Raw genomic sequence first — 72,089 nt, 5'->3', positions numbered from 1 at the left:
TTAAAAATTCATGCAACAACACAAAGGTCTTCAACCATCCTTTGGTGGGAAAGCAGAATGCTCTGACGGAATTTTTGCTGGTGCAGAAGAAGATGGCGGAACTGGAACCTCCTAGTTTGGTGGTGATGGAGTGTAACGCCTCAATACGTCCTCAATATCAAAAAGAGGTTCCTCAACCCCCCCCCCCCCCCCGCAACATATTGTTCATGTTCTTTTTCCAAATAACGGAGCTGTGCTCTCACCCAAGCCCCCGGTTTCTTCGACTTCTCATGAGGGCCTACTGGAGTTTTGCCCTTCCCTTTGGACGAACCACAATCACCCCCACCGGCCCCACTACCTCCAACAGCATCAGCCATATTGATTGAAAAACACTTATATTTTTTAAAATACGGCGAAACAGTATTAGTATTGTGAAGGACCAAATTTCATTTCTATCATCATATTCTATATTATTTTTCAAATGTCACAATAAAATACTAACATAATGAAGGATGAAATTTGCTAATAAAAGATTAGCATGATCAAACTGTGCCCGATAGTTGCAAAACTATTTCTACAGATTAAACAAAATTAAGAATCAACAATAATGGCACACTTGGAAATACATGTGGCAAATAAAACCACTTGAACAATATTATTAGCATAATGATATATACACATATCACTTAAAAATAATTGAAAAAAAATCACTCTACATTTGCCACATGCAAACTATAAAAAAAACCTTCTCTCAAATTTAAGTCGTCAATTCTATATATCTCAAATGAATGTATAAATCAAAAAATCATGTTCATTCTCACTAATATTAAAAATCATAAATTTCTCTAACTACATAGCATTAAACGAAGCATAAAGACCATCAAAGAAGAGAGGATGAAGATGCTAACCTTTTGAGCACTTGGATGAGTGAAATCCCTATAAATCTTGAGAAAAATAGGTAGCATCTCCTCTCTAAAACACTATAGAGAAGATGAAGCCCGAACTCGGTCAAATGGTTGGCTCGGGCTTGGGGAGGAAGAAAGTGTTGTGATATAGGGAAGGCAGATTAGTACCGGCTGGAGCCACCAGCGAGTACTAAATTGAGAGATGCTGTACCGGCTGGAGCCACCAGCCGGTACTAAGTTGCCGCCGAGGGGAATCTAGCCGTTCCTCCCCCCACCTGTGGGGCACTTTAGTGCCGACTGAAGATTGCAGCCGGTACTAAATGGTTTTCCAAGGTACTATTATTACAGTTTGGTACTAAATGCACAAGTTAGTGCTGGCTGAAAACAGCCTATACTAACGGCCAACAGACGAATGCTCACTTCTGGCTGTATGAGTTCGGGTTCCGTTCTGTTCGTGATGTCCTGTTCTCCTCATGACTCCTTCCTTTATCCTCTCTTGCTCCGGCCTGAAGCCAGCCCATCTGTGCAGCCCAGAATCCCAGCTCTAAGGCCCATGTTCGTGACATTCCCCAACTCTTAAAAGGCAGCTTGCCCTCAAGCTGATGTACTGAACCACCAAGGTCCAATGGTCCTTGCACACCTCTGATCACGGTTGCCATATCAATGTAACTGAAACCGATCTCCAACCAACACGCCTGCTGTCGAGCGCGTCTAACAGTTAGATGCGAACCATAAGATGAAATAGTTGAACACAAGCAACTCCCGAGCTCTTCCAAATTCCATGGGTACTAATTCTATAATTTCCAGTAATTAGTACAAGAAAAAGCTCTTCTTTCCATGAGTGAATCTTGTCAATTTGCTGCGTTTCCGTGAAACCCAAGTTCTTGCTCCCAAATATATCATCATTTGGTTCAGAGCATGCAAGCTCCTGACAAAATGCAGCTTCAGTAACCCACCGTTCTTCTCTTGAATATTCGCACACCAGGCAAAGTGGGCAAAATTACTCCAAGTGAACAAAACTGTGGTAGAACCGACTGAATTAATCCGGCTCAAGTGCACTATCCATCATCCATAAAGATGAATAGGCTACCATGCACTTCAAATGAAGTAATCCGACAGTCTGCCGGGTAAATCCCGATGCGACCACTTAATATTTCGATCGAAACAAAGCGTACACTTAACTCGCACGAAGGCAAGTCCAGAGATTACAACATTCCATAACTTTTACCTCACAAGTCTGACAATTATTTATTACCTCACGAGTACTTTAGAGTTCAAACATAGAAACTTTATTCAGAGTTTACAAGCAGCGGAAAGAAAACACGATCATCTATCGTCGATTTGGATACCACGGTGATGCCCATACGTGGCATCACTCGGCAGTTCATTGTTGACCGGGGACGGATCCCACTCCACGGACCAACCAGGCGGTAAGGTACACGACCATGTGTAACGCCCGTATTTTTATCTTATTCAAATTGCATTACCAATCACTTGCTTAAAAATCTTTTAAACCTTTTCCGCCGCTCAAGCTCCCGAAGCCCACCCCCGATTTTCTGCCGTCCCGACATTGCGCAGTCCTCTTTTTCCGTGGAGCCGCCCGTCCCTTTTCCTTTTCCACCGGCCCCGCCGTCCCGTCGCATCACCATCGTGTTGCGGTCGGCCACGTGCGCCTGCCCGGCCGCGATCGTTGGTGCCGCGCGCGTGTCCCCTCTTTTCTTTTCTCATATTTTGTTCAAATCCATTTTATTTCTCTCTTCTAACTCTTTTTTCCCATACTCTTTTCTTTTTTTTCTCCCGACGCTGGCTTCCTCTTTCTTTTTCTCCCCTGTGCTGCCTCGCCTTGCTACTTGCGCTAGCGTTGCTGCTCCCTGCTCTAGTGCTTAGCACTACATCTCCTTCACGCAGGCACGCATGTGCTGCCTGCTGCCTGCTCGAGCTGTAGCCCGCTCCTTGCATGCACGTGCGGGCCAGCGCACGACTTGCCGCAACCCCCATTGCCGTCTGTGCATGCGCGCTCGCATTGCGCCGCCCGCGTCACACCACGGCCGCTGCTCGCTGCGCCGCCGCGTGCTTGTTGCCCGTGCACGCCAAGCCGGCGTGCGACCCGCTGTTGCGCCGGCCCGTCTCCGTCCCGTCCCCTCGCCCTCGCAGCTTGCGCCTTGTCCCCGAGCATCCCGATCGCCATTAATGGTGAGGTTCCTGTACTGCCCGTGACCCTCCCATGCCGGCCATCTCCCCTCTCCCTCTCGGCCTATAAATCAGCCCCCGAGCCGCCCCTCACTCCGCCCACGCTGCCCCAGCACCTCCCCTCCTCTACCTTGCGTTGCAGCTCGCCGCCGCCGCTCACCATTGCCGGCCACCACCCATCTCCGTGGACAGCCCTCCGTAGACCGTCTCCGCACGAGGTGAGGGCCGTAATCGGACCCCCTCGGCCTCCTCTCCGTTTTCCCCTCCTCCCCGGGCGTCGCCATGCGCCAGGGGGCCGGCGCCCATGGCCTGGCCCCCCCCCCCAATCCTACCGTTCCCCTCCCCCTCCTATTCTGTCTCGAGAAAGAAGAAAGGCAGACTTATGCATAACCCCCTCCACTTTTCCTTCTTATGCAGTCCGCAGCCCTCCACCTCCCTCTCTCAAATATTTAATCAGAGCTCCTTCTATCTCTTACAAATAGGTCCTCATCCTTTTAAACTACTCCCTAAATGACCTTTAACTCATTAGTTCATGCGACATTTTGTTCTGAATCGGTTCCAAACTCCACCATGCATCATCTCCAAATATTTTCTCCAAGTCTCAGGATCCACATCTGACAAATGTAATAGTCTTCTCTATTTTTTAATCGAAGCTCCCTATTTCCCTCTCTTTTTTTAAGCTCGTCGGCGTACTTTGTTTTTATTGTGTGATTGTTTGTGTGTCGTAGCCGACGGTGTGACCGAGGAGGAGCAGTACCGCGAGCCGGAGCCCGAAGACCCGTACCTCGAGGATGAGCTTCCGGAAGGCTTTGAGGACGGCAAGTCCAATCCCATCCTTTGATACATATTTATCCCAGTTTTATAAACACAACCTATTAGCCTATTTTATAAAATGCATTATTTTATTGCAAGACATGGTTGGATAGCCACCCCTTGATTGCTATGACTATTCCTTGATGACCTAGGTTAATGTCTATATAGGATTTGCTCTGTTGGATGTTAACTACTTCTAGAGATGCTTAGGATATTTATTCCCTTTATTATATTTTAATCATGACCACAACGCGCTTTATCGAAAATAAAGGTGTGAGTGTTTTAAAAGACAAAACAGGATTTCGGGAAAATAAAACAAAGATATAACCTGATGAGATGGACGGTGTTTCCTGTGTGAAATGCCACTAGTGAGCTTGTACCTTTGTGGTTGAGCATGGTTGGGAGATGTCAGTCTCATCAATGTAAGGATGAACTGAGGTGTCATCTTGCCTAACCCACTTATCGTACAACCACTCGACCGTTGTGTGGGCAACGGCTTAGCATAAACCCCACTAGTTGTTCTGCTAGCTAAACGGAGAGCTGGTGAGCAACGGGAGATCATGAAGAAGGAATACGATCTGTGTGAGTTATGTTCCGGTTATGACTTTGTTGATAGGTCATTAACCCCATGGTTGCTTCCGTGTTGTCTAGTTAGATTCAGCTAAGGTGGGTAATGGCTTTGTTAGGATCCGCAGCGATACTAAGGTGTTCCTAGTGCGGTACCCTACTTGTGGATAAAGTGTACAACCTTTGCAGAGTGTAAAATCTATTCGGATAGCCATGTCCATGGTATTGGACGAGTTACGATATGGTCACTTCAATAGACATTTTGGAATGGTTGGTTTTGTGGCGTGAGTTGTTTTGAAAGTGTATGGCAGTTGTGCCGTGAGCTACTGTGGATGTGGAGTCCGGTAGCATTAAAACTTGGATCCTTTGTGTAGGATCAACCCCACTTATTATTCGATCACTACAGAAATATTTTAAGAAAACTCTTTTATTAAATGAACCCTTGCATGTGTAAAACCTTGCTTTATCACAAGCAAACCGTAGCCTTATCCTTGATCTTGATATATTCTGTGCATGATCTTCATTATCCCCCTCCGTGGGTGTGGTTGGACTTGTTGAGTACGTATGTACTCACTCTTGCCTAGTTTTTACAGAGGAGGATCCGAACTTTGTTCCTGAAGATGTCGAGTAGGTCGCCGTCCTACACCCAACCTTGCTTGTGGTTCAGTGTCTCCACAGGAAGCTTATCATAGCGTAAGACTCTGATGTTATCTTAGATTTTGTTGGTACTTTAGTTTGGCTTTTATTCCTTATGTTGTCCCTCTTGATAGTGGTGCTTCAGTGCCCGCTACCTCGACGGTTTGTACGGTAATGAACCATCTAATGTAATAAATGTGTTATCAGCCTCCTGGGACTGATATTTGTATCACATTTAATCACCTCTGATGAGGGGACGCTTCACCATGTCAAACAAGCTATCATATCTTCAAAAGACGCACCTGAAAACAATGCCACAAGTAAGGCTGAGTATACTAATACTCAACAAGGCTTACCCGACTAGTGGTATGTAAATACCGACTCCTAAGCATGCATGGCTCTAAGGTTCTAGGGTTTCTTTTTGCTGAAAAGCAACAAAGAGTAAGTCCTTAATTTCATATTTTAGCTTTCAATATTCTAGTTCATTTAATCATTCTAAGTGAGCATCTATCTCTAACCAAACATGGTGAAAAATAATTAATCATCCAACAAGTTTTATCATAGCCATAGTTCCTTTTGTTACTCTATGTGGCAGAAGTATTAAGCAGCCTTAATTACCGCGAGAAATGGACAATTCGAATCGAATTTCTTAACCTTGCAAGTCAAACCGAACACACATGCCTGGAGTACCGAAGGGTCACCCCAAGCAACTTTTCCCCTTTCTTTCCGGGTTGTGGATTAGGGTTACCTTACCTGACTACAGAGCCTCGCTCTGCACTTGCATGTGTATACGCATCTGAATTTCGTTCAGGTAGGGTGAGAGTAAAGTCCACTTGCCGAGCCAATCAGGTACTTAGCTTAACCATATTTTTGACATGTGGTTAGTTCGTTCAAACACTTAACCACCACTACCACACACTGCGGCCTTAGCATTTTCCTCTACTCGGACGGGGCCTCAACCATGAGCATCGTACCACAGCCCCACCCGTCGATCTTATAGTTGCAGTATGTGGTAAAACATTCAACTCCTATAATTCTCGCGAGTGGCAGGAAACCACTCAATTTTTACCGAACCTATTAGCAGAGCATCTACTCGAACTCCTAGTTCTAGTATTCATTGCATAGGTGCCTAGGATAATGCAGCTAGGGTTCCAATCAACTCCTATAAACTTAAATGCACAGGTAAAAAGAAACAGTAGTTGCATAAATTGAAATACTGGGATCATGCACTGGGGCTTGCCTTCTTGGGCAAAACTAGTCGGGGGTTCTTTCGAACTTTGGTTCGGGTCTTCAGCGACTTCAATTAGATTATCTTGAGCTTCACGCTGCTCACTCTCAGGCTCGGGCACCAGATCGTAGGTTCCGTCTGCGAGAGTAGTCAATTCTATATGAATGCACATGTATGAGTGATTTTACTGATATAAGATATAATCATTTCACTAGAAAGTAGTCATTCAACAAAACTTAAGTTAAGCAGTCAAGTACTTCATTTTCTTTTCCTTGTGCAGTCATTTATCGAGTACTTATCTGATTAACTAACTTACTTAAGTGAGTGAGTGGTTTTATCATGTCGTATGGCTATTTTTAACAGTAAGCATGGTTTAAGCAAAACTACTCGTAGAGGTAGTTTTTAGGGTTGAGATTTTTATACAGAATATGTTACTTAAGTACAAACTTATTGTAAATTTTTAGTCATTTTCATTCAGCAGGTTAAACATGAAAAATATATTAAACGGCTACTGCTAGGATCAAGATCTATATGTACGGAACAAATCATGCAAGAACTGGTGCTTAATATTTTACTGAACAAACTTACTTGCATGAGTAGCTACTGTAAATTTTGTAGATTTTTCCCATGCAAGAACCAGAGACTAACATTCTAGTTTAAAAGGATCTAGCCTATAACAAAAGTACTCGAAATATCTAGTTATGATTGAATTCAGAGCATGAAATGTTTATGAACGACTTTACTATTAGTACAGAAGCTACCATCCAAAACTTTTGAGCAGTTCTTTCCTGAAACTCTTGGAACAAATAAAAAAATTTAAACTTGATTTAAATCTATAGCTAAAATTATACGGAAACAATCCAAGATCCTTTTACAAAGTTGTGGATCTTAACTTAAGGAGTTCAGAACATCTTAGTTTGTATTTTTAGGATTTTTCTACGAGTTGTTTTGCATTTTCAAAGTTCACGGATTGGTTTTCAAAGTTCTAGTTTCAGGTTTACAAATGAGTCCCTAAGATTTTATAGAAATCTTCTCGGAAATATTGAAATCGAAGTGAAAGGGTCCTTTGTGCAGGGAAACGGCGACTGCTGGCCAAATTCCGACAAATAGGCTCGCCGGCGGTGAGGGGCGAAGTTGGGAGAGGCAAGAGGGGAACAAACCGCACCTGTTTGAGGCCTTGGGTGGCGAAGTGGTGGACCCAGGCGGCTTGCCGGCGGTGGCACAGAGCCGACTGCGGGTGCGGGTGGTGGTGGCGGTGCTCCGGTGAGGAAGAAGGCGCGGGGACCGGCTGTGCAGCTTTGGGGAGAGGCGAAGAAGGTGGTGGGAGAGTTGTTTTGGGCAATGTGGGGGCGGAGTGGTGCATCCACGCCCGAGTGACTGCTCGCCGGAGTTGGTGTTGGGGCGGCGAGCTTAGAGGCCTCGGGTGGGGCTTTTATAGGCGCGAGAGGGAGGATGGCGGCCTGGGCACGAGCCGCTGGGGAAGGCCCAACCAGGGGGCAAAACCAGGGGCGCAGCTGCCTCGCTGTCGTCGGCGGGGCTCGCCGTGGCGCCAGCAGCGCCCGCGGTAGAAGAATACCGCCGCGTGGAGGCTTTCCGAGGGGGGCGAGATTTTATGGGCCAGTGGGAGATCTCCAGGTGCTGACAGGCCCACTTGGCCGGACGGCCTCAGCTGCGCCGAGGTGCGCCGGCTAACTGGCTTGCCGGCGAAAAGCACAAACAGCGGGGGCCTAGGTGAAAAAGTAGCTAAAACTTATTCTTCCCACTGTCGAATCAAAAATATTTGGATATTATTTTTGTTCAACTTTTCAAGATATACATTTTCTCTTTTATGACTATGTTCATTGAGCAATGTATAAAAAGTTTTTTTGAATTTCCGAAAACTAGTATTTAAATGACCTTTCATTTTATGTGAATTTTTGCACTATTAGGCCTTGAGTTCAACTAGACTTTTGTTGCTCTTGGTACCATAGATGTGCCATTGAATTTTTAGAGTCAGTTGCGATGAACTTTGAAAATTATAAGGGTTTGTTTGCAAGGGCTCACATGTATATACATATACATATAAACATTTGCTTGAAATGTAGATTTTGATAGGTTGTTGTATACTTTTATCACTCTTTTATGCCTGATTTCCTGTTATTGATCTTAGTTTAATCTTTTACACACCTAGGGTGTCACAAAAACTAAGGAAGCAATTCAAAGCAGAGGTGCCTTCCTAGTGTCACAAAAACTGAGGAAGCAATTCGAAGCAGAGGTGCCTTCCTAGTGCCAACTGGATAATTGAGTTCACTTGGCTTCCTTATATGATGAGCTGTGCTTGACCTGAGTTCACTTGGCTTCCTTATATGATGAGCTGTGCTTGACCATTTCCCTTCACTGAATTTCAGTGCTTTGTAATCAAGTTGTTGCTCTTTAGTTCGACAGTGGATAGGTAACGGCTCCAATGTGAATTTTGTTTCATCCACAGTAAGCAACTCCAAATAATTTGAATGACTTGTGACAGAAATTTTGACATCAAGCTGAAACTTATCAACATCATTTATATGGTCCAAGCCATTAATTTGCAGACATCTAGACGAAGTGAACTTGACAATAGAATCTGAGTAGCAAGTGAAGCCACCTCTCCAAAGGTATGCAGACTTGTTGAATTTATGCTGGCCTGAACTCCATGCCATAACAGGTGGTGGCCAAGGAATTTCCCAATGAATGCATAAAGCATAGGTTCTGTGCTTAGATATATTGTAGTTATCACACTGTAACTTCCCAGAAATGCACTGAGCAGATCCTGCCATGAGCCATTTGTAACAGAACTTGGAGGTCTTATCTTCAAACAAAATAGCACCCTGATACCACAGACACACCAGCTGTGTTGCTAAGCATAAGAAGCTCTCTGATTCCACCATTTAGCAACTTCATCTTGCACTTTCTGACTGAACAGCAAAACACCATTGAAAGTAACATTTCCAATTGTACAGGTGGTGGCCATGGTGGCCTTTTCTGCACCCCAGCCGAACCACAACTGAATGGCAGCCAGAAAATGAAGCATAGCCAGATTGTTTCAGAAAGCAAAGTGTTGCTATCCTGTCCCGGGGAAGGCCAAGGAATTGCTGGATTCGGCTCAATCATTATCTCAAGCATCATGCAGTCCTTAAGAACATCGGTGGCAACTCCAACCGGAACAACACCAAACAAGTGACGATGGTAGCAGCCGGTGATGTACCTGATTGCCTTGCTCTCGAGTGTGCAAGCCTTGTGAACGCCAAGTGGGAAGGCTGCTGATCATAAAGCCAGAGTTATGTCGCGGTTGAGGCATTGCGTCGAACACATTGCGGGCGAGATGCTGGGGACCTCATCTTCTACACTCAGAGGAGCTGGTGCTGGTGTGGATGTTGGCACAGCACTTGGGATGCCATCTTTTGTACTTGGTGAAGCCTTGGCATGGGTGGGCGCTAGTGCGGTTGGTGGTGCGCCCAGCCCAAACGGTCGGAGCAGTGGTAGGTGTGGTCAGCGCTTTGGTTGGAGCCGAGGACGCCGCAAGCTTCCTCTTGAAGTGCATGAGCCGCTTCACCGATGCCTTGTCGATGCAGTGGTCCCGGACATGCAGAAAGCCCCGCATGTAGTCGTCCATGTTTGCTGTGTTTTGAGACGCCGTGACATAAAGATTGCTTGCTGCAGGCTTGCAAGGCATTTCGTCGAACATTTTCTGGGCACCAGCAAAGGGGATTGCGGTCCTTCTTGAAACAGCGATGGCGGAGGTCGGTGTAGTCGTCGGAGAAAGAGCCGTCGATGAGCGCGCGTTGGTGCTGATAACGCTGGCCGTCGTGGCTCCTGCGGTGGTAGTCGAAGTAGCTGACGCGCCGTTGGTGGCGACCTGCGCCGAGGTTGAGGTGGAGGGCCCCGATGCCGTGCTTGAGGATGGGGCCGCTCCCTGGGATGTAGGGGAGGTCGCTGGAGCCGTCGGCGAGGGCGAGTTGGTGCCGACAACGTTGGCCGTCGTAGCGGCTGCGGTTGCAGGCGAAGGAGCCGACGCACGGGTGGTGGTGACCCGCGCCAAGGTCGGACTGGAGGGCGTCGATGCCGTGCTTGAGGACGGGGGCGGCACAACTCCATTCATGCGGTCCAGGATCTCGTTCATCCGCCTCAACTTCTCCTCCATCCTCGACATCGAAGCGCAGAGATCAGCCACCTCCACCATGGCTCGATTCGATTTTTTTTTTGGGGAGGGGGGGGGGATGGGTGGATTCGGATGGAACGAGGCTCTGATTACCAATTGTTACGATCCTAAGCCGCCAGATTACAATAATAGCAATAGTTGATGGTTTGAGAGTACAATCACATAAGAATTGAAGGGATTTAGGTAGGAGATAGCATAGAATCACAAGTAGCAAAAACAGCAGGTAGAGTTCATGGACAGGTGGAAGATGAGTTCGGGTTCCGTTCTGTTCGATGATGTCCTGTTCTCCTCCTGACCCCTTCCTTTATCCTCTCTTGCTCCGGCCCGAAGCCAGCCCATCTGTCCAGCCCAGAATCCCAGCTCTGAGGCGCATGTCCGTGACACCTATGTCCATCCACACTCCCCCGGGTGAGTGTGTGGTCGGTGGCCGGTGGGCTCAGGTTAGCACCACTGGTTTATATCCCACACCGCCAGGGATGGGTGCCAATAGGGGAGGGTGAAGTGATAACCTACAGGAGGGGTATGCACGCAAGCGTGTATTCTACTTGGTTATTCTGCCAGTGCGGATAGGGGTTCGTGGGTCTTGGTGGATCCTATATATCACTCTAAGTTAGCCCTCTTCTCTAAAATAATAAAATAGCATAATATTTTACCAATAGAACATCAAATTCATTAAAATTTATTTTTCAGATCTTATATACCCTCTAGTAGCCCTTTTTTTAAAATAAAATAGTACGAATTCAATAAATTATAAAATAGAACTTTAAATGCAACAAAATTTATTTATTTTCATTGTTTTTCTCTAGAGAAACCAAATTCTACGCTTTTTGCATTTTTTCCATTATTTTTCACACATTCTTTTTTAAATATAGCGTAGAATGGGGGGCAATTGTCTATCAGTAGTTGGACATCACAGTTTTTTATAGGAAGAAACCGTGCCATTAACATTGATCTTGGATGACTTTATCAATCCTAAAATTACTTGCTCCCATCTTAGGAGGTGTTCATAAAGGTGTTCGTGGGTGTGCATGCCTCTCTGTAAACGTTTGCAGTTGTACCAAGGTTCCATACAAGCTTTCTTTGCTAACAAATGAGCAAACACTATTTTGATCTGAGAGACAACACGTTATCACTACCTCGTCGACCGAGAGCAATTAACCTTGTTTTATAGTTCATACTCGCCATGAACAATAGGTCCTAGACCCTACAACGATCTTGACTGACCACGAGACAGCACATTCCAATCTCATATAAATGGCGCTGAACTTGGTTACCAGAGGCCAAAGCCATCGGATGCAGCCAGGCAAGGTGATCAACAACCAAGCTAGTTGATCAATGTTCTGTCATGAGATGCTATTGAGAAAATTCGTGTGAACAAAACGACGGCTATTTGTGTTCATGATGCGATGCGGACACGCATTATGCAGCCCCACACAGAATTTTGTGTGGTGGTACATACACTTGGTGTGATGTAGTCACTGAATTTTGTTGCAGAGACCTCGATCAACTTCCGAGATAGAATCATGATCACTCGCAATGTTTATAGTCAGCAACAGCGCTCGGCACTAGCTGGAGGCTGGACCTAGAGCAGTATTACGTTCATACTTTTCAGTAGAAGTCATTCCTTTCTGGGCCCAAATATGAGCGCGCAATTTCAAAGAAAGGTAAGGTACATCGCCTTTCTGCGGCTCCGTGCCAAGTCTCCGGCACTAGCTGTCTGGACCGAAGACCTCAAGTCTCCGCCAAACGCACCACCGACTGAAATACCCGGCTCATTTTCACACCCACGACCCCCGTCGCTGTACTGCTTGTCTGCTTCTCCGGCGCCGAAACAGGACACATCTCAGGAAATGCTAGGGTCCATGATTTCGGCGTGCGACTGGTGGTTTATTTGAAGAGACTTCTCTACACCACATGTCACGGACGGCCACTAATAAATACACAACTCTGAAGTTGTAGATAAGCTATAGTTTTTCTTCATTGTACTGGCTGCCCATATTCCAGTGTATAGCACGAGTCTGTGCTATTGTGAAATATGTATATTTAGCAACTTAAAAACATGGGTACACAAGACAACGATACAAATTTCATCCCCTACATCCATTGACAATATTTTACTCAAACTAGTAAAATTAAAATAAAAAAATGCTGCTGCATCAATACTTGTGCTTATTTGACGGCATACATATATGAACATCAAACAACTTACTTGAACCCCCTTACGAATTACGGGATTCTTTCATTATGAGAAGTCGGTGTGCTATATCTGTCATAGCTGGCCTTTGATCCACATCAAGGTTGAGACATTCAATTGCCATCCCTGCTAGGTTTTGAAGAAGCTCCAAATCTTCTGCTACTGCAATTTGACTGTCAAACAACTCAGTTGCTCTCTCCCCTCTTCTATGAGCTTCAAGGAAATCATTCACTATGCTATTGTTGTCTGAGTCTATTGCCTTCTTCCTACTAATAAGTTCCAAGAGCACAACACCAAAGCTGTAGACATCACTTTTTTCAGTCAAGAGGCCTGATTGCAGATATACTGGATCCATATAACTCATGTCACCGATTACTTTTGCAGTGTGTTGTCTGTCTCTCGCAATCAACCTCGATATGCCAAAGTCTGAGATCTTGGGGACGAACTTATCATCCAAAAGTATATTTGCTGGTTTAACGTCGCCATGTAGGATTTTAGTGTTCGTTTTTGAATGCATGTAAGCTAGACCATCTGCTGATTGTGCAGCAATACTTAAACGTATATCTAAGTTCAGAGGCTTCTTGCCTTTGCTGTGAAGAATGTCATGGAGGCTACCATTGGAGAGGAACTCATATACTAGCAACGGTGTATCAACTTCCAGGCAACAACCTATGAGCCTAACAATGTTCCGGTGGATGACTTGAGATTGGATGATGACTTCGTTTGCAAATTGTTCATTCTCTAGCAGATTACCATTAATTGTTTTCTTCACTGCAACTACTTCATTACCAAGATTGCCCTTGAAAACTTCACCGAAATTACCTTTTCCGATAAAATTGCTATCTTTCAAAATTGGCATGAGCTCCTCCTTTTTGAAAAGTTTTATAATTTTTGCTTTCTCTAGTGTTGGCCCACCATTTTTTTCATAGAACTCCCTCGTCTTCTTTTTCTCTTTGCGTAGAAGAAATATAAATGACATTACTACAATGACAAAAATACAGCCGGTTGTACCTACATGGACAAGAAATAAACTTACTCAAAAGTTTTCAATAAATGGTTTATTGCAAGGTGGATCAACAAATAGAGAAAAAAACACGAACATATGGGCTGAATTTGAGAAAAATGCACAAAAAGGGAGAAAATAATGTCGGATGGAAAATGAACGTTCTGCAATCCCGAGCATTTAAACCAGTTTTTTGCAGCCATATTGCGTACGTCCAGGCCTAAACTATTGTATTATATTTGCCAGCATGGAGAGTACAATAGGTTTGTAAGCATGCGAGTAAAGTCCTTTGGATTGACACTGAAATGGGATGCACAGATAACTAGGCAGCCCCGGGTCAAGGATGACGGCAAGTTGACTTTTCACTTGTACTATTTGAATATATTTAGTTTTTCATTCTAGATATTAACATGCTACTGCCCAATAAGTTTTTATTAAAACATTGTATCCAAAGTTTAGACATTCAGCATTAGGTTCGCATGTCTACATGTTAGTATAAATAGCTTGGTAATGCAACCCATACTTGAATGAAAAGCTTAAAAATTGCAACATAATAACGACAATTACTTACCCACAATCACCTTGGCTACAAGGGGGAATTTTTCTGCGCAGTGTCCTAATTTGCCATCGCCTTTCATTCCAGGCTTGCATGGGCAATCATATCCTCCCTGCCTGTTCTTACATATGCCATTGCTCGAGCAATAATATAAATCAGGAAACTTGCACTCGTCGATGTCTTCAAAAGTTAAAATTTAGGATCAAGAAGATACGAAACCGGAGTTAGTTTGTTCAGATCATCTAATAACTTTTTTATAAGGATGGGAGTATAGTAGGTCAGCAAATTGTTGTTTGAGGAAATCAAAACATTTCGACACACCTTGGCATCCATTGGCGATGTAAGGGTTGCCCTCGTAGTGCTCCGAGCATTTGCACACGTAGCTGAGAGCATAGCCCGACTGGCCGACGGTCGCGTTGACGCAGTAGCTGTTGTTGCTGACGCACGCATAGTTCGGCGGTGGCCGCTTGCCTTTCTGCGGGCACGCGGCGTCCCCGACGATGGCGAAGTCGAGCACGACGGGGACGCCCCTGGGGAACCTCCCCGGCAGCGCCTTGTCGCCGTACAAGTCCGGCGTGGAGAAGTTGTAGCCGGACTTCTCGACCACCATGGCGTAGGAGCACGGGCTGGTCTCCCACAGGGAGTTGTTGCTCTCGAGGCTAAGCTCCGGCGCGACCTCGGTGACAGGGCCGTAGCTGGTGGAGGACTCCTGGCGCAGGGCGGCCTCGCAGCAGCCGTGCCCCGCGCACGAGCCGTTCCTCGCGCTCTCGAGGTGGCCGCCGGGGAGCTCCGAGCGGCAGGCGAGCGACGACGACGTGTAGCTCGAGCCGTCCGTGACGCCGACCTTCCAGCCGACGCCGACGACGACGTTGAGCGCCTCCGACACGGCGAGCGGCCCCCCCGTGAGGCTTCCGAGCGTCATGGCCTGAGCTTCCAGCTTGTAGTTGGTGCTGTTCGTGCTGCAGGCGGATGTGATCGGGCCGTACACCCGTGCCACGCTTCGGTCGACCGACACGTCCATGAGCTCGACCGGCCAGTAGGAAATGTTGGACTCGGAGTTAGACAGATAGGAGCCGTCGGAAATCGGCGACTCGTCGCGCTCGGTGACCGTGATACGGTTCCGGTCGCCGTCGGCGAGGAAGGCGCGAGGGGGGTCGAATGAGTGGTCGCAGGTGACCTCGAAGCCCTCGCGGAAGCAGCCGGGCATCAAGCCGAAGGGGAATGGGATGCTGATGTCGCCGCACTTGTCAGGGCAGCCCGGATATGTGATCGGCTGCTGCTCATCTTTTCCATCAATGGCAGCTGCACCTGCAAGAATGAGGAGGATTTGCAGCAGCTGGGATCGCGAGGGCGTGGGCATGGCGCAGACGCGCAGTGGTGGGTTATGTTTTGCCCTCTGGATAGCTCTTGCATAGGTGGGTGCCAGAGCTAGCTATTATTTGTTCGTTGATGAGTTGCTTTTTCTCCTGTCGGAGCTTTCATTGCTTGTTTCTGGAGGAGGTTTGGGTGGACTTCGTGGAACCAGCATTATAGCTCCGTACATTATATTGTTTCATCGCGTCTTGCTCAGGCCTGTAAAACAGTATAGAGATACGTTGATCGAAGGGCGAAAAGAGGGATCTTTAGCACACTAATTTATCTAACCACCTATTGTTTGAAGGAAAGACAAACAATCCCGGTCAGCGTGTAGAACCCCCAAAAGAATTAAGTCCTGCATCAATCTCTAAACCAGAACACATGGGCCATAGGTGCAAAAGTCAAATCTGGAAATTTCGTAAAGTTAAGGCACGAATATAGATGGCGAAGCGCAGAAGCATCTGTAAACAAGTCAAACCATGTACTGGTGTACCTGTACGGCTGTACATTAACAAAAAAGAATCACACCAAGATGTTTATAGAGTTCTAGATGCATGTTCCCATGTTAAAGGCCTAACCAATTTCTTAGGGTGTACAAGGCATGCTTGCGGTTACTACTGCACATCCGGGTTCCAGTCACTACCGGATTCAGGACCTTTGCCGAGTGTCTGGGACACTCGGCAAAGCCAAGAAAACACTCGGCAAAAGCTTTGCCGAGCGTAACACTGGTCAAAGCGCACTCGGTAGCGAATATTCCGGCAAAGACGTCTTTGCCGAGTGTCTTTTGTCGGGCACTCGGCAAAGGCTTTGCCGAGTATCATGGAAGGCACTCGGCAAAGAAAAGTAGCCGTGACGGCGTTTGGGGCCGTGACGGCTCTTTGCCGAGCGCCCTCCATTTGGCGCTCGGCAAAGACTGGGCCTTTGCCGAGTGCCACGACACAGGCACTCGGCAAAGGGCCTAGCCTTTGCCGAGCGCCCTCAGTTTGGCGCTTTGCCGAGTGCCTGTGACGTGGCACTCGGCAAAGGCCCAGTCTTTGCCGAGCGCCAAATGGAGGGCGCTCGGCAAAGTTTAGGTCACTTTGCCGAGTGCCTGCCACGTGGCACTCGGCAAAGTTCAGGTCACTTTACCGAGTGCTTCGTTTATACACTCGGCAAAGAGTTTTTTTAAGATTTTAATTTGTTTTTTCCCCACCATTTTTCACAGGCATATTATATATTCACACAGGCATATTATTTGAAATTTCATATACACAACCAAATTCACGCAAGTCTTATCATCACAACCAAATTTAACAAAGTCTCTTCATCACACAAGTAATATCACATACACAAATTCACCACATAAGTGTTAAGAACGATAAAGGTTCATTTGAAGTTCATCACACATGGTCACCACACAAGCTCCAATGTCACATATGAACATTTTGAGATGGCTGATTTGGAGTTGCCCGATTTGGAGATGGCGTAGCATGCGGATCATTTGACGCCACCGATTGTCTCTACACAGAGAAGAAGAGATTGCATGTGAGACAAGATAAATGACGATCATACATAAATATAGCCAGACTATTAGAAACCTAACCAATAAAGCTGACAAAGAAGATGGATTACTTTTAACCAATAAAACTGAAATGCAAATGACAGCAAATATCAATATAGTATACTGTTATATAGCTTATAATCTGATCAGATTTTAGTTCAAATGAGACCTTGCAAAGCAATGCCTGATAACTGTATCAATATACTATACTGTTATATAGCTCAAAATCTGATCTTGCAGAGACATAAAATGTTCATCAAATATCAACCCATAGTAGCAGATGTCATTGACATGTGAATGGTTTCTGTTTTTCAAAGGCCAAAATTGTTACTACTTATTACGCCTATATATGATCATCTTACTACCTGCCTCATGAATGTAGCACATATTGTAGTATTTAGAAAGTCACCATTTAGCTAGATGACTCTGCAATTATTTTGTTGCCTACTAGAAATGATAATGTTATATAATGTGTATCTAATTCTTATCCATAGAAGAGAAAACAAAACAATCATAAACATCAGCACCTAACTAAATGCCCATCTCAGTATGGTCTCCAAAGTAGAAAATGTACATGCAGGTAGGTACAGAGGTCTGGATATTAGAAGTAAGGCATGCCTATATAGAAGTAGTGGGTCCAGCACTCCTCGAAGGGAAGGGAGAACCTCCATGGAAGCTAATCAATTTGTTTCACAAGGCCTCTAATAAGCAACAGCTAACATTAACACAAACCCACGAACAATTGAAAACCAAGAAGAAGCTGCGCAAATTGCCCAAAACAAAGGTCTCTAGTTGCAGGTTCCAACAATACTAGGAGAGCTAAGAGGTCTGCCACTGCCAATACAGGTGGTCATAAATCCAAGGAAAACTCTACTACGTACAATTTAGCAGAATATATGTGTGGGGGTCTACTACGTTCTGAATGAAGCGGGAAAGATGCTACACTTATAGGAGTAGAGTACGGATCAGGTGGTGGAGGTTGCGCGAACAGAGAAGCTGGCGGAGGTACACCCGTTGCAGCGCTAAGACTCTGCATGTAAGTAAGTACATCACTCATCCTTTGCTCCAACTCCTGTCATTTCCTCGTCTCTTCTTCCAGCCGGCCCTGCACAGTTTTCACCCCAATGTTACAATAATGCAAACAAAACGTATGTAATAATCAACGAACGACGGACAAAGAAGGAATAACCTGGAGTGCCTGTATCTGATGGCGTGAAGTGTCCTGCCGAGGTCGTATGGCTGGGCTCGCACTCGTGCTCCTTGCTCGGATCTGAGAAAGTGTAGGAGTAGAGGACTAGTCGATTGCGCCATCGGCAATCCAGTACCGTCCTTTCTTCTTACCTCCTCCGACCCTCATGACGATCTCTATGTCAAGATCCTCTGTGGTGGGATCATATTCTGGGCCATGGACCTCTCTTGCCATTGATGTGTAGTCACTGAGGCGGCTGTGGATGCTCGCATTGTTGTATGCCTCGGGCCCATCCTCCGGGTTGTAGCTAACGTCGGAGGTCGCCTTTCCCTTGTGGGATAGAGCAAATGCCGTGAAGAGATTGCAAGGCTGGCCAGCATGTGACGATGACTGCGAGAAAAGCAACAAGATGATTAGAAAGCATGCATAATTGAGTGTTAGATGAAATAAATGTATTCGTGTACCCATGCTTCAGCGTATCCGCTGAGGTTGCGGCTGCCTTGATGGTGTGCTACACCTGGCATCAACAAACGTCGCTCCCGGCAAGCAACGTGATTCTGCTCCCACTCCTCGAAGCACCACTTCTGCACTATGTGTCGCCAGCAATCGGGAAACGAGATGCACCAATTAGGAGTCACCTACAAGACACCAAGTACATGCATGACATATTAGAAGATGAAATTAAGCCATCCTAATGTAGAAAAAGAATCAAGCCACAGTCGTTTTGTTCTTTACCTGCATGTACTGCTCTGGAGTCAAATAAATTGTTCTTGCTTCTTCTTTGGTGACCCTCTGTCCAAGGACGGTGGCGTGGTAATTTCTAACGGCTTGGATATGCGCCTCATAGTGCATCTCCCAGACCAGTTTCTTGCAGCAGTTGGTGATCACCACATCTGCCTCGCCCTCTTTAGCAGCCTCGCATCTGAAGAAATCCTACATATACAAACACAATGGATCTCATTCATTTATGGTATAAAATTGTGCAATTAATATGCGATTTATCGAGCACTTACCCATAGCTCCCCCTTCACCCGCTCCGCCTTGTTGCTGAATACCCTGCCCTCCCGATCTTCAGCATCGGGGGCCGCGGCGTAGTGCTCAAACGTATAGGCGGGCTCCCACACTCCGCCGTACTCAACCATGCCAGGAAAGTGTTGTCTGCATAGAATACTGATGATGCCATTGACAGTGCGCTTGTGAGAAGCTCCAGGCTGCACAATCTTCCAACCCCTGCACAAGTGATTAAGAAAAATCATTACTTTCTATTCCAGATTTGAACATATAACATGTAGAAGCGGTGAAAACATTTAAAGTTACCTGTTCTTATCGGGAGTAATCAGCGGGCGCCTGTCACGAGGTATCGGTCGGTGAGGGAGACTCGAGGGACCTCGCAAGTAGACTCTCGACACACCAGAGACTGCGGAACCAGAGCCCGTGGAACCAGAGGCGGTGTGCTGCAAATCCTTGTCCTCCTCCTGCGACTCCTCGTCCCTCTCCTGCACCTCCTCGTCCCTCTCCTGCACCTCATCCTGCGTAGGCAACTGTGCCTCCTCCTCCGTGTCGTCCTGCGAGGGCCCCTGTGAGCTCCCCCTCCCCCTCCCCCTCCTCCCCCTCCCCCTCCATGACGACCCCTCTGCTACATCGGACGGTGCAGGGGCACTCCTCGCCCTGGAGTAAAGGACCGTACGTTCCTCAAGTAACCACCGCCCACCATCTTTGTTCAATCACCTAAAATTAAGAAGAGTAAATCAATAAGTACAGATAAACATGCCATACTTAGAAATAGATGCAAAATAAATAAAATATAATTACATAATAATATAGTATTACATTGATTAAAAGTAATCTTCATCATCAGGATTAGCTGGATCATAAGTCTCATCATCACTATCAACCATGTCATAGTCCGCATTATCCGAAGCATAACTATCGTCATTGACATTGCCTAAATGTAATGCTTCTAGCATTTGTAAGTCTTTTGCATTTTGCACCTCATCCTCCTCCTCCTCATCAATAACCATTTCAACTTCCGTTCTGATCGCTTCGGTTAAGTCTATCTCAAATCGCCCTTCTAGCCCCTCTTCTTGAAAGAACTCTCCGTCATATGTGTTTGGATCTAAGTTGTAATCCTCATCGATTGGGACAGGTACTTTGCCATGCGCTGATACCTTGTGCACAACATACCAACCCTTAAGATGCTCCTTGGTTTGGCACGCATATGGGAGATAATAAACTTGTATGGCTTGTTGGGCCACAATATAGACATCGTCTCCTGCTAAGACGGAATCCTGTCGGACCTCCAGTAGCCCAAGATTAGATTATGTCCGTCTCGTTACCTCTGGATCAAACCAATGGCATTTGAATATGACGGGATTGAGAGGTTTGGAACCATGAAAACTGAGCTCGTATATTTCTTCAATTCTTCCATAATACTCCACATTATCAAGGCCAAGAGTAAAAACTCCAGAATTTGTGGTCTTTCGATTGGGTCGACTTGCCTCGTGGCTTCTCGTCCAAAAACGATATCCATTAACGTCATAACCAGAATATGACCTGACCCTATAGTCAAAGCCATCTGCAACCTGTCTCAACTCGGCACTCATCCTATGACCCTGCAAGTTCAAGCACGATAGATCGTTATATTATTTGCACGTAACAACAACTACGATTGACAATCTAAGTACGAGCTAGATTGGACGGTACCTGCTGTTTGAACCAAGCAATGAAAGTGGGCGATCCATTCCCCGCGCCCTGTCTAAGAAGGGTATCACATTCCTGCTCGGTAGGATCCCTTGATTGACGCCAGAACTCACGAAGAAATCGCTTCATGTACGGCACCACCTCTTCAAGGTTGGTCAACACATATAGCATGATCTGACGCCATTCTTGAGGGCTCAATGTCTTATTGCTCGAACCACTTGCACTTTCGAGTTGCCCTTGCAACAGGCTGAGGTTCAATTCATTTTCGCTAGCATTGTAACGAGGGGGAGGATTATGCACGCTAGGGAGGTTGTCACCTACAGGACAGCAAGTACATGCATGACATATTAGAAGATGTAATTAAGCCATCCTAATGTACAAAACGACTAAAGCCACGATGTTCTGTTCTTACCATAGTATGTTGTTGTGAAGTTGGACACCTCTTCATGAATGTATGCCTCTGCAATGGAAGCCTCAATTTTGCTTTTATTTCCACATTTCTTTCGAAGCACCTTTAGACATCTCTTGATTGGATAGCACCAACGACCCTGCACGGGCCCCCCCATACGTGCCTCATACGGGAGGTGCAAAATCATATGCTCCATCGGATTGAAAAAGCCGGGTGGAAGGATCTTCTCCAACTTACAAAGCAGCACCGGTGCCATTCTTTCTAAGTCTGCAACCACGGTCCGAGATAACTCCTTGGCACAAAGCTGGCGGAAGAAATAGCTCAACTCTACAAATACTAGCCAGACATGCTCAGGGAAATAGCCTCGAACCATCGCCGGAAGAAGCCGCTCAATCCATATGTGGTAGTAATGACTCTTCATCCCTAAGACTCGCATAGATGAAAAGTTGACCCCCCTACTCAGATTAGCTGCATACCCATCAGGGAACATCAACTTCTTAAGCCACTCTATTACTTCCCTCCTTTGGGGCTTGGTCAAGATGAAATCGGCCTTAGGCCTTCTCCATGTCTTTCCGCGACCAAGAGGCTTCATCTCTAGGTTCGGTCTATCACATAATATTGCCAGATCAACTCTAGCCTTAACATTATCCTTTGTCTTGCCGGGAATATCCATGATTGTTGACCAAAGTGCCTCAGCGATATTCTTTTCGGTGTGCATGACGTCAATGTTGTGTGGAAGGATCAGGTCATCATAATAGGGGAGCCGAGACAAGCCTGACTTATGAGTCCACATATGTTGTTCGCTATATCCCACAAAGCCACCTGCTGGATTGACCACGAGACCATCTATTTCCTGACGAATTGCGGCACTAGTCTTCATTGGAGGTGCAAGACTTGTCACTGCGACACCTTTCATAAAGTTCTTGATGTCTCGTCTGAATGGATGGTCAAGAGGGAGGAACTGCCGATGTTTGTCGAAAGCAACATACTTGCCACCCTTCTGCAACCAAATGAACCTAAGACCTTCCTTGCATACAGGACATGGGAACTTCCCGTGAACACACCATGCGCATAATACCCCATACGCCAGCAAGTCATGCATGGAGTATTGGTACCAAATATGCATTAAGAAGTTTGGCTTTGTAGCCCGATCGTATGTCCATACCCCGTCCTCCCAAGCATGGATCAAATCATCAATGAGAGGCTCCATGAACACACCCATATTATTCCCCGGGTGTCCAGGAATAATCAACGACAAGATTATGTTATGTCGTTGAAAGCATACGCCAGGGGAAGATTGAGGGGGATAACGAATACAGGCCAGCATGTGTATGTGGCAGCCGACATTCCATAAGGATTGAACCCATCTGTTGCCAGCGCAACACGTACATTACGAGCATCTCTGGCTTTCTCATGATGAATGCTATCAAAGTGTTTCCATGCTTCACCATAGGATGCATGTACCATCTTGTCAGGATTGTATCGTTTGCCATTTTTGTGCCAAGTCATTTGTTTCGCGTATTCCTCAGTCATGTATAGCCTCTGGATCCTCGGTATGAACGGAAGGTATCGTAGGACTGTCACGGGAATGTTAAGCTGCCTCTTTAGGCCATCACCATCACAGTCTACCTCCATGAACCTTGAGAATGTACACTTTGGATAGTACTTTGCTTCCGCGTATTCTTTCCTAAACAGGACGCACCCATTCCTACAAGCATGTATCTGCTCATACGGCATCTTGAGTGCACGAAGGAGTTTCCGTGCCTCATACATGCTCTTTGGCAGAATATGACCCTTCGGAAGCAGGCTGCCAATAACTGTCAACAAAGCATCAAAGGCGCCTCGACTCAGACTGTACTGCGACTTTAACGCCATTATGCATCCAATGGCATCAAGCTGAGGAACCGTCGTATGTCCATGAAGGGGTTTATGTGACGCGGAAAGCATGTCGTAGAACGCCTTTGCGGTCGACTCTGGCTCCTCCTCCGTTTGTCCCTCGACGAATCGTGCCTCCCCATAGTCATCCAACATGTCCGCTACACCGGCATTAGCATCATAATCCTCGACACGTGGTCTCACCACATCCTCTCTCATACGATTGGCTTCACCGTGGTAGATCCACCGGGTATAGTCTGCCGTAAATCCATTCTTGCAAAGATGTTCCCCCATGTTCTTCTTATTTTGTCTTTTCCTGTTTGCACACTTGCTGCATGGGCAGAGAATAATACTCGCTCCTTTAGCAACTTCGCCAAACGCCATTTCCAAGAAAGCATCGGTCTTCCTGATCCACTCACTAGTCATCCCAACCTGACTTGGGCGGCCAGTGTACATCCACGCACGGTCTTCCATCCTCTAACATATACACCAGAGACAGAGTAATATCAATTGCGCTACGTATATGCACAGGAGCGAGGAATATGGCATGTTATATCAACACAGCAGAATGATCTATAACAACTCCTAAAGATACATGGTGTATTTTTTTTAAAGAAACGTGCATCAGCTGGTGGAACATGAACGGATGCAGTACCTGCGGCGGTGGGGGCACGGCCGAGGGCGCGGGCCGGGGGCAGCACCTGCAATGGAAGCCTCAATTTTGGTTTAATATTCCTAGGTGACTTAATAATATATGTTACATATGTTACATCAAAGCAGGCACAGTCACACACACACAAACCAAAACAGAGATCACAAATTACTAAAGATTAGGGCGCTGCAAGATTAATTCCTGACACCTTCTAGTCCTACTGAAGAAATGATATTGATGCAAAGTAAAATATACGTGTCTAAAAGAGGCTTGGAACACAGACATAATCCATGTGGTGGGCACTGTGATTAGGAAGGCACATCATTGCTGCGTGACTTAGTGCTGCTTATAACGCGTTCAGCTTGAGAATGAACTGAAAATCAGTTAATCAGCGTCTTGAATTTAATCTGATCTCGTGTCCCGTCTCGTTCCTCTCCAGATACATAGTGGACAAGTTGCCTGCGAAGATCGATCTTGATCTCAGTCACGGAGCTGCAGGACCAGAGCATTTATATATAGGTGGTCCCCAAGATAGCTGGTTAGATTAGAAGAGTTTAATCATGCAGCTTCTTAGTGCCTGCAGGCTTGCAGTACTAAGTTCTTATGCTTATGGATTCAGTTCATGAGCTGTTTAGTGAGAGAAAGTAGCTAAGAATACATCACGTCCTGGTAGTTCTGCAAGCATGTTTGATTAAAATCTGTCCTCCTGTTCCTGGGCAAGTTCTTCTCAGGCAACGTCCTGGTCGTTTTTGTCATACCCTACACTCCTACAGCAGAGAACATATACCCAATGCCTCATACTCCTACATTAGTAACACCTGTAATCAACCGTTGCAAACAGGCCATGATTATTGCTACGGAAGAATTGACCTGTTTGTATCTAGATCCCGGTACAGTGAACAAAAAAAATCAAGATACATCTCTGTGCATAAAACTCGAGCAAACAGAGTATACCTGCGGAGGCCGGGGCACGGCCGGGGCGCGGGCCGGGGGCGCGGCCGGGGCCGGGGGCGCAGCGGCGGCTCGGGCCGGGGCGCGGCGGGGGGCGCGGGCCGGGGGCGCGGGCCGAGGGCGTGGCGGCGGGGGTGCAGGGGGGTGCAGGCTGGGGCTGGGGGCGTGGCGGCGGCGCGGGCCGGGGGCGCGGCGGCGGCGGGGGGCCCAGCCGGGGGCGCGGCGGCGGCGGCGGCAGCACAGGCCGGGGACGCGGCCGGAGGCGCGGGCCGGGGGAGCGGCGGCGGCGCAGAAGGGGCGCGGCCGGGGGCGGGGGCGCGGGCGCAGTGTCTGATTTTCGAGCGCGCGTGTGGGTAACGGGCAGGGGCGCGCGCGGCGGGCTGGTTTTATCACCTCTTTGCCGAGTGCCCCAGATCTGAGGCATCCGGCAAAGCCTGCTCTGGGGCACTCAGCAAAGAGGAGGACTTGCCGAGTGCCTCAGATCAGGGGCACTTGGCAAAGAGGAGGCTTTGCCGAGCGTCCCGAACAGGCACTCGACAAACAATTTTAATTTTTTTCCTATTTGGCACCAAACTTTTTTGCTGTGATAGTTACATTCTATGCAACAGTACGTGCAATTTGTGCCCATTAATCGAAGTGTTTGCTATATTTCATCAGTTTATTTCATTTTATTGAATTTCTTGTAATTATTGAAATTTGAACTACAAGTCATACGAATAATGGAAAATAATGAATCAAAAAATGATATTCACGTTATTCAAGCATGCGTTGAGATCTTATCGAGAAAAAAACTAGAAATTTCAAATTTGTACCAGAAATTTCAAATTTGTTGTCCACGAAACATGACGACGAACTTATTGTTCAGTTGTTTTTGAAATGTATAAAAAGCAAATATGGTCCGAAAATTATGAAACTTCTCGAGAAGTAATAATATCACATGTGGAAGCTATGAGAGGTTTCTTTAAAGTTACAATATACGATACTTACAAATTGAAAGTTTTCCAAAGAGGTGTATGATTTTATATATAGACCGATTAGGTGTTAAGCATCGTAGATTGCAAACTTTCACGAAACCTTATAAAAATTTTATCACAATATCCTCACATCATAAAATGACATCTCGACAAGTTTCATAATTTTCCGACCAAATTTGCCTTTCATACAATTTAAATATGACTCGAACACAATTTAGTCGTCATATTTTGTGAATAGTAGTTTTAAAATTTCAGGTCCTGTTTTCGATAAGGTATCAAAGCATGCTCATTAATATAAATAATAATTTTTCATTCATTTTTTCCACTATTCGAATGACCACGCGGTTCAAATTTGAATTATTCAAGAAATTCAATAAAATAAAATAAATTGACGAAATATAGCAAACACTTTGAGAAATGAATCTAAATTATATATGTTGTTGAGGAGAATGTAGGATGACAATAGAAAAAAATTTGGACAAAATAGAGGGAAAAAAATGTACATTTTGCCGGGTGTTTTGCCCAGGCACTCGGCAAAATGCCTCTTTGCCGAGTGTCTTCGAGTAGGCACTCGGCAAAGAGTGACGCCGTTAATTGCGTGGCGCTCGTTTGCGAGTGTCCTGCTTTGCCGAGTGCCCGACACTCGGCAAAGTATTCTTTGCCGAGTGTTTCTATTTGCCGAGCGCCTGGGCAAAACACTTTGCAACAACTCTTGGGCTTAGCTCAAGATCTAAATGCTCTACCTGACTCCCAGGAATCAGATGTCTGGACTTATATTTGGGGTTCTTCCTTATTTTCCTCCTCCAAAGCATACATTCATCTTTCAGGCCATTTGGACTACATCTAGCATATAAATGGCTATGGAAATCAGCATGTCAGAATAAGCATAAAGTCTTCTTTTGGCTTTTGCTTAAGGACAGATTGAGCCTGATCACTCTTGAGGGGAAGAAATATGGCTTTGCCCTCATATAGTTGTGTTTGCTATACAGTGGATGTGGAGGAAACTCTAATTCACATGTTCATCCCCGGCTCATTTGCACATAATTGCTGGGCTAAGATTAGTGTTTACAACCCTAGAGGAGGGGCCTTTCCTTGCACTAGAAGAAATCAGGGATCAACTTGGTGTCCCTTTCTTTGTGGGTATCATCATCATGTAGTGTTGGTATATTTGGATGCAGTGAAATAATCTCATCTTCAAAGGAATTCAACCTCATCCAGAGGCTTGTCGTCTTCACTTCAAGAAGGAATTTGCCTTAGTTATTCTGAGAGCAAATAAAAAATTCAAAGCACCAATATCTGAATGGCTAGAAGCTCTATTGTAATTTTTCTGATTTTCTTTGTTTCTTAAGATATTTATGTGGACACACCCTCTCTTTCTTAATATAAATATAATCAGTAGGGGCGTACCCCTTCTATTACCTTAAAAAACGCTCTAAAGTACAACTAGAGACGTCTAAAAAAGATACGTCTGTAATAATATTACAGATGCGTATTACTAAACCGCGTCGAAGATAATATACTAATTATAGACGCGGGTAGATTGCATCACATAAATGTTTGTACGTGTGTCTCTGATGAGTCGTATATCATGTTTATCTGACACACGTCTCTGATATCCTCGGCGTATTTTAATCCCAGTGCCGAGACCTACAGCACAGCGCCATATTTTTGTTACGCCGCGGCATCGCTGCTTGCTGATTACGCTCCTCCTCTCGCCGATTCCGTCCTGCTCGCCGCCGATTCCGCTCCTTCTCGCTGCCGATTCAGAAATCCATCGCTGTGGTTCCATCATCATCGCTCCTCTCACCAATTCCGCTCCTCCTCGCTGCCCTGCTAACATGTGGCATCCCCTCTCTTGCGTTGCTGTCGCTGGCCGGCCGGCATTCACCCCAACAGTGGTGCACGGCACTGCTACAACCATGGCAGCCTCCCCTCCTAACCCTTTAGCCGTAATCGCCGGCGGCCTCGACTGCAACGGCTGTGGCCGCTGCTGCCCCGTCAGCCCTTCCTACCTTCTGTCACTAGAGCACGGCTGACGGGTACGGAGAGGGAAGGGGGAGACGCTGTTGCTGCCCCAGCGACACGGCCTGATGCCGCCTTCACCGGCCATCGGCCCTCCCGTGCGGCAAATTGTGTTCTTGGGTAAGCTGGCACCTTCGAGCGTATTTATTTGTTATAATCTGATTTCGGCGACCACACTGGTGTTTATGCCATTGATGATTGTCAGGAGGACCCAAAAAGTAGGGAAAATTGCTCCGATGAGTGATGAAGTTAAAATCACATACTGATATATGATATGCATGCAACTGAACACATGACCTACGTTGATCTGTTTTATGTTCATAGCCAAGTCTGTTACATAGCTTTGTGATTAATCCTTCCTCAGTAAATTATTATTTCTCAAGCAAGCTTTCGGATTGTCATATCCAGAACCACGAGACTACGCCTATGGTATAGAATAAGGGATGGAGCATATCACGTTATATTTGTTATAACTGCTTGGATACGGGTAGGACTAGTCGGATCAGAAAGAAACTGCACGAGTAATACTCGGGTAGAACTCGTAAGCTCATATTTAGTTAGAATTCTTTGTAACTATTCCCAGACTATATAAGGGCGGATAGGGACCCCATCGAAACAGAACAACATACATCAAACCCTAAAGCAATACAAACCACCACACATGATGTAGGGTATTACGCCTTCGGCGATCCGAATATATCTAAACCTTTATATTCCTTACACTTTCGAGTTTCTGATCTCGATGATACCCCATCTAAAACCTACCATCTCGGGGTATCGCTCGATGGGCGTGACGGTAAAACACCAAAAGTTGGTGCGTCAGGTAGGGGTGTTCATCGAAGATCCACCGGCGAACTCGATGACATCATTCAACTTCACCAGCGTTGTGCCCGACAAGAGCACAACTTTTGTTTTCAGCTCCTGGATCTGCACCGCGAACCGTTCGGGTAGCTTCTGCAGCCATTTTGCCAACACCAGGGAGCTGGAGGTATCTACTCCAATATTCTGCCGCGATATCGATGACCTTGCCAATGATGTTGGTGAAATTTGATTTTTCAATCTAATTGGAAACTATGAGGGCGAGTACGGATCCAACTCGGTTTCTGCTCGTGACTGGCTAGACCCAGCTCGCGTCAGCGACTGCCTCCACTGCTCAGTTCGACTACAGGTGCGACAGAATAGCCGGCTCAGCCCGAGCGAATGCTGCGGCAGCCGCGCCAGGAGTTTTTTTAAAAAAGGGATAAAAAGAAAATAAAATTCGGAAAAGGGGAGCCGGATGGGAAAAATTCGGAAAATGGGTACCTCCCGCCCGTTGATCGGGCGGGAGGCGTGGGGCCGGGGACCTCCTGCCCATCTAGCGGGCGGGAGGTTCCCCAAGGGCCTCTTCGCAAATAAGAAAGTTATCTTATTCGTGAAGAGGTCCCTGCAGGGGCATCCCGCCCGTCCAACGGGCGGGAGGTGGTGCCGAGGGGTATCCCGCCCGTTGGTCGGGCGGGAGGTCCCCCCCCCCCCCCCCGGCTATATAAACCCCCACCTGCCCCAAAATTTTCATTTTATTCAGCAAAAACCAGAAAAAAAGAAAGGGAGGAGAGGAAGAGAGAAGAGGAAGCGGCGAAGCCCTGTTGACACGTCGATTTGGAGGTATATTCTCATTCTAGCCGTATAATTACTTGAAAATAACTATAATCTAGGAAATAGTTCTTAGGGTAGTTATGTTTTCAATAGTTTTTAATATTTTCAATTGTTTTTAGTATAATTAATATTCTGAATAGTTTAGATTCTGGAAAATATAATGTGGGAATCGCTGAAATTTAGGTTTGTTGTGTATTAATATGTAGTATAACTAGTTTATTAATGATTGACAGATATGTCTTCCGAGAAGGGTATTTTCAGTATATATTACGGAGAAGAAAATGTGATTTATAGGCCGAATGGGGTAGATTTAAGTGAATTCAACTGTGCGGTTAGAGGAATTACCAGACCGCACGAGAAGACATTTGAATCGCTATGCAAATGGTTAATGAGGGGATTAAGGATTAATCAGGAGAAACACACTGTGAGTGTTCAGTGCGTCATAAATCGTACCACTCACGCTTTGATCTGGGAGCTGATGCCACTTGCAAGCAACGAGGACTGGTTAACCTATCTGCAAAATGCAAGTCATTGGCAATGGCCATTGGTACTCCTTATCAGTGTGCACCAGAACCCTTTGATAAACATTGAAGCAGCTGCTCGGGAGGATGAAAATATTGATGAAGAAGTTGAGGAGGCAAATATTGAGGCAGGTGGCACCGCAGCACCTCAATGCGTGGCTGACGAGGGCGAGAACATACCCTTTATTGTTAAACAGCTGCAAGATGAAGAACGTGAATTGGATGAAGCAATGAATGCCGATTCGTCTGATGATGACGATGATGTGCCTGAAGAATGGGTAAGCAGCAACTTCAGTCTTCTTGTCGTACATGACGGATCTAGCGTGCCTTTGGATTGCAGGGAGAATGAAATTGTCCAGGGTGCGAGGTACCACTCAATTGAAGAGGTGAAGGAAGCTGTTAAGTGTTGGTCTCTCTCTTATGCGAGAGTTTAAAACAGTCAAGTGTGAAACAGAAGGTGTTCGAGATGAGGTTTGGTACGTTCGAGGCTGCATATGATAATATTCCTCGATTGCTGGCCGTCCTATGTCAGAGAAATCCTGAAAGCTATTATGATCTGAAATGGCTAGACAGAGGAGAAGGTCCATCCTACATATTGCAGCGGGTCTTTTTCAGCTTGGGTCCATGCATTAACGCATTTCAACACTGCCGACCTCTCCTGTGCATCGATGGGATATTTCTCACAGGAAAGTATAGATTGCAAATGCTGATAGCTATTGGAGTGGACGGAAAAAATCAATTGATTCCTATTGCTTTTGCTTTTGTTGAGAGTGAGAACATAGACAGTTGGTACTGGTTCCTGGAACGGGTTAAGCTTGCAGTCGTTCGGGATAGGGAAGATGTCTGCCTGATTCATGATCGTCACGCCGGCATACTGAGGGCAATACTAGATTTGCAGGAGGGGTGTGTGGAGACCGGAGAGCCGCCCAAGTGGCGTGATGTTCGCAGTAGGTGGTGCATGAGACACATCGGTGCAAACTTTTTCAGACAATTCAAGAACAAGCACCTTATGGATATGTTCAAGAGGCTATGCAAGGAAACAAATCAGCAAAATTTAACAAGCAGTGGCAGAAACTTGATGAACTGACCGGGAAGAAAAGAAGCGAGGACGCAGCAAAAACCAGAACTGCACAGGATGAAGCAGAGGCTTTGTATCTTTTGCCAACAGATACTGCACGTACTCGCAGAAGGTATGGGTCAGCGGTGAAAACCTTTTCTAAATAGATTGAGAATGAACCGAAGGAGAAGTGGGCGTTACTTTACGATACCGATGGTGCAAGGTACGGCATAATGACCACCAACTTCGCCGAGGTTTACAATTGGGTGCTGCGAGGTGTTCGTGGGCTTCCACTAGTTGCAATTGTGGAATTCATTGTCCGCGGGTGTACCGATTACTTTAGGGATCGGTTCACTAAAAATTAGGCATTCATGCAAGATCCTGACAGATATTTTGGAAAAATGATGATAGAATATATGACTAAGAAGGCAGCTAGCGCCCAGCTACACCACGTACGGCAATGTGGTACACAGGAGCTCAAGTTTGAGGTAGCTCCAAAAGACAGAGCACGACGTGGCATGAGACGTCAAACTCCTGTAAAGGAGTGCATTCTCAAATTTGATGGAACTTGTTGCTCATGTATGAGGCCAAAGTTGTTGCACGTACCTTGTTCTCATGTAATGGCTGCTTGTGCGGATATTGGACATCCTGTCGATATATATGTGTCCCATTACTTCAGAAAGGAGATAATTGCCAGCACCTGGCAGTATGAGATATATTGGTTCCGTATGGTTGGACCGTTCACTGAGACAGCGAATCCTGTGATATATATTCCAGACCCAAGATCAGCTTGAGTTAAGAGAGGGCACCGTCAAACACGGCTTATTCGTAATGATATGGATAAGTCAGAGCTCCGTCCGAGGATACAGCGCTGCAGTGCATGTAATCAGAGTGGACACACGTATAAACGTTGTCCAAACAATGATGTTGGCCCCAGTTCTGCTGAAGCTGGCCCTACAGGTGATGCTACAGATGGAAGACCTCCGGTTGCATAGGAGTGGGAGACGTCGGCGATCGAGTGCTACTACGTCATCAGGCATCATTTAGTTGTAATTTTATTTGCGCGTTGTTTGCTCATGTGTAATATTTGCCGCGTTGAGTTTCTACGTTGCAAAACGTTATCGCTTAACAATCTTCATACGAGTTTTAGATACCGTAATCTTATTCATAAAATTGAACTAAATTTTTTTATGTATACAAAAGAATATGGCGAATAAATCTTGTATTTGAAAAAAATCTAAATTTTAAATAGTTTGTGAAACATAAATTCCAACAAAAAAATAACAAAAAAAATAAGCAGGGCCACCTCCCGCCCGCTAGCCGGGCGGGATGCCTGCCTCAGGAGGGGCCTGCAAATAATTTTGGGACCTCCCGCCCGTTGGATGGGCGGGAGGTCCCCGGCCCCATGCCTCCCGCCCGATCAACGGGCGGGAAGTACCCATTTTTTGAATTTTTCGTATCTGGCACCTCTTTTTTGAATTTTATTTTTTTATCCTTTTCAAAAAAAACTTGCCGCACCAGGCGCATGGGGCCGGTGCGGGGGCGCGCGGCCCATTGCGAGTTAGCGGCCCATGCGCTAGCGGGCGGGAGGCCGGCAGGCTGCCAGGCCCTGCAGCGCACGCAGGCCGGAGCAGCCATCCCACGGGCGGACGGCAGGTGCTCGGGCTAGCGCTCGACCTGGGCCACCAGCCGAGGGCAGGCACGTGCAGCCCAACGTAGCTTTTAGCCCAGCTACGTGGTAGGCTGCTTGGGCCAGCACGGAGGCTGTCCAGACTTCGCAGGAGGGAGCAGGCTGTCCTATCAGCTCGGCCCGTGCGCCAGAAGCAAGCACCTGTATCCACAAGCAACAGAGTTCAACATTGGATCATGCGAGTTCGCGGGCCCACGCGGCAAGCGTGCGCCAAATTGATGAGGCGATGACTCAGCATCGAGCTCCACGACTTGGCAGCGACGTCGCACCACGTTAATAAGCCACTCACCACCACTTCAACTACTCTGTTTGATGATTATTTTTTAAAAAAAATAATAATGAGATGGGGCAAAGTATATATACATGATATCTATATGATGAGTTATCTTAAAGGCATACATATGTTTATCATGGTTGAACCTATGATACGTGGGCCCCACTCCTCTCCATGTTTCTAGAAGAGTTTCATTTGCTTGTGCTATCATGAATTGATTCAAGTTCGTTGGTATGAAAGCTGGCCCACCTGCCAAGGACCATGCACATTCACGAGAGATGTAGTGCTAATCATGCTCATGCTGGTTCTTAGAGATAATAGTATTCAAATTGAAGATAAAATCTTGGACGACTTCTTGTTTGCTTAGAGATAGAGTCCGGTTGTTAAACCCGTATATATATTATTATTTGGCTGTGAACAAGCTGATCTGGCTTTAAAGATAAAGCTACGCACGCTGGAAATAGGATCCGATTAGTTTAAACAGGCTCCTACAGGCTGCAGCACTATCTCAGCAGATACGCAGAGTTCGGCTGATCATTGATCAAACTGGCATCTGTCATTGGGTATAGGATTCCGACGAAGTGTATATCATGCAGCGCCCGGCCAGTTTGATTTACCCGGATACTTTGGGATAAAGATATGCATGCGCGCTTGCTGTTAGTAGAGATATAATTCTATTCAGTTTAAACGCCTTGGATTTTGCTTGGCCGAGGGTCAAAGTGCTGGCCTCCACTGCCTATATAAAGCAGCCAGAACCCCGAGGGCTAGAGGGGGAGACGCACGCCAAGGCCACTGCAGAGACGCCGCACGCACGTCAGACGCCGCATAAGAAGCTCTCACCAACAAGCAAGCAGCCGCCGACGAGGAGCAAGCGTACGCGCACATCTTCGCCTCGTCGTCGTCCACGAGAAAGTCTCCACCGTCGCTGAACAAGCAAACCGGTCTACACCAACGTGCAGAGCGCCACGATCTCGTCGAATCGCATCTACTCCAACAGCTCATCCTCGACGCCATGTTGAGCTTCCCGGCAGCTGCTACTCTCGGTGAGCGACGCTAAGAAAAATATATATAAACTTATTTCCATCTATGGCAGCATCATGATATTCGACGCGGCTGTATCCAATCTACTAGCGATGGTGTCCTCGGAAGGAAACGGTTACGGCCCGTACGGCTGATTTCCCCGAGGTGACACGGCTACGTTCAATCTACGTAGCGACGGTGTTCTCGGAAGGAAACGGCTACGGCTCGTACAACCGATTTCCCCAAGATAACATGGCTATATTCAGATTGCATAGCGACAGTGTCCTTGGAAGGAAACGGCTATGCCTCGTATAACCGATTTCCCCGAGGTGACACAGCTATATTCAGATTGCATAGTGACGATATCTTTGGAAGGAAACGGCTATGACTCCTATGACCGCTTTCCCCGAGGTGACACGGCTATATTCAGATTGTACAGTGACGGTGTCCTTGGAAGGAAATGGCTACGGCTCGTATGGCCGCTTTTCCCGAGGTGAAACGGCTATATTCAGATTGCATAGCGACGGTGTTCTCGGAAGGAAATGGCTACGGCTCCTACGACCGATTTCACCAGGATAGCACGGTTATATTCAGATTAAACGGCTACGTCTTGCATGACCGATTTCCCAAAATGACACGGTTATAATTATTCCATGGGTGGCAAGACTATCTTAGGCTCTAAGCTATTTTCTCGTTGATAAAGAATGATGGAAGATTGCTAATTGTACGGCTTGTCCTGTTGCATGGCAGCGAGAGAAGCAAAGAATAATCTTGCAAGCATATCGCTACTGGATTGAAAGTACTAGCTTTGATTATGTGTGGTGTATACCCATGTTCAGATATGCGACTGTAGGCACTTGATCCTACGGCAAACTCGCCTAATATCAGCTTCGGCACTGACACGAGCTGCAGAAGAAATAAAATAAAAAAAAGAAGTCCCGGCGAGCTGGTATATGTAGGTCGTTCGTCTTTTCCAAAGGAGCAATGGCTCTGTTTATGTTTTTGGCTAAGGACTAAGCTGTCTCCAGAGGAATTCAGCTCAAATAAATAAAAGAAAAAAGAATTCGAGATGCCGGAAGGCTATCGAATCAGTTCACCTTGCGAGCGTCATCCAAATACGATCTTAACACCGCGATTGCAATAGAATTCTCCATATCTAGTACCGACGAGGCTAGACGAATTTTTGGCTAAGTGACGAGGAGATGAGGCCATGATTCCATCGACATGTCCTAAATGATAGGATTGGATACTAATTTTGCCGAATACTGACAAGACGAAGGCAACACACATGTCCATGATGAATGAAGTTGGGCTATATGACTGGGCACCGACGAGGCGAAAGTCACCCCTTCATCAACATTTTCCGTTTACTACCGATGTGGAGGCAATACTATTGTGACCAGGTTTCGGCGAAACAAAGCCACCCATACTTATTCTACACTCTATATATTTTATATGGACGACGAGCAGATGACTTGATGACGACCATAAAAGCGTAGCTTAATCGGAGGTGTTCTGTAGACTCGCTCTACGGATATAATTAACCGGACGCACCTAGTAGGCCCCGGGAATCAGCAAACTACGCAATCTCTCCAAGTCAGACCTCTCCTTAAGCATCCACGCAAAAGACGGAAGAAGACGAGCTGTCCCGAGTCATATATTCATGAATTTTGTAAAAGATCGAAACTAATGAAATATATGTTCTCGCAAATGTGCGCATGTGTTCCTTATGTGCCGTCTATTATTTCCCTCATCCTTGTTTTTATTTTCGCGAACATACTCATTTCGACTAGAAACTAGTCAAGGACAGGCCTCATACCATCGACAACTAATCGGAATCGACTTCGACTAGTCAAGCTCCATTAACAACCGTTGTGGCTTCATCGACGACCGCCACGGCTTCGTCGACAATCACCCACGAATCAAGCTAAATCATATTTTGATAAATATTTATCAATTAAATGCTCCCAAGTTTCCATGGCTATATTCTCTAGTCTCCGCGACTACTGCAGACCATGTCGTTCAAGCTCCCGACTACCTAGATGGTCCACCCACTACAGAGGCAGTTGGGCTTTTGAGTCCAGAAACGCACGCTCCGTGTACTGGTTCCCGACCAGTACTAGCTGCTTGCGTTCCAGAAGGGGTTCATAACTCCCATAATTTCAGAAATGCTCCGTGTATCCCAACCAGTACTAGCTGCTTGCGTTCATGAAGGGGTCATAACTCCTATAATTCCAGAAACGCTCCGTGTACTAGTCCCGACTGGTACTAGATGCTTGCTTTCCCGAAGGGGTCATAACTCCCATAAACTCAAGTAACGCTCCGAGTACTGGTTTCCGACTAGTACTAGCTACTTGCATTACTGAAGGGATCATCACATCCATAATGTTTGCCATGTCCTTTTACAGTTCAAGATTCAACGGCGACTCGGTCGAACCCCATGCTCGGGGGCTGGCACCGCAGACAGCTCGGCATACCTTCAACGACTCATCTAGCTCCCATGCTCGGGGCTAGGTGCAGAAAATAACTTGACGTATCACTGTGCGGAAGCTGAAGAGTTTTTTTATAATATTTGTTTTGAGCAATAATTTCAAATTATTTTGGAGAAACTATTTGTTTAACTATTTTTTCTGGGATGTCATCCTAAAAAAATAGGTTTTCAAATTTCTGAACCAATTGACCCATCTTAACCATCAACACAAATTCTTAATTTTTTTTCTATACAATCCATGTCACTATTCTTTGGATCCCTTTTTCTAAACCTCGGGATTTTGCGGCAGAACCTTCCAAATGAATCCGGCTCAAGTGCACTAATATTCATCCATAAAGATGAACCGATTACCATGCACTTCAAACGGAGTAATCTGACAGTCTGCCGGGTAAATCCTGATGCGACCACTTTAGATTTTGATCAAAACAAAGCGTGCACATAACTCGCACGAAGGCAAGTCCAGAGATTACAACATTCCACAGATTTTATCTTCACCAATCGGGCATCAATAAATACAAGTTGAGTTCATCACACGAGTGCTTTAGAGTTCAACAAATGAGTACTTTAATCAAAGTTTAACAGTAGCGGAAAATAAAACATGATCCTCTATCATCGGTTTGATACCACGATGAAGCCCATACGTGGCATCACTTGGCGGAGTCATTGTTGGCCGGGGACAGATCCCATTCCACGGACCAACCAGTCGGCAAAGTACTCAGCCAAGCCAAACCAGCTGTCATATCTTCAAAAGACACACCTGAAAATATTGTCACAAGCAAGGCTGAATATACTAATACTCAGCAAGGCTTATCCGACTAGTGGTATATAAATACCGACTACTATACATGCATGGCTCTAGGGTTCTAGGGATTCATTTTGCTGAAAAGCAACAAAGAGTAGGTCCTTAATTTTATATTTTTGTTTTCCATATTCTAGTTCATTTAACCAGTCTAGGTTAGCATCTATCTCTAAGCAAATATGGTGGAAAATATTTAATCATCCAACAAGTTTCATCATAGCCATAATTTCTCTTGTTACTCTATGTGGCAGAAGCATTAAGCAGTCTCAATTACCGTGAGAAACGAACGATTCGAATCGAATTTCTTAACCTTGCGAGGGAAACCTAAACATATGTCACGTGGTTACTCAAAAACTCACACGTGCAACTTTTCCCCTTTATTCCCGTTTCATGGATCCGGGCCACTATCCTCGAGTACAAGAGGTCCACGAACCACGGATGACGCCAGGCCATGGTTGCTCCTACACTCACCATTGGGCCCATGGGAACAGCGTCAAGATGGTGGAATCTGTTCACGCACCGGCTCAATCGAGCACTTAAACTTACCGATTATTATATTCTCGGCATGTGGTTAGTACTTTCAAAAGCTTAATCACCACTACCACACACTGCGGCCTTAGTATTTTTCACTACTCAAACGGGACCTCAACCATGAGTACTTTACCACAGCCCCGCCTATCAACCTTACAGTTGCAGTATGCGGTAAAACATTCAACTCCTAAAATTCTCGCGAGTGGCAGGAAACCACTCGACTTTTACCATACCTATTAGCAGAGCAACTACTTGAACTTCCTGTTCTAGTAGTTATTATATTAGTGCCTAGGATCATGCAGCTAGGGTTCCAATCAACTCCTATGAACTTAAATGCATAGGTAAAAGGAACAACAGTTGCATAATTTAAATACTGGGATCATGCACTGGGGGCTTGCCTTCTTGAGCAAAACTAGTCGGGGGTTCTTCTGAATGTTGGTCCAGGTCTTCAGCGACTTCTGTTAGATTCATCTGAGCTTCACACTGCTCAATCTCGGACTCGGGCACCAGATTGTAGATCTCATCGGTGAGAGTAGTCGAATCTATATGAATGCACATGTATGAGTGGTTTTACTAGTACAAGATTGCACTATAAAGTAGTCAAAACTTCAGTTAAGTAGTCGAGCACTTTATATTCTTTTTTCTGGACAGTCATTTATCGAGTACTTATCTGGATTAACTGACTTCATTCAGCGAGCGAGTGGTTTTGCATGTTGTAAACGGTCATTTTTAACGGTAAGCATTGGTTAACCAAAACTACTCGTAGAGGTAGTTTCTGAGTTGCAAAACTAAGAGGTAGTTTCTGAGTTGAGATTTTTATGCAAAGCTCGTTACTTAAGTATAAATTCAATGTAAAAGTTTTAGCCATTTTTATTCAGCAGGTTAATCATGAAAAGTTTATTAAACAGCTACCGCTAGGATCAAGATCTATTTGCTCAGGACAAACCATGCAAGAACTGATGCTCAACTTTTTACTGATCACACTTACTCGCATGAGTAGTTTACTGTAAATTTTGCAGATTTTTCTTATGCAAGAAACAGAGGCTAATATTTTAGTTATAAGAATCTAGCCTATAACAAAAGTACTCGAAACAACTAGCTGTGCTTGGATTTAGAGCATGAAATTTTTATGGAAGACTTTACTCCTAGCATTGAACCTACCATCCAAGTTTCATAAGCAGCTCTTTCTTGAAACTCTTGGAACAATTAAAAGATATTTAAATTTAATTTAAATCTACAGCTAAAATTATGTGAAAATAGTTCAATATCCTTTTACAAAGTTGTAGATCTTAACTTAAGGAGTCCAGAACATCTTAGTTTGTGTTTCTAGGATCTTTCTTTGAGTTGTTTTGCATCCTCAAAGTTAATAGATTGGTTTTCAAAGTTCTAGTTTCAGGTTTACAAATGAGTCCCTGAGATTTTATAGAAAATTTCTCGGAAAGATTGAAATCAAAGCAAATGGGTCCTGTGCACAAGGAAACGGCGACTGCCGGCTAAAATACGGCGACTAGGGTTGCCGGTGGTGAGGGGCAAAGATGGGGGAGGTAAGAGGGGAATAAACCGCACCTGTTGGAGGTCTTGGGTGGGGAAGGGGTGGACCGAGGCGGCTTGCCGATGGTGGCATAGAGCCGCCGGTGCGGGTGGCGGTGGCGACGGTCCGGTGAGGAAGATGGCGCGGAGACCGGCTGTGCAGCCTCGGGGTGAGACGGAGAAGGTGGTCGAAAGGTTAGTTTGGACAATATGGGGATGTTGTGGTGCGTCCACACGTGGGTGGTGACTCGCCGGAGTTGGGGTTGGGGGCGACGAGCTTAGGGGCCTCTGGTGGTGCTTTTATAGGCGTGAGGGGAGGGATGGTGGCCTGGGCTCGAGCTGCAAGGGGAGGCGAGACCAGGCAAACCCAGGGGCGCAGCCGCCTTGCTGGCGCCGGCGGGGCTCGCCGTGGCGCCAGCAACGCCCGCGGCAGAGGAAAAGCGCCGTGTGGAGACCTCTTGAGGGGGGTAGCGTGAGATCTTGTGTGGGTCGTGGAAGATTTCCCGTGCGCTGGCAGGTCCACTTGGCCGGGCGGCCTCAGCTGCGCTGGTTTGCGCTAGCTAGCTGGCCTGCCGGCTATGGGATAGGGCAGGGGAGGAGAGAGGAAGGAAAAGATGATGGGACTTATGTGCAGAAAACAAAAACAGCGGGGCTAAGTGAAAAAGGAGCTAAAAATTATTCTTCCCAAGGTCAAATTAAAAATATTTGAATACCATTTTTATTCAACTTTTCAACACAAATATTTTCTCTTTTATGACCATGTCCATTTGAGCAATGTATAAAAAGTTATTTTGAAAACCCGAAAACTAGTATTTAAAAGACACATCATTTCATGTGAATTTATGCACTGTTAGCCTTTGAGTTCAACTAGACTTTTATTGCTCTTAGTATGATAGATGTGCCATTAAATTTTTAGAATCAGTTGTGATCAACTGAAAGTTACAAGGGTTTGTTTGCAAGAGTTCAAATGTTTATGCATAAAATACACGTACACAAATTTATTTGCTTGAAAAGTAGATTTTTTATAGGTTGTTTTATACTTCTCTTACTCTTTTGTGACTGATTTCATGGTTTGGATCTTTGTTCAGTCTTTTAGACACTAGAGTGTCACAAATTTGGATTCAAGGCTCGGAAGCTGTTGACAGCTTATTTTTCAAATTTTTGAAAGATAAGATGGAAGATTCAAGACTAATTTGATCCTCAGCGTAATTCTTCGATTCAACTTAAGGCTCGGGGGATACTTCGTATGGAGTGCGCGTTTCATCGCACCCGATATAAAAGAAAACTTGAAGATTACTCGAGGCTTGAGCACACAGCCTCGAGACAGCCAAGAAAGTACTCGAAAGACACATTCAAGATGGAGTTTCGGAAGAACTTGAAGACGCCTTCAGAAGTACTCGGAAGTCTACAGTACTCGGTTACGGAGAGCTCGGGGGCTTATCAGACCCGGGGCCACGAGACTACGCACGTGGCATAGACTTTCTAGAATAAGAGATGGGGCATGTCGCATATCTTATACCTATTGTAACTAGTCGGATACAGGTAGAACTGGTCGGATCAGAAGAAAACTATACGGGTAGTAATCATATAGGACTTCTAAACTTGTATCGGGCTGGGAATCTTTGTAACCCTATCCCCCAAACTATATAAGAGCGGGTAGGGACCTCCTCGAAACACAACAACACATGAAACTAGTCAATACAAACCACAACACAGAACATAAAGTATTACGCCTGAACATAAAGTATTACATCTTTGGTGGCCGGTCGACGATACCCCACCTAAAATCTACCACATCAAATAGTTCCTCAATATTACCAAATAGTTCCTCAATATTACTGGTGGAAAAATACTAAATGGTCACTTTCCTATAATTTTCCGCAACCATTGGTGCCCCTCGTGGAAAGATCCCATACCGACCGGCACCAAATACCATATATACACTGACCGAATACTATATTTTCAGGAAAATCTGAAAACAGGAAGAAAAATGAAAAATTCAGCGAATACAAGATCAAAATCGGTTGAGCCAATTTCCGGACTGAATTAACAGATCCCATATTTATACAGGAAATTTCCGACGGAAATACCGTATTTAGTGCCAGGCCCAAAGCCCGCACCTTTATAATTTTTACCCAAGCGCCTCGTACCTGATTTATAGCTTACCTGCTCCTCGTACCTGATTTATAGCTTACCTGCGCAGCGCCTACTCCATCGCTTGGCGAGGTGGCACTAAAGAAAATGCGGACCTGTAGCTAACGTGCTTGCATGCTGCCATACAGCCTGGGCCTTGGCATCGCAGGGGGCTACGGATGCGGGCCATGGTGGCCCAGTAATTCACGGAAGGAGCACCGAACTTGTTTGCCCTTTTCCATTTCTTTTGTTTTCCATTTTTTTGAGTAAATAGCACCCACCATACAACAACTTGTATTGATATATCACTTTGATCCAACAAGTAACAGAATACGTAAATTGATATACAAACTTGTTAAATATGTGCATATACGGCCATATGTACCCCTATGCAAATATATTTTGTCAACATGGCAAGTGACTTGGACGATTTTTTTTCATATTATCTCCTATCATTATTTTTTTGATAAAGATTTCCAAACACCTAGGTACAAAAGGTTCTATTTTTTTTTTTGGGCGGTTAAACGTGGTACCGCAAAAAATGGATTGACTATGCATGGAATATCCATATATTCCATAGGAGATAAGTAGGTATAAAGGTAAAAAATTATTGTATTGACTGTCAATGCAACGTTCAATAATGTATCTTTTGTCCAAGCTGTTTAGTCATTTTTTCCACGCCAGCTATTCACTAGTACGTTGAAATTTTAAGCTTTACACATCTTTAGTCACTTTTATCCCTACTTAATTCTCGTTGGAAACTATTATCACTAACTAATATTGAGATATTGGTATTAAAATGAAATTTATATTGTTATATTTATACAATGCTGCTTGAAAACTGTATATAATAAGATACTTGTTAGGAATTAACGTACCCTCCTGCATCTTGGTTAGTTTCACCCCTGGTTAAGATATAGATGAGAAGAAGGGATAGAAAATATGAGGTTACATGCATAAAAACATCCACGTCACCTATCACGGAGGCAAAATACATCTACATGGTATACATGTGACCATATATGTGCACATTTGACAAATTCGTGTATCCGTTTGCAAACTTTGCAACTTGCTGGACTAAAGATACAGCCATACAAGTTGTTGTATGGTGGGTGCAATTTACTCTTTTCTTTTTTCTTTACAACTCTTTCCTTTCATTTTTCAAGTGTTTCATAACAACTAAAAAAGTAACTTGCTGCTATTTGTTTACTAGTGTTCTATGGAAACTATAGCTTTTATTTGTAGTTCTATCTACTTATCTATGACAATATTTGCCTATGTATTATGTATGGTAAAAACTTTGCATCGAGTTGAATGTTTGAAGTAGTGATGTGCGTCGTGTTCCCGATTTGAACTACCGATTCCTGATCGCTATCGACATGTTCCGGATCGAAATATTTCATTTCCGACATCCCGTATATCCGATTTCATACAGGAACCAGATTTGAACTGGTGAGACGAGGATTTTCAGTCCAACATCCCCAGCTTGCTTCTTTCTGTTCGACGCGGAGCTCGCAGCCTCCCCACCCTTGCTTAGCGTCTAAGCTCGATATCGATGAAGAATTTTAAGAAGACGGTCAATCTCCATATGAGTCAGATGAGAATTCACAATAACAGGATCCTTTGCGGTTCATCACCGGTTACGGATCGTAACAACTATCACCATCACCCCGATCACGCTCTCCGATCAGTGGCAGTTTTCTCTTCCGTCCCTACCGATAGTAACTGATCAACTTACTGTTGGATAAGCATATCGGCTTCTCCTGTTCCTGTTCCCGTTCCCGAATAAAAATATGAAAACAAAAGTGATTAGGGTCTTTCCCCGACTGTTCCGACCACTTTCATCTCTAATTGGAAGCCTCTAGCTCGTTTGCCATCCAACAATGCCTACTGAACAGCTCGTCCGCACTGGCACATTTGAGTCACGAGTTGCAGCTTGCTCGTTATTTGTAATGAGGAAAAACATGAGCTCAGCTCGTTAGGAAAGTGTAACGAGCTGAGCCGAGCGTGCCAACTGAACTTGCAACCTTTTTGCCCAGCCCTATCCGTATTAATATGGAATTGAATGGCCAGCAACATAGAACCCAGTATTTTACCCCCAAATAATATGGTTCCGCAAAGCACTTGCTAGATGATGATGCACTTTACTTATATTCATAACCTAGTTTTTGTGAGTGTTTAATCCCCAAGGCACTTTGTGAGTGTTTAGAGAAATGATACCTTTGTTAGTAAAATATATTAATCCAGACGATGATGCACTTTGTGAGTGTTTGGGGATTGCACCCGTCTGGATTAAGGCTTTGTTCGGTTGGCAGGGGTGCAATCCCCAAGAGGATTTAATCCAGACAGGGATTGAGTGGACCAGCTTGATGTCACCCAATCCCTGTGGGGGTTTAATCCCCTCATCTCCTTAATCCCTTGCATTGTTCGGTTGAGCAGGGATTAATATCGGGGGATACAGACAACACACACATGCAGCACAACAGATCAAGTGACACTACAGAAATTGTGTCAGTTATTGAAAGTAAATTGACCAAACACCTTGACACAAGACACACATGACCAGGGTTACCCATGATACTAGGCTCGATTCTGCCACAACAAAACCACAACATCTAGCATGAATCTGACAAGGTCATTATGGATAATAAAAATAACAGGTTTGAACAGTACAGTTCAACACACAACATTCCCTTAATTTCAAGAAGGTCCTAGCGATGGATTTCACCTTCAGCTTCGTGTAGGAATGACTGCAACCAACAAAGAAGACTAGACCTTCAGATGTGCACCATGGAAAGTGCTGCTCTAACCTGCATATGATTAAGCTTGTATCAGGACAAATTTATAACTGACTAAAGCCATATAAAACTAACAATTGCATGTATGCAGCAGAAAAGAAACTGATATTTAGAAAAATTTCAGTATCAGACTTTCTATTAGGAAACCATTCATCATTTAATTTCTTAAACAAAGTAAGCTTATTGGAAACACAGGATATACAATATTAACACTTAAGTCGTCAGTTGCAAGCAAGCGATTTAGTTGTAGTGCTATAAACTGGAATGCTGGTTTCAGAAACATGGGAGCAACAATTGGAATTCTGTCAAAAGAAAGATAGAAAAAATGTACACCCAAGAGTCCAAGACCTCCTCCAGCAATGAAATTAAGTGGCTCCTACAGTAGCTAACCATGCACATGCTGCACTACTTAACATCAGTGTTGTAGTAGCAAAGCTGACAAGTAACATTAGTGTGTTCATGAGCATCTCAGGACTCAGGAGGCTGCTTTAGTGATCCAATATCATACAGCTTGGTGGGAGGTTATGTCATTGTCCAGAGTAATGAATGGCACACAGCTGCAACCCTAACCGATGCAGGGGCAATCTGCAAATTAAACTATTCAGATTAGAAGCCTACTCACAAGTCAGCACCACAAGCCTGGTTCCAAATTCTTTAATGAGCCTAGTTAATCATTCTAATAGTTGATAAAGCACTCATGATCAGTTGAATGGAGCACATGCTGGTTGATAAAGCATAAGTTCCTGGCAAAAATTAGCTACAAACTTGTTCATGACATGCATACAAAAGTTGTGCAAGCTGACTAAAGGAAAAAAAAAAGCTACAGACTTAATCATTAATGCCACTTCTTTGAAATTATTTCTGTAATACACTTACATAAACATGCTAGATTCAGAGTATAGAAAGAAAGGCAAAGCACCTGCATCTGATCAACAAGTTCACATTCACATATAACTGAAGTTAACGCATACATATGACATATCCCTTGCGACTAGAACTGCAGCAGCACAAGTACATTCAGATTCTTTGTTCTCCCACGTGAACCGGCTACATAATATCGAAAGTGATGTGTTTGCTTCCGGGGCATGGCGGATTTCACCCGTAGCCCATCAAAGAAGAAAACCAAATTGCAAGATCGGGATGGCCGCCGGCCATCCGAGCATGCTAATCACGAATCAAGAACCGGATCCGGCCTTCCAGGCATGCGAATCACGAATCACGAATCACGAATTGGATCCGGCCATCCAAACATACAAATCAAGAACCTACCAAACTCTAACCCGTGAGAGAAGAGGGAAAGGAAGAGAAGGGAGACGGGATTACCGGAGAGAAGGCAGACGAAGGAGATGGACGCTGGGAAGACCGAGGCGTCGCCGTCGCTGCTGTGCCCCCTCGCGGGTTCGCAGCGCCGCCTCCGTCCGCCGTGCGCTGCTGCCTCCGTCCGCTCGCCTCGCGCGTGGGTGTTTCCCACGCCACCTGGGTCGGGGGTGAGATCCCAGGCCGTGGTGGGTGGAATGACCGGGGTTGGACCGGGAAACAAACCACGAGTGGGCTAAACGAACACAAATTTTGTGGTGGGTCGGGATCTTAACCAGGCCGGGGTGACCCACGGGGGTTGGGCCGCAAACCCGGCCAATCCCGGCCAAACCGAACAAGGGGTAAAATAGTTTGAGTAAATTAAGTTTTATTCTTAAACACAATAAGTGGATTGAAGAGGACAGTAAAATAAACTTTTTGCTTTCCTTAATTTAGTAGATCTACCAGTAGCTTCTATTAGAACTGAGTACTCTGGGGATTATTCAACATCTGTAGTAGAACGGCTTCAGCGAGCACTGCATCACTTGATAATAGGTTTAACCTTCATAATGTCATCTCACCGCGCTGAGCACTGCATCACTTGATAATAGGTTTACCCTGCATATTGCCGTCTCACCAGTGCCGCAACAATTGGATCTTATATTCTATTCTAACAATGATAATGTAAGAACCACCCAATTTAACATCATTTTAAGCGAACCGCCGGTCATTAATATTAAGACGAGAGCTAATACGCGCTCGCGCTAAGAGCGTGCCACGTGTTAATCCACATCTAAGTCATAAACAACTGACTCATCATTCGCCAAAAATAATGTCAAATCCGGTAGTCCCGGTATGTGCTCCACCATATACCCGAGATCATGCATACACACGTACCGTTTACAATCACATATATTGCCGATGGACCATAAAGAGCAAGTTTTAAGCAATAAGGGTTACAACTAAACATTATAAGTTCAATGAAGTGAGAGGTTCAAATCTAAAATTTAAATTTCAACAATAAAATACAAGCCTCGGTCTCACTACTTAACATTATAAGAAAGGTACATAGATCATCAAGTTAAATGTTGAACATGTCATCCCCAAAAGAACGATTTCGCAGTGGATAACTAATAACGATAAAGTGATGGAGTCTTACTCAAGGACACCATCAAGGCCGCATCGACCTACTCCTCGCCCGCACTGGGGTCGGCGGGGTAGAAGTGGCCAAACACAACTTCCGGCTCAGCTGCACGTTAGTTTACAAAGCAACATGAGTACAAAGGTACTCGCAAGACTTACGCAATTTAATTAATAACTAAGGATTATGCAAATGAAGGCTCACAAAATAAGGCTTTAGGGTTAAGTAATTTGCATAAGCATGAGCTTTCTAATCTAACACCTAGCTTTCTAGCATTTTAATTATCTTGCCCAAACCACCTTAACTTTTAGTTAACTAAATTACAAAACAAAGAGTATCATGAGTTGACATAAACCAAGTCCGAACAAAATCGATACTTCTACGAAGAATTCATTGGATAATGAGCTTACTCATAACCGAGAGCGCGGCAATTCGAATTGATTAATTAACCTTGCAAGGGTATACTTCTTTACCCACATGACACAAGAACCATGCGACTCACCCAACCGATCACGTTAAGCAAGGGGGTACTCGCATCAACCTTTTCCGACAAGTCTCAACTGTTGAACATCACACCTAACTTGCGCGGAGAGTTACCTAGGTCCATCGGGGACACCCCTAAGCCTCTCTACAAAGCCCTATGGCCACGCATCTAGGACTGTGCATCAAAGATTAAAACTTAGAAGGTAATCGGCTCATCCATACCATGATTGGATATGTGGTAGTACAATAACATGCTCAAAACCGAGGTCATCCACGGACGGTCCTTAACCGATTCAAGCGGATTATGCCTATGAGACTCCTTTCTCGAGATGCTACAGTCCGCCCAAACCACGAAACCATTTTTTTCCAACTAGACCGATACAAACTTTCAACATTCCAAACTCGGACAAGCGCGAGCAAGGTAAAAGTTGTGTACTGTGCAAAGTGATCCTATTCCGACAATTTCTTCCAAGTTACGAATCAACGCTAAGCATGGCTAAGCATTTATTCAATTGATTAGTTACTAACTACAAGTGTCAAGATATGGATATATAAAAGCAAGGGAGGTCAATGTATAAAAATAGGATCGACAATGCAATAGATAATATTTAGCATAAACACATATACCCGAGTGAGAACTAAATCCAAATCAAGTTAAGTGGGTCAAGGAATCATGCTTGGCTGCTTGTCTTGGTTTTCTTCCGGCTCGACAACGAATTCAACTCCCGGCTCGATTTCGACGATCTCGGCGGGCTCAACAGGCTCGTTCTTCGATATTTCGGTCACTATAATGCATGAATAAAATGTATACATTAGCATAATGTTGATGATATGAAAATAATATGATGAAATGAGAAATGAACATCACACTTAACAAAGAAGCACACGAACGCTAGATGAAGAGCTCGCCGACTACGCTCGTAAACATAAAGACCGAAACGAGGGTTGCTCAAAACAATTCATGTAGCAAGCATAAATCAAGGTTTAATTTTTTGCATACAGAGGACATCATAAGGAACTCATGAGTGTTGGATTTGCAGCAAAATCATTTTATTAGAATTACTTATGCAATCCATAATTTTCAGCTACTCTAACAAGTTAAATCTTAAAAGATATGTTAAACATTTCTATAAATTCTCAGAAAATTATCAGGGAAAATAGACATGAAAACAAAGCTAACAGAAGTGGTTTTGACATTTGGTCACCTTTCAAACAAGAGTTATAATTAAACAAGCTTGTAGGAAGAAAATAATTAAACACACCAAAATCCTACTAAACAGCATCAATTCATTTGCACAAGTTGTACCCCTAGACAGAACATTTCATTGGGATTCCAACAAAATTTAATTTTATATTTGTAGAGCACCCTACTATTTATCAAGCAATTTACTCACTTTGGCAAAGATTAATAATAACTAAGTGTACGGGACATTGACATGCACAACATCAATTTTTCCATGCAGATCTATCACATAGGAACCAAACAAAATAAGTTTCATAATTTTTGGAGGCCTACAAAAATTTCTATGAAATTTAAAAGTTCACAGCACAATAAAACAAAATCAAAACCCTGAAAAATGCTACTGCCACCCGGATCTGGCGCTTTCAGGCGCCGACAAGTGGGCCCACGAGGCCAAGCAGGCCTGGGCCGAGTCAAGGCCGGCCGCCGGCCTTGACTCGCCGCTGGGGCGCGGCCAGAGCGTGCCCACGATGCGGCCCGCGTGCGACGCGACGTCGCGGCTGCCAGCGAGGGAACGGGATGAGGGCGGAGTGCGCAGGAGGAGCCTGGCATGGCGGGGGTGCTCACTCGCGGCACGGACACGCGATGCAAGGCGGCGGGCGGCGGCGGACGAGGGCGGACGCCGAGGGGTTCCTGCGAGGGGAAAGGGAGGCCGGTGAGAGCTGGGGTCGAGCGAGGAGGTGCAGGAGGTGCTACGCGCGCGTGGGATTGGGCGGAGACTCACTGACGGCGATGAATCCCGGCAGCCGGCGGGGAGGAGGAAGAAGGCGGCGGCGAGATGTGGGGGCTAGGGTTTCGTGGGGGAAAGGGAACTGGCGCTCGAGTGAAAGAGTGAGGAGGGGGAGACGGCGAGCAGCCGGGGTAGCGTGGCCGGCGACCACGAGCGAGTGAAAAATAAAGAAAAACGATGATTCAAATGCTAAATTCAAAAACTTGTACTTCCCCAGAACACGGTGCAACAACAAAAACTCAAAAATCACCAAGAACACGGTGCAACAACAAAAACTCAAAAATCACCAAGAAAGAACACGGTGCAACAACAAAAACTCAAAAAGCTATTAAGGATTGCTCACAAAAATTCAAACAAAACTGCAGTTTTTAAAATTTCCAAAAATTTTATGGCTCAGGATAAACATAACAAAATTTCGAAAAAAATATTCAAAATTCACCATTTGAAATCTAGTATTTAAATAAAATTTTTGGGAGCATAGCTACTTAGCAAAAATTTAAACTTTTTTCACAACCCTCACTTGAATAAGGCAAGAAAATTAGTTACTCAAGCCAATCTCATGCACATGATTGTTCATTATGCTTGGATGATGCTCATGATGATGTTGTTTAATTTTTTGATCATGTTCATTAGCTTTGGGTCGTGACAGATAATACAGATTGTAACTCACTGCATTTAAGTATTACTTTATTGTTAGTACATGAAAATAATTAACTCCATTTTCTGATGCTCTTGAACTTTAGAAACTGAAATGGCAACATAATGATCTGGAGAGCCAAGAGGGTCCAATCATTTTTAATAATACAAGGAGAAATCCCTCACATGCCACTGGTTAAACCCTAAATCCCCTATATGTCACTGTCAGTGACTATGGCGGGGTGGGGACTCTTGCTTTCTGCAGAACCACCTCATCTATGATGCAGCTACACTCATGAACAACAATCCTCTAACATACATGGACCACTTATCGCCCAATTAGCTTGACCATCCATGCACCACCCAAGTACAAACCTAGCAGAGGACCTGCCAACAGCATCTGTGTCAATGGATCTGTTGAGGGTGTAAGCACGGCAGCAGCAACAACGGCACCAACAACAACATATCTCCAGATTGAAAGCATTTGATCTCCAGAAACCAATCCAACTTGCCCCAGCAATAGCTGGATAACTGGTACCTGGAACAGAATACCGTGAAAATGCATAAAAATCAAGAGATGCTTTTTTATGAGATCTTGCAGCTATCATAGTTCACTTTATCTGTATATTTATAGTCAAATAGGAATTGTGGTGCCGTCCTCTGATAACTCAAATAGGTGTCTGCTAGATTCAAAAGCAGCATTCATATGTGTGATTTGTTCATACGTTAACACGAAATAGAACGGTAGTAATCAATCCTGTGCGGCTGTGCCACTGCACAGTCCGAAATCACAGAAATGAAACACACAGAGTTCAAGTTCTGATACTCGTCACCATTAGCATAAGTGCAGATAATACATGATAAGATCCTTTCAGATTAATTAACTTAACTGCATATTTAGTTCTATAAGTCTAGATCATTATAATAAGGTTCACAAACCAGACCCAATGGAATGAAGCTGCAAAACAGAAATCGGTTCAATAACTACTTTTGTAAGTTTTCACACTTAGTGACGCTGGCTTTTGGACCAAGTGCTTAAGCTTGCAGCCATAACTGTATTGTGTCACATTTTTTTCATTTTCCCTAGTACTCCAATCTGGTGACCAATATGTACATTAGTTGTAGCGACCAACAATCTGGTTGCTACAGCAAGACTTTGGTGTGAAAATGTTGGAAAATTGTTTGCATTAATCGCAGTGGCCTATGTTGTCCATGATAAATTTTTCACCAACAGTTGGCTCTTTCTTCACCTATAAACATAATCCCACCTAAATGTGATACAACAAAACTCATAATATCTTAGTACTCCACAGTAATGTCAATTTCAAGAAAAGGAAGTGTTGATGATCTGGTTACCTCGCAAAAAAGAAGAAACATATTGTCACAACATTCAGGGGAATTTGTTACCTGAAAGGATAATCCTGTGCTGAACATAAGCACAAGTATGAATTCAAAGTACTGGTCTATTGACCACAATGATTCCACTGCCCCATCTGCATAGTTCACGAAGAAGTTCAATGCAGCAGGGCTAAGAACTGTGTAGGAGAAGAAAATGCCAAGGTAGAATAGAACAGAAGAACCCAAAACAATAGGCCCTAGGAATTTCCGCTCATCCCTTGTTAAACCTGGGAGAACAAATGCAATGATCTCATACAAAATGATAGGACTTCCAAGTAAAAGGCCACAATAACCCGAGACCTGCATGGAATTGAAAATATTGAGATAATTAACAGATTGCTTAATGACCACTACAAAATAAAATTGATGATGTAGAGTATGGAAATTGCATGAGAATGATAATATGAAAATTGAAAATGCCATTCACATTGAACTTGTCTCCTATAGACTAGTAACACATAGGAAATTTAGTGGTCACGAGACCTGTTTATGGGCCAGTCAATGGAGAAGTTGTCAATACCTATCCACCTTATCATGTATTATAAAATTATAGAAACAGACGACTATACTGCAGTCTATGTAAGATTAACTTTAAATGTTATTTACTAAAGTGTGAATGTCATGATCAACAAGACCTATAGCAGCAGAAAGGATAAAGCCCTAGTGGCCTGCTAGCTATTTTGGATGGTGAGGTCAGATGGAGATATAATTTTGTAAAGGGATATGTAATTGGATGATTCTATTTATAAAGAACCAATTCCCTAATACGGGGCCAAGTTACCCCTCTGGCAGCAATATATAGAGAGTGGCATCTACCAATAAATGTAAGCAGCGTTTGGGGGTTTCCGCTCTACATTCAGCTTTTCCTCCCTTCTCTCCGGTTGAAGCCACCAACTGCCTGTTGACTCACAGCAAGGGCAACTGTGCTAGCTGAGCTGCTCGACCACCGCCATCTCCCTCTCCCTCTCCTTCTCTCCCTCTCTATCCAACTTTTGCTTCCACTAAAATACAGCATCTGACACTGAACTATCCATAGATTCTTAACCAAACAGTCCATTCAAATGCTAACTATAATGACGTTTCAGTTTATGGAACTAATCTACAGCATGTGAAGCATATACAGAATGAGTAACTGATTTAAAAACTACACAGCAGCAATGAGCCCATTGTGTTCATGATAAGTATCAGTACACAGGATATCCCTTCTGTGAGTACTCTATTAGATGTCGAAGGAAGGTTTTAGATTACCCTATCTCTGATAAAGATCGGACTCAACTTGGCATGCAAGTTATTCTGGGAAGGAGATCTACACAAATACAAAGTGAAGTCCATAACCAGCTCAGCAAGAGAGGTGGTTCCAGACCTAGTATGTGTGTGTATATACATATGTGTACCATAGGGCAATTAATGGAGGAGAGACACTTTTGGATTGCAATCTGGCCTAATTGCTTATGCTCATTGTAATAGTGTAGACTCTACATCTGGCCAAACAGGGTGTAAGGTATTACTCTCAACTCGACAGGCCAGAACCTGTATAAACCTTGTCCATGTTCTATCGAGTCTCCATGCATCATGCTGTCAACCATGACACCCTGGCAACAATGCATCCCTTGTCGACTCTAGTTATTAATCCTTGACAGTTCATTTTCGAAATTCAACCTTACATCCGATTCCCATCCATACTAACCTTGTTTCACCAAATTAATTAGTGAGAGATTTTCCTGCGCCTCTGCCAATAAATGCAATGGGAAATTTTTTTTGTGTACGCAGATATGCAAACCTAGGGACTTGTAAGTTTTAATTCTAATTTTTGAAACGTGAAACAGGCACCTAGGTATGGAACTTGCACTTAAGCTTTCCAATGATATGTGAGAGGATTTTCATCTGTTTGGTCTTTAGGATGCCATTGGCAAATGTAGATTGCGCAACTGTGATCAAGGCACACAACCTGACTCAGATATGTGTACTCCCTATGCACTATGTAGGACCATAAACAACTCCAGAATGCATAACACATTGATAGAACCATGAAAGAAGAAAGAGAGTGTTCCAGTGTATTGCCTGTTACTAAAACAAACCAGGATGTAGAAATGAATTCTGTGGACCATTCCACAAGGTAAAAGATACAAGAATTACATAAACAAACAACAGAAAATGCTACTTGAATATAGGATTGATGACCCCTTTCGTGATAACCATGTATTCCCACCTGCTAGATCTTGTTCTGAATGGAAGAGGAGAGGGCCAGATAGGAGAGGGACAAAAATGATAACAACAGTGTAAGACAAATTTCAATATTCAGATTTCTGGAAACTCACCTTTAATGTTGTAAAGAAAAATTCCCCAGGAGAGAGCTGCAAAAAACGAACACCCTGAACAGTCACTGGTGCCTCTAGAAGCAGAATCAAATCTTTCGAGAAAGCAAAACAGCCAAGTATTGCAGCTCCAACAGCCAAAACTGAGATAAATATCCTCTCGCGAAGCTCCTCTAGATGATCAAATATACTCATCTCCTTGTCATCAGGAAGTAACTCTTTGCTTGGATAAAGAAAATTATACAGAGGACTCTGTTCTTGTTCTTGTGAGAGGCCTCCAAAGGAACCATTTTCCACTGCCGAGGGTAAATTTACATTGTAAATTAGCCAAATCAATATTCTTGGTGCAGCTATGTCACATACCCCAGAAAGAAAACTCTACCAACTTATATCAAATAAATAAAAGATAATTCATCATGTAAGGAGGAAAAATAAATGGCTCGTGCTCGTACAATAAAAAATAGTGCACTATGAAATGCAATTTACTGTAGTATTTGCTTAGTCAGTTAACTGAACTTAGGGTTACAATTAACTGAGCTCACCTTAAATGTTTTATTTCCTTTATTTTACTCATCAAGTTATCTGGCACAAATGAGCCAGAACAGCACCTTAAAGTTCAATAAGATATACTTCTTCTAATATCTAGCTTTCTTATGCAGTCCCTCCCTTACTCTTATATTGTGCACACCATTTCAAGATTTCAACTTTGTGATTTCTGACCAACAATTTATTCTCTCAATATGTAAATTTTGTCATGCCTGGATGGTATCATTGCATTCATATATAAATGTGATAACCTACAGCTATGATTTACTTGTTATGAACATACTATAGGAGAAATTAATAGCTATGATTTACTTGTTACCACAATGACACTGCAGCTTATATTTTGTAACAAGAAGAAGGATTTATGAATTTTTCTTGAACAGTAGATTTATGAAAATTCAAATGTATAGGTCTGTTATTCAATATTTCTATGATGAAATTCTAACTCCGCTATTAGCCAGTATCAAGCTCTACTACCTAATACAACTATCTGACTCGTGCTCCGATATCCAGAAAAATTCTTGGGCATATGATTTTGTGCTTCCATTGCTACCCCTACCTCCTTGGCAGTCGGTTAGTCAGTAAGAGTCCGACTCATTTGCATTCCCACAAATAAGAGAACATACTAGCTGACAACATGCATCACGAACGTTTTTGTACAGTTATCTTTTAGGTTATTTTAATTGCAAACCAGATATTTAAATTTCTCAATCAACTGGTTATTTATACCCATCAATTTTGATAACCATTAGCAAACCATGGAGAGACTACTCCTTGATTCCATACCTGCATAGCAGTATAGCACCGATTGGAATTGCTCGCGACGAAAAACAATGCCAATGAGTTGCTCATATTCACTTATTCTTTTTTTTTGCGGGTTCATATTCACTTATTCAGCATATGACCGGAATCTCTGGGAGCTCCAGCGAAATACCAGGGCAGTGCGAACCAAAAGGGCGTAACGAGAGACGTACCTGGAGGTCCTGGAGGCGGGTCCTCGAGTGCGGCGCCGAGACCGCTGGATGGAGACTTCTCCATCTGCGGTGGTGGCCCCGCCTCCCGTTGTCCGCCTTCCCCGTTGACAGAAGCGCAGCAGAGGCGGCGGCAGCGGCCGCGCTGGAGTCCAGGCGCCGCGGCAGCGAGAGATAATAGGGGCAGGTTGCGCGCGCTGTGGAGAGGCCGGCTCTGGCTGATGAGGACGCCGCCAGGGTGAAGCTGTGGCAGCGGGTGCGAGAGCAGCGCCCCCGCGCTTCCCATCCCGTCCCAGCGTGATGCTCGCCGCTGTGATGGTTGCTCTGTTGGAGAAGGGAAGGTTGGGGGCGGATCGGGTAGACGATAATTATCTCGCTCGTGTTGGGCCGTTGTCTTCCTACGGCCTCTGCTTGTGTCCGTGCTGCTGCTGCGCTTGCCTCGGGCGGTCGGGGTCGCGAGGTTTCGACTTTCGAGGGCCACACGTGTCCACGACCCTTCGATCTCGAGTGCCGCACCTGTAAAAAGGAAAAAATATCTACAGTTGCTTTTGGAAAATTACAAAAAACACCCCCTAATCACATGGATGTAACATCGACAGGAGCGCAAGCTCCCCATGTTCGGGCCACGTCGTCTACAATTCGCTGCTTTAGTGACCTTCAATACTTTCGTATCGTAGTGAGGAGTGAATCTGCACCTATGAATCTATGATCCACGCTGCCAATGCTACTGCACAAAATATTTGTGGGGTTATTTGTAGGGACAGGTTAACGATCAACTTCTATTTTTCGCTGCTAAAATTGAGCATTTTTCGCCCCATGCAAATATATTTATAGGAGTGGATCGTCATCACTCGTCTCTTCTAATAGTTTTCCAGAAGCTTGGAGTGATCCACCCGTATAAATGCAATTTACAAAGGGAGAATGTTGCCATCAGTCGTTCCTGATGACAGTTTTTTAAGGACGGGTGATAGCATCATCCGCACCTAAAGATGGCAACGGATAAAATCCACGCGGATATACACTTCGTATACCCGTACCCACGAGCAAAATATCAAACCCGCATCCGCGTCCGCTACCCGCCATGGGTAGAAAATTGTGCCCGTATCCTCTATGTGCGGGTACTCGATACCCGCGGGCACGTCCGTCTACCCACACGCCAAGGGCTTAGGCGCGGCACACTGAGTACAGGGGGCGCGCGAGGGCGAGGCCTTGGACGCCAGTGTGGCGAGCAAGGGTCACCGACCGCAGTGGCGCCGCCGCGCTGGATGGAGGAGGACCGGAGGAAGGGGGGTGCGGTGGCGGCGCACAAGACTGGAGGAGGGGGTCGGGCAGGAGCAGCGCGCCGGCCGCATTGGGTGTCACCGCGCCCGCCGAACGGGGGCGGGGGGAGCGGCACGCCGCCCGCAGTGTGCGCGGCCGCACCGGGCGATCGGGGGGAGCGGGGAGCGGTGCGCCGGGCCGTCGGGGGTGCGGGGAGCGGTGCGCCGGCCGCAGTGGGCCGCCGAGAGATCTTGAGGGTGACCGGCCGGACGGCGCATAGGGAGGAGCTGAGGAGGAGAGGGCGGTGCTTAGGGAGGTGGACAGGGCGACGTGCGTAGGAGGGGAGAAGCCGGGAGATGGTGCATGGGGAGACCGAAATCGGGGGAGGAGGAGGACAGTTGGGTGGGAGGCTAGGTCGCAACGGCCGGGAGTGGGAGTTGTGGGATGGGTGGAGAAATGAATTGAAACCCTAGAGATTGTTTATATACTTGGTATTCGAACCAATATTTCAGCGGGTGTGGCGGGTTTGCGGGTTTGGATATCAATTTTTCAAACCCGTAGCAGATATCCGTTGGGTTTAGAGTTGTACCCGCACACGTACCCGCGGGCACAAACTTAGACCCATATTCATACCCGTCGGGTTTAGTATCCGCAGGTACGTGGATATTTCGTAGCCGTTGCCATCTTTATCCACACCTGCTAATGGCTTCATCAAAGGCGGATGATGGTGTGGTGCACCCCTGCAAAAGCTTCCGCCAACTTTTTACGAAGGTGCTTCCCGCCAAATATTTAAATACTTCCTGGTAAAATTTGAAAATTTTAGTTCCCACCAAATTAGAGTGTTAATGTGATCAGCAATTATCCGGCCAAATCTTATAATAATTTATCAGCATATAATACACTAATTACACATAAATTAAATCGGTTATAATAAAAAAATTACAAGAACCATTTTGATACAATTCCTCGCCTAACACTAATTACTCAAACTTCCATCTTTGATTCTGCCACTAACAAAGATGAAAATATTTGTCTTCAGTTACTAAGTCACGTGTCGAGTCATAGAAGGGGCCCATGAAGTTGACAATCTCACGCAATATGTACTAGCACAAGTCAGCGGCAATTTTGTAGAGTTCCTTCTCTTTAATTTGGCAGTTCCATAACGGGATTGGATTGAATTGCTATGCAATGAAAATATGAAAAAACAAGTGTAGAGAGGGTGCAAAATCTACATAAACGTATATATGTTGTCGGTGTTTTATCCATCAACAGACCAAGTGAAACCCCAAGGTAGTACATTCGTAGGTGGAGTGTCGTTGAAATCAGGAACTTGAAGGCGCATAGAACATAAAATTTAGACAAGTTAAGGCCGTTGAAGGTGTAATACCCTAGGTCCTGTTTGGTGGTTTGTGTTGCATGAGATTATTGGTATGCCTAGTTTAGGCTTGAGGTTGTTCTCTGCCGATCTATGTACCCCTGCCCTCCTTTATATATCCCAGAGAGCGGGGTTACTAGTCGGTTTTAAGGTAGAAGTTCTAGTAGGATCATAGAGTATGAGTCCTAGTACGATTACAGAGGAACTCAGGAGGAGTCCATCTTCTTCCTTCTTTGCGGGTACCGAAGGATCTATCCACGATAAACCACCGAGCGATTCGTAGTCAAGTGCAGTAGCTCTTGAGTACTTTTCAGATCCTCGCCCAATAATTTTGGTGCTCTTCGATTACTTGTTTGGCTGAATCTTCAAGCCCAGCAACCTTTCCTGCATTGTGAGCCTCAAGTCTTGGATACATGAACTTCACTTCATCAACCAGTAGAGGTGACCGAAGATGTATTTTTTGGCCGGTTGATATCATGTCTATCAAGCCCAAATAACCTCGCAAACTGTTTGATCTTGATCCTATAGACTTGTCCTTCCGTCATCCAAAATATGGATCTCTCTCCATCAAGGGATCCAAAGAACACTGTGGCATAAAATTGGGCAATGAGCTCCATGTTCCAATGATTCTTGAAACCCATAAGCTTTTTGATTTTCTTATTTTCACAAGCACTTATTATTTCCTTGAATAAGGGATCATTTTCCCTTTCCATATGGTTCCAAGCCACCAATTGTACTTCAATTGTGATCTTTCCTTTACTAAGAATGACTAACTCATAGAAATCCTAGTAGAATAAGTTGTAAAATCTATAATCAGTTGAGGTCTTTTCACTGTTGTAAGGATCTATTTTCCTCAATCTCTTCACCTCTCTTGTCATCCCACTAGCCATGTAGTTGATAGACCTCCTGCTAGCCGGTTTTTGGAAGATGGGTAAGGGAAGACTCTCTTCTTCATCATTATTTCCACCCTCCTATTCTTCCGCATCACCATCAATATCATCTTCTTCTTCCTAATCATCGCCATTGTCTTCCTATGCTGGACCCTTTCCATGATGATGCTCAACACGAAACTCCTCATACTCAACATCATCATCATCACTTGACTCACCCACACTTTCTTTTTCAATGTCATCATCAACTGGTGGCCTTTTCTATCCTCTTGGCCTCAAATTTCTATCACTAGACACTTGAGCATGATTCGATCCACCTTCATCCACATTGACATTTGATGGACCATGGCAAATTTTCTTATGCTCTCAAAGTGCCTCATCATTCTTGCTGTATTTCCTTAAGATGAGATTTTGAATATGAAATCGAAGGACCGGCTTGGGGGCTTGATTAGGCCGGTGAGGAGCTCCAAATCCTCAAAAGGAATCTCCTTTTCCTTGGTTGAATCCTCAAACCGCCAATAGGGTTGAGGAACTCAAGTGAGAGAGAGAGGCACGGTGAAAGGAGAGGAAAGTGACAGTGTCCTGGGGTGAAGAGATGACAAGAAGATGAGCACACTATCATGGAGATATGGCCTAGATGCACAAGGGAAAAACATGAGTTCATTGAAACTTACCTTTGCCATTTAGCCAAAGGCCTTGTGCAAGTGTTAACAATTTTGTTCACCACACTTGCTCTCACATACTTTTCAAATAAGCACAAAACAAAGAGAGAATAGGATTAACTTGTAATCTCATTTTAGTGATTCCTTTAAGTGGGAGGCACTAGAATCAGTAAAAATGAGACCTCACAGTATAGGCTAAATTCTCTTTTATTAGTGCATATGTGATGATAGGTGGAATGCAAATTCACATGCGCTAGTTTAGCCAATGAAGTCCAAAAAAAGGAATGTAAAATATATTATGGAGAGTATCTATGCAAGAGTTAGTAACATAATCAAAGGATAGGCAAGTGCATGTTACCACTTTGATTTGAGTCATGAGATAGCATACTCCAAAATGAGAGTTTTCAACTCCCTTGAATGAGACTACAATTCCACTTGAAGAAATTGTTGGTCCCGAGATGACATAAGCTTGAGAATGAGCTCCCCTAAAACAGAGCTTAAGAATTTTGAATATCTTATATACAAAGCACTTTATCCAATTAAGGACATGGAGAGTCTTATTCACAAACTTGGCCAAAGCACAAAAATAGTATTCAATATTGAGATTTTGCTTAGAATGCTTACTGTCATTTTATAATTACCCCAAATTGTGCTAGGAGTGAGAATATACCTCAATTTTCATTCTTTAGGTCTCTTTCACACTTTCAACACCAAGTTGGTTCTCTCTGGACAAGACTGGTCAGACTGGTCTGGTCAGGGAAGAAGCCAACTTTAGTGTTGTTCTATGTAGTCTGTCTTGATGATGGCTTATAACAAAACTTTGCTTTCTGCATTTTTTTGAAGGCAAAAACTGTGGAGATCCCCACAGTACTTCAAATCAATTAAAGATGAAAAACAAGTCCATAGTATACTTACAAAGAGAAGGGGGGGGGGTTGGGATGTACAAGAAAAATTACAAGACTGTCTCTAGCCACTGTAAGAAAACTAGCCAACGATCCTCCGTGAACCTAAGTGTGGCAGAACTGTTTGAATTATTCCAGCTCAAGTGCGCAGACCATCGCTATACAGGCGACATGACCTCAATGCACTTCAAACGGAACAACCCAATGGTCTCTCGGGTAACGTCCCGATGAAACCATCGGATTCCGGATCGTACAAGTGTACCTCGCACGAAGGCGAGTCCAGAGATACAATCACCGTCACATTTTTACAACATAGGCACAAATAGTTATTACAAACCAGTTTCTGATAGAGTACTGCAAACCTAACTAAAACAAATTTATACAGGCATTGTTTGAAAACTTCAAGTTTTAACGGCCATTATTCAGAGATGGCAGCGGAAAGGAAACAAAACTACTCGTCGCAAAAGCAGGCACCATACTTAGCCCAAAGCATGGCGTCATTCCGAAGGGTCATTGCCGGCCGGGGACGGATCCCATTCCATGGACTAGCCAGGCAGTAAAGTGCAGGGCCAAGGGGAACTAGCAACTGAGTCCTCGAATGACATACCTGAAAACTATATTACTAGCAAGACTGAGTATACTAATACTCAGCAAGGCTTACCCGTCAATTGGGTATACTTAGCCCATAACTAGACCATGAGAGGTTGAAAGGCTCTAGGTTTCTTTTGCTGAAAAACAACAAAGAGTATGTCCTTATTTCCATATTTTAGCTTTCAGATTCTAGTTCAATTAACCATTCTAAATGAGCATCTATACTAGACAAGCAAGATAGGTATTAAAGCATACATCAATATTGTTCCATCAAATGTTGCTCTTGTTACTCTATGTGGCAGAAGTATCAAGCAGTCTCAATCATCATGAGAAACGGACGATTCCTGAATCAAATTTCATAACCTTGCAAGGGATCCTAACTCATACGCTCGGAAACTTTCCTTTCCGGACAACCATTCCCCTCATATTCCGGGTCGTGGATCAGCGCCACCACAAGCGACTGCAGGACCATATGCACATCCAATATGCAGGACGTACGTCTACAGCACGACAGTATAACCGTACTCTCGTCTGCTATGCAGAACGTACTCCCACACGTTGGTGCGTGTGAACATAAAATAAAATTCGAGTGGTGGGGGATATGTCCTCTTGCTGGGCCAATCAGGTACTAGGCTTACCGCGTACCATATTTATGGTATGTGGCTAGTACTTTCAAACGTTGACCACCACTACCACGTACTGCGGCTTTATCAAATTGATCAACATAGACGGGGTACCATTCCAAGCCATGATACTGCACATAACCCCGTCCGTGATCCTTATAGTGATTGCAGAAAAGTAAACAATCAGCTCCTATATCGCGCGAGTGATAGGAAATCACTCGACTTCTACCGGTCCTATTAGCAGAGCATTTACTCGATAAGGACTCAGAAACATTACATAGGTTCCTAGGTTTCATGCAACTAGGGTTTTATAACAACTCCTAGAACTTAATGCTCAATATAGATATATAACAATATAAGTGTATAATTAAAATTACTGGGTTATGCACCGGGGCTTGCCTTCACTGGTGAGGCTGGGGTCAGTGATGTCAATATCTTCTGAACCTGGGTTCTGGGCTTCGGAAAGATCCTCGGCGATGTTCACTTGAGCTTCAGAAATACCCTCGTCGGGTTCCGGGATTAGCTCGTAGGTACCATCAGCGAGTGTCATCAAATCTACATGATATGCAATGATAGGAAATCACTCGACTTCTATCGGTCCTATTAGCAGAGCATTTACTCGATAAGGACTCGGAAACATTACATAGGTTCCTAGGTTTCATGCAACTAGGGTTTTATAACAACTCCTAGAACTTAATGCTCAATATAGATATATAACAATATAAGTGCATAATTTAAATTACTGGGTTATGCACCGGGGCTTGCCTTCACTAGTGAGGCTGGGGTCAGTGATGTCAATATCTTCCGAACCTGGGTTCTGGGCTTCGGAAAGATCCTCGGCGACTTTCACTTGAGCTTCAGAAATACCCTCGTCGGGTTCCGGGATTAGCTCGTAGGTACCATCAGCGAGTGTCATCAAATCTACATGATATGCAATGATTTGAAGCAAATGGTTATCATTTTAATATTTTGTTTTCACGATAAAGTTGCAATCCAACAAGAATACATTCAATACATCACTTCAAGACTTAACTAATTTGTACAAACAACAAAATGATTTGAAAGAAAATAAACTTAAGTAGAGTTTCTGGTGTAGAAATTTTGTTCAAAACGGCTATTTGGTGAAGGTTACTACAGAGCCGATCGGATCTACTTCACAACATGTTTTTCAGATAGCTTGTCTAGCCGATTGTGCATCGGCTCAAATTTTCTTCGGCAAAAGTAGCTGATAGAAGTGTAGCCGATCGACGTGTAGCCGATGGGCGTGTGCCTGATGGGTGTGTAGCTTACAGACGTGTAGCCGATTGATTCCTGGTATTTTATAGAAAAGACCCTAGAAAGAGACAAAGACTTGCAACTGGGTCCCTAATCGACTTGAACAAAAGTAGTCGAGTGGCGGCAATCAAAATCCGGCAAGGAGGCTCACCAGCGGCGAGGAAAAGGTGGGGAAAAAGGTTCAGGAGCTCACAGCGGACTTGGGGGTAGTTGGAATCGTAGAAGGGGAGCTCGGAGGCGGCGGTTCGACTAGAACAGAGCCGACGCGGTGAGGTTCTGAGGGCCGCGATGGTGTTTCGGCGATCGGAGTGCAGAAAGGCGAAGGGGAATTGGTCAGGGAGCTTTGACATGGAGATGTGGTGCTGATGGTGCTCTTGGCGAGGGAGGGGAAGGGGTGGAACTTCGGTTCGACTAGAAACAGGACAGCGGCGGGGAGTAAGATCGCCGGTGCGGCGTTCTAGGCTGCGCGCGCGCGGGAGGAGGAAGAAGAGCGGGTCAGGAAGGGGCAGTGAGATGCGGCGGTGCTGGTGGAGCACGAAATTGGAGAGGAGGAGTGGCGGAGGCGGCTGACGGTGGTGGACAGAGGAGCTCCGGCGAAGTAGTCGAGCGGGGGAAAAGAACAGGAATGCGGGTGCGCGCGCAAGAATAGAAGAAGGAGAAGTTCACAGGACATGTTCCAATGCTAAAAAGAGGCGCGTGGGTGGCGGCAAGCAGCTGCTGGTGGTCAACAACCCACGTGGCGGCTCGGGCGGGCAGTGGTGCGACGCGTCCGCGCGAGGAGAAGCTAGCGGGGTTGGTTGAGCGGCGGGCGGGCGAGTTGAGGGCCAGGTGGCGCAGGAAGAGCGGCGAGGGGGCAGCTGGCAGCCGGGGAAAACACCAGCGATGGGTGGTGAGCGGCGCTGCATTGAAACAGAGAGCGGGAAGCAGGAGGAAGAAGATGAGGACCTGTTCATAAATTTTGCAAAAGTTCAAGGAGTTCACTGTAAAGTAAAATTTTCTTCCAAACTATAGCTCTAATGAAAATATGCCCAAAATCTAAAGTGTAGAGCTTAAAAAGATCTACCACTTTGCTTTAGGGTCCAACTTCAAAAGAGTTAGGGTTTTGAAATTATTTTTAAAAACCAACAAATCATTCAATTTTCAAATGAATCCAAAATAAATTTTACCTTTTCAATGAAGCCTTGGAGTATTTACACTTCTTACAGTGGTTAAAGAGTAAAACTTACATTTGCAAATCAACCCTTCATATATTTTTGAAATTACCTCCTATTTACACATAATTTACAAAAAGAACTAATTTTTCTAATATTACAGAAATACCCTTTAACGTGTATTTAAGTTTTTAAAGGCATTCATCAAAATAAAAACAAACTTCACACTAAGTTAACTTCATACTAGAAATTAGTGTGCCTAGCTCCTAAGTACCTAAAATGTCACAGCCTCCCTCTCTAAAAAGAATCTCGTCCCGAGATTCCGGAACAGAGTGGAGTTGGAAGATTAGATATTTGGTTTGGCTCTAAGGAAGTCTTGAAGTTGTGCTGAAGATAAGATTCAGTTTCCAAAGTTGCTTCTTCTTTAGTGTGATTGTTCCATTGGATCTTAAACATCCTGACTGTTTCTCTTCTTGTGCTTCTCTCCTTGGTATCTAGTATTTTGATCGGATGTTCGGTATAAGATAGGTCTGACTCGATTTTGATGGTTTGGAAATTGATGACCTTGGTAGGGATTTTTATGCATTTCTTAAGCTGAGATAGATGGAAGATATTATGAATGGCTGCTAGCTGAGGAGGAAGTTGAAGACGATAAGCTATGGGTCCACAAGCTTCAATAATTTCAAAAGGTCCAACGTATCGAGGAGCAAGTTTTCCTTTCATACCAAACTGTTGAACACCTCGGGTAGGAGATACCCTTAGATATACAAAGTCACCAACTTCAAACTGCAAGGGTTTCCTTCATTTGTTCGGGTAGCTCTTTTGTCGAGATTGGGCTGCCTTTAGATTACTTTAAATGATCTTTACTTTTTCTTCTGCTTTAGTGACAAGATCGGGTCCAAAGATTTTACGTTTGCCGGTTTGAGACCAACTCAAAGGAGTTCGGCATCGGCGACCGTATAATGCTTCAAAAGGAGCCATCTTGAGGCTCAACTGATAACTATTATTGTAGGAGAATTCTGCCAAAGTTAAGCATTTGTCTCAATTTTTGTCATATTGGATTACACAGGCTCTAAGCATATCCTATAGGATTTGATTTATCCTTTCCGTTTGTCCGTCTGTTTGTGGATGATACGCAGATCTTTGAATTAATTTTGGTTCCAAGAGAGTGTTGGAGTTGCTCCTAGAAACGAGCAATGAACTGTGCTCCACGATCAGAGATGATCATCTTAGGTACTCCATGGAGACGAACGATTTGGTCTAGATAGATTTCGGCATACTTTTCAGCATTGTAAGTAGAATGCACGGGAAGGAAATGGGCAGTTTTGGTTAATCGATCAACGATTACCCAAATAGAATCATGCCTCTGGGAAGTGTTGGGTAAGCCAACGATAAAATCCATGCTGATATCTTCCCACTTCCAAGAAGGAATGGGTAAAGGTTGAAGAACACCAGCAATCTTTAAGTGACTGGCTTTAACTCTTTGGCAAATATCACACTCAGAGACATATCTTGCAATTTTTCTTTTCATGCGAGTCCGTCAAAAGTTCTGTCTCAGGTCTTGGTATATTTTGGTACTGCCAGGGTGCATAGAGAACTTGGACAGATGTGCCTCGTCCAAAATCTGCTTACGAAGCTGATGGTCCTTGGGTACAACAATACATCCTTTGAACCATAGAATTCCTTTGTGATCTACTTGAAAACACTTATACTTTTCTTCTCCCTGGGCTAGCTGTTGCTTGATGATTTTGACTCCTTCATCATGTAGTTGTGCCATAATGATACTATCTTGAAGTGTGGGTTCAACTGCTATATGATTCAAACTATCTTGAGGAATAATCTCAAGATTGAGCTTTCTCATTTCCCAGCAGAGAGTTTCATTGAAGGCTTCTATTGATAAGCAATGGCAATGTGCTTTGCAGCTGAGTGCATCCGCAACCACATTGGCCTTGCCTGGATGATAGTGCACTTCTAGATCATAATCTTTTATAAGCTCTGGCCAATGTCTTTATCTCATATTTAGATCTGCTTGTGTAAAAATATACTTGAGACTCTTATGGTCAGTGTAGATGTTGTGCTTAGTACCTATAAGATAATGTCTCCAGATCTTAAGCGCATGGATAACGGCTGCAAGCTCAAGATCATGGGTAGGATAGTTCTGTTCATGAGTCCTAAGTGCTCATGAGGCATAAGCAATTACTTGGTTGTTTTGCATGAGTACACAACCAAGTCTGATGCCCGACGCATCGCAATAGACATCAAAAGGTTTGGAATTATCTGGCGGAGCCAAAACTGGAGCAGTAGTGAGGTGTGCTCTTAGAGTGTGGAATGCTTCTTCACATTTCTCATTCCAGGAGAATTTAACTCCTTTCTTCAGCAATTCTATCATTGGCTTGGCTATTTTAGAGAAGTCTGGGATGAAATGACGATAATAGCCAGCAAGACCAAGAAAACTACGGATCTGATGGACTGAAGTAGTGGGCTTCCAATCCATCACTTCCTGCACTTTACTCGAATCAACCGATATGCCATCACTGGAGATGGTGTGACCCAAAAATTTAACTGTATCTAGCCAAAATTCACATTTGGAGAATTTGGCATACAAGTGGTGTTCTTGCAATCTCTGAAGAATAATGTGAAGATGTCTAGCATGATCTTCTAGATTTTTAGAATAGATCAGAATATCATCGATGAATACTACGACAAATTTATCGAGCTCCGACATAAAGACAGAGTTCATGAGATACATGAAATATGCTAGTGCATTGGTAAGACCAAAGGACATAACCAGAAATTCATAAAGTCCATATCTGGTGGAGAATGCTATCTTTGGGATGTCGCTGGGTTTAATTTTTATCTGGTGATATCCAGAGCGAAGGTCAATTTTGGAAAATAATTTGGCTCCATCTAATTGATCGAACAAGATGTCAATGCGGGGAAGAGGATATTTGTTTTTGATGGTTACTGCATTGAGGGGGCGATAGTCCACACATAGTCTGAAGCTATGGTCTTTTTTCTTCACAAATAGAGCTGGGCATCCCCATGGTGAAGTACTTGGATGAATAAAACCTTTATCAAGAAGGTCCTGAAGTTGAACTTTTAATTCTGCCAGCTCATTGGGTGGCATACGATAGGGTCTTTTAGAGATAGGGCTGTACCGGATTGTAATTCTATAATAAACTCAATGTCTCTATCAGGAGGCATCCCGGGCAAATCATCCGTAAAAACATCTGGGTACTCATATACGACAGGGATGTCCTCAAGCTTGATCCCTTCTATGGCATAAACGCAAGAGTTGATATACTCCCGCTGTGGAAGATATAGAATAGTAGCGCTCCTCCAACTTTCTGATTTTAATAGAAGGGGTTGCCTTTTTCTGGGGGCGCCACACAAGAGAATGCGTTCACCATGTTGAAAGATAAGTTGACACATGCACCTCTCCTCCAACTTCCTGATTTTAATAGACTTTTGAGCTTGAATTTGATGCTAGTGGAATTGGTTTGGGTGGTGTTTTGTTACAAGATGGTAAACCTGTTGCATATTTTAGTGAGAAATTGAGTGGATCTGTTCTGGAATTATTCTACTTATGATAAGAAATTGTATGCTCTTGTGCGCATATTAGAAACATGGCAGCATTATTTGTGACCCAAAGAATTTGTTATACATTCTGATCATGAATCTTTGAAGTATATTCGTATCAAGGAAAACTGAACCATTGACATACTAAGTAGGTTGAATTTATGGAATCTTTTCCTTATGTCATCAAACACAAGAAAAGGAAAGAGAACGTCATTGCTGATGCTTTGTTTAGACGATATACTTTGTTGACACAACTTGATTGCAAGATTTTTGGTTTGGACACAATTAAAACACAATATGTGAATGATGCTTATTTTAAGAATGTCTTGCTGCATTGTAAGGATGGAAAATTATGGAACAAATTCATCGTTGTGTTTCGAGCTAACAAGCTATGCATTCTAGCTAGCTCCGTTCGTTGGTTGTTGTTACAGGAAGCACATGGAGGTGGCTTGATGGGGGCATTTTGGAGCAAAGAAGACAAAGGATGTACTTTCTGGTCATTTCTTTTAGCCAAAAATGAGAAGAGATGTGGAGCGATTTGTTGCACGCTACACTACATGTCAAAAAGCTAAGTCACGAGTAAATCTGCATGGTTTGTATATGCTTTTACCAATTCCTAGTGCTCCTTGGGAGGATGTTTCTATGGATTTCGTGTTGGGATTGCCTCAAACTAGGAAGGGACGTGATAGCGTTTTTATGGTTGTGGATAGATTTTCTAAGATGACACACTTTATACCTTGTCATAAAATTGATGATGCTACACATGTTGCTGATTTGTTCTTTCGAGAAATTGTTGTTTTGCACGGTGTGCTAAATACAATTATTTCTGATCGCGATGCCAAATTTCTTAGCCACTTTTGAAGAACTTTATGGGCACAATTGGAAACTAAGGTTCTATTTTCTGCCACTTGTCATCTCCAAACTGATAGTCAAACTGAAGTTGTTAATCGAACCTTGTCTACCATGTTAAGGGCTATTTTAAAGAAAAATATTATATTATGGGAAGAATGTTTGCCTCATGTTGAGTTTGCTTATAATCGTTCCGTGCATTCAACTACAAAGATGTGCCCCTATGAGATTGTTTACGGCTTGATACCTCATGCTCCTATTGATTTAATACCTTTGCCCAGTTTTGAACAATTGAACTTTCATGCTAAGCAACATGCTGAACTGATGTTAAACCCGCATGAAACAACTAAAGGAAACATAGAGCGCATGAATTCTAAGTATAAGCTTGCTGGTGATAAAGGTAGAAAGCAATTGATTTTTGAACCTGGTGAATTGGTTTGGTTGCACTTGAGAAAGGATAGGTTTCCTGTTTTGAGAAAGTATAAATTATTGCCTCGGGCTGTGTGACATCCCGGAAAAATTTACCAAAGAAATCACACGCTAAAAATATCTTTTTCAGAAACCTTTTGTCGAAGCCCTAATTCCCCGGAACCCCGAACCGACACCCGCATCCGACCGCTGTCACGCCCCTCCCCCTTCTCCTCGCGCAGCGTGCGAACGTCGCGCGCGTGTGGCCGACCAGCCGCGGTCGCCGCCGCGAATATCGCCAGCGCGCGTCACCCCTTTTTCTCCCTTTCTCTCTTTCTTTTTTTTCCTTCCACCATTTCTCTTTTTCCTTTTCTTTTTCCCCATTTTCCTTTCTTTCTCCTTCTCTTTTCTTTTCCTCCCCTTTTCTTTTTCCTTTTCTTTCCCTCTCTTTTCTTTTCCTTCTTTTTCCCTTCTCCTCCCTTCTTCTCCCTCCTTCCTCTGTTCCCGAGCACCACCCGGCCGCGCTGCCCGGCCTCTGGCTCCCGAGCCACGCCGCCCCTCTCCTCGCGCACACGCCCACGCATGCGCGTGTCCCTGCTCCCCGCCTTCCCCGCGCACGCGCGCTCTGGCTCGCGCACACCCCTGCCCACGCGCGCGCGCACGCGCACCCGTGGCTGCACGACACGCCGCGCCGCCCGCCGCTGGCGCTCCGCCCTCGCCGCTCGCGCCGTCGCCCCTGTGCCGCACAGCGCCCGGCCCCCCTCCTCCCCCACGTGATCGACGTCGCCCTTGGCGCCCGCGCCTTTGCCGCACGCCACTCCACGACGGCCGCAAGCAGCCGGAGCGCCATTAATGGCGCCCCGCACTGCCCGCTGGCCGCCACCGCTCGGTCCCCCTCCTTCCCACCGCCTTACTCCCCTATAAATCGGCCCCTCGCGCAGCTCATCTCCCCCGCAGTCTCCACCACCGCTCCTAGCTCCCTCTCCGAGCCCCCAGCGCCGCCCTGCCGTGCTCCCGAGACCACTGCCGCCTGCTTCCATCGCCCCGCCTCCTCACGCCGCCCCGGCACGAGGTAAGGCCGGGAATCAAACCCCCTCGCCTCCCTCCACCTTTTCCCTCCCTCCACGGCCGACGCCGGGCCTCGGGCCGGTCGGATTAACCGCCGCCAGCGCCCTGCACCCCCTCCTCTGTTTCCCGTGGGGAGAGGAGGAAGAAGGTGGCAGTTTGCCAAAAAAACCCCTGGTCCTATCTCTTTTCCCCAAAAGAACCCCCCCTTGTGCCACTTTTAACTGCAGGCCCTTCTGCTCCTAGTTATTTAGGAAAACAACCCCCGTCATGTAAACCTAATATCAAATAAACCCCTACACCTTTCTAACATGCCCCAAATATTTCTGAAATTTATAACCAAGTCCTTTTCCGTTTCATAACCATTTACAAATGAGCCCCTGGACCCGTGTTCAACCCCTGAACCCCTCTTTAACTCGTTATTTCATGCGCCAAACGACCTCCGATCAACCTGAAACTTTACCACGCCCTTTATAGCATAGTTTTGGTTGTGTCATTAGGAAACCGCCCAGGAATATTGTTCCTATCTTTATAACTCAATTTTTTCCGATTCGAGCGCAATGATAAAAGCCTCTAGTTCATTCGCTTGATTGTGTGCTTGTTGTATGCGTCGTAGGACACGGAGTGAACGAGGAAGGTCCCGACTGTGATCAAGCGAACGAGGACCAGTTCTGCGACCCCGAACCTGAGGGACAGTGCTTCAATCAGGACCTCCCGCAAGGATTTGATGATGGCAAGTTCAATCCCGCCCTTTGATGCATGTTTCTGCCCTAGTTTTTATGAACACAACCCGTTGGCCTGTTTTACAAAAAATGCATGGTTTTGCTTGAGAATACAGGGTAGGAAAGCCACCCTTGTTTTGTGATAACCACCTCTTGTTTTGCGATGACTATTCCTTGACTACCTGTTTTATAAATAAAAATGTGTGTGTGTGTGGGAAGAGATAAAAATGTGGTTTTGAAAAAAATGAGTTAGATGCGATGGATGGCATTTCTGTGTGAATTGCCGTTGGTGTGCTCGTACCTGTGTGATTGAGCAAGGAAGGGAGATATCCATCTTGTCACCCCTAAGGACCGAGTTGATGTGTCATCTCACCTAGCTTCCTGTCGTGCAAACCACTTGACCGTTGTATGGGCAACGGCTTAGCATAAATCCCACTAGTTAGTCTGATAGCCATCAGGAAAGCTGAGAGCAACGGATGATCAAGGAGAAGGGATAAGCTCTGTGTGACTTATGCCCCGGTTAAACCTCGGAGATAGGTCGAATGACCCCTTGATGGATCCCGTGGTGGCTAGTCAGGTCTAGCTAAGGTGGGTAATGGCTTTGTTGGGATCTGCACCAACACTAAGGTGATCGTGCTGTGGTACCCCACCTGTGGGTAAAGTTGCACACCTCTGCAGAGTTAAAATCTATTCGAATAGCCGTGCCCACGGTATTGGGCAAGTTATGGTGTGGTCACATAACTAGTGTTTCTCTCTAGGAATGGTTGGACTGGTGTGGGTTGTTTGGAAAGTGTCCGGCAGTTGTGCCGTGTGCTACGGCGGACGGGGAGTCCGGTAGCAGCTTAAAACTTGGATCCTGTGTGGATCAACATCACGTGCTCCTTGGTACTAGAAAACTTGTTTTGAAAATGTTTTTGAACGAACCTTTGCATACAACCGAGTTTTCCGCAAATGAACCATAACCTTATCCTTGGACTGTCCTGTGCATTGATTTCTGTTATCCCCCTCCGTGGGTGTGATTGGACTTGCTGAGTACGTTTGTACTCACCCCACTCTTACTTTTTACAGCAGAAGATCCAGACTACCTCCTCGAAGACGTCGAGTAGGGTTTCGTCCTGCACCCAGTCTTGCCTGTGGTTAGGGCCACCGCTGGGGTTCCGCATGGCACAAGACTCTGATGACCCTCTTTTCGTAGCTAGTGTAGTAATGTGGGTTTTAGTTGTGATCCTCGCGATAGTGGCGCTTCACTGCCCATTACCGCGTAGAGTTGTACGGTGATGTACCATCTGATGTAATAAAAGTGTTATCAGCCTCCTGGGACTGATAAAGCATCACTTTTAAGTCTTCCCTGATGGGGGGACGCTTCAGGCTGATGGACCGTTTAAAGTGTTAGAGCAAATTAATGATAATGCATATAAGCTAGACCTGCCTGTAGATTTTGGGGTTAGTCCCACATTTAACATTGCAGATTTGAAGCTATATTTGGGAGAAGATGTTGAGCTTGAGTCGAGGATGACTCAAATGCAAGAAGGGGAGGATGATGAGGACATCGCCACCAATGATACATCCAGACCTACACCCGTATCTACTTC

The 72,089-nt window shown here is 44.8% G+C and overlaps 2 protein-coding genes and 2 long non-coding RNA genes across 4 annotated transcripts; 1 reads left to right on the top strand and 3 right to left on the bottom strand.

Moving 5' to 3' along the window:
• Positions 1-12,516: 12,516 nt before the first annotated feature.
• Positions 12,517-15,744, bottom strand: LOC112897773 (wall-associated receptor kinase 4-like). The gene is made up of 3 exons (XM_025966170.1): positions 14,567-15,744; positions 14,261-14,425; positions 12,517-13,697 (listed from the first exon to the last, which is right to left on the bottom strand). Exons 1-3 carry the CDS (start codon positions 15,603-15,605, stop codon positions 12,712-12,714), a joined length of 2,190 nt encoding a protein of 729 aa, XP_025821955.1. The 5' UTR covers positions 15,606-15,744; the 3' UTR covers positions 12,517-12,711.
• Positions 15,745-33,869: 18,125 nt separating this feature from the next.
• Positions 33,870-34,922, top strand: LOC112897800. Its single transcript, XR_003229744.1, has 2 exons — positions 33,870-34,130; positions 34,219-34,922. It is a non-coding gene; the product is annotated as an uncharacterized LOC112897800 (long non-coding RNA).
• A 9,151-nt stretch (positions 34,923-44,073) lies between these two features.
• LOC112897621 lies at positions 44,074-45,920 on the bottom strand. Its single transcript, XR_003229692.1, has 2 exons — positions 45,713-45,920; positions 44,074-44,401 (listed from the first exon to the last, which is right to left on the bottom strand). It is a non-coding gene; the product is annotated as an uncharacterized LOC112897621 (long non-coding RNA).
• A 4,066-nt stretch (positions 45,921-49,986) lies between these two features.
• Positions 49,987-55,578, bottom strand: LOC112896820 (sec-independent protein translocase protein TATC, chloroplastic). The gene is made up of 4 exons (XM_025964951.1): positions 55,149-55,578; positions 53,632-53,924; positions 51,323-51,613; positions 49,987-50,453 (listed from the first exon to the last, which is right to left on the bottom strand). The coding sequence occupies exons 1-4, from the start codon at positions 55,429-55,431 to the stop codon at positions 50,244-50,246; spliced, it is 1,077 nt and encodes a 358-aa protein (XP_025820736.1). The 5' UTR covers positions 55,432-55,578; the 3' UTR covers positions 49,987-50,243.
• Positions 55,579-72,089: the final 16,511 nt, after the last annotated feature.

Source organism: Panicum hallii, chromosome 6 (genome assembly GCF_002211085.1).
Source record: "Panicum hallii strain FIL2 chromosome 6, PHallii_v3.1, whole genome shotgun sequence".
NCBI classification, from domain to species: Eukaryota; Viridiplantae; Streptophyta; class Magnoliopsida; order Poales; family Poaceae; genus Panicum; species Panicum hallii.
The sequence above is the reverse complement of the archived record's forward strand: the minus strand, read 5'-3'. Positions and strand labels throughout refer to the sequence as shown.

Bases quoted from the DNA above. Each gene is read 5' to 3' on its own strand.
- LOC112896820 (XM_025964951.1), bottom strand. From the start codon at position 55,431: ATGGGAAGCGCGGGGGCGCTGCTCTCGCACCCGCTGCCACAGCTTCAC. The intron at 53,925-55,148 runs GTACGTCTCTCG...TACCCTCGGCAG, and splicing joins CCCGCCTCCAGGACCTCCAG to TGGAAAATGGTTCCTTTGGA. The intron at 50,454-51,322 runs GTAACAAATTCC...ATTCTGTTCCAG, and splicing joins GCACAGGATTATCCTTTCAG to GTACCAGTTATCCAGCTATT.
- LOC112897773 (XM_025966170.1), bottom strand. From the start codon at position 15,605: ATGCCCACGCCCTCGCGATCCCAGCTGCTGCAAATCCTCCTCATTCTT. The intron at 14,426-14,566 runs GTGTGTCGAAAT...TAACTTTTGAAG, and splicing joins CATCGCCAATGGATGCCAAG to ACATCGACGAGTGCAAGTTT. The intron at 13,698-14,260 runs GTAAGTAATTGT...TTGTCCATGTAG, and splicing joins TGTAGCCAAGGTGATTGTGG to GTACAACCGGCTGTATTTTT.